This window comes from Haemaphysalis longicornis, unplaced genomic scaffold (assembly GCF_048455015.1).
Source record: "Haemaphysalis longicornis isolate Haplotype H1 unplaced genomic scaffold, Haemaphysalis longicornis Haplotype H1 scaffold_5, whole genome shotgun sequence".
NCBI lineage: Eukaryota > Metazoa > Arthropoda > Arachnida > Ixodida > Ixodidae > Haemaphysalis > Haemaphysalis longicornis.
In genome coordinates, this window is record NW_027526385.1 from 106,846,649 (window position 1) to 106,918,737 (window position 72,089).

Consider the following 72,089-nt stretch of genomic DNA (forward strand, 5'->3'; position numbering starts at 1 on the left):
CGGCGTACACAAAAGCCTGCATGACTCGTGGGCGCGTCGCAGGCGCCCAGTGACGGACATGAAGGAGTGCTGCATCCGGGGGTTGATGAAAGCCAGAGGTTCGGACATGTAGCCGTGCCAGAGGTTTGTTGTCGTCACCTAATGGTAGAGCCAGGGCAGTCTAGCCGCAGAAAAAGCTAGGAACCTTTTACCAGGAACCTGGGCCATATATGCAACGAGAGCTGCTGCTTCCGGTACATATCCACGCTTTAGCTGGCGAGCGGAACGACGCTGATGAACGGTCTCATCTAGCGTGTTTAGCTGGGCTTCGGCTTGTAGCGGTGGAATTGGTGTTATGCGAGGGAGGAGAGTAATGGTGCGCATGGCGGCCCTGTTGATGGCCTCAAGCCGAGCCCAGCCAGCTTGCGTCATGTGCTGGAACTGTGCCTGATAAACAAGCCGTGGTTGTAGTACGGCGCACTAGGAGACGGGCAATCGTCCAGCAGGCCCCACCAGACTTCTGCGCGATGCGGCGAGCCAGGTGGAGCATCTGTCCGGTTTGTTATCGAGCAGATCGAAGCCACTGAGCTGTTGACCCTGATGCCGATATTTCTACTCCTAGGACCCAAAGACGTTCAACAGTGGGTGTGCTGTTCCCTTTCAGTTGCATTGAAATAGGAGACACTGCAAGGAGGCGGCGGCGCCAAGCGTTGGCCACGGGAAGCAAAGCAGTCTTCTCTTGCGAGAGAGTGAGGCCCGCATACTCGCACCATCTCTGGCATTCTGTTAGTGCTCGCTGGAGGCACTCAGCCTGTCGTGACAGGTATGGATGCACTGACCACCGTAATGTCGTCCGCTTACATGAGGAAATGTAGATCTCGGATTGAAGCAAGGTGCCAAGCTAGCGGCAACAAGACGATGTTCAAAAGAAGCGGAGACAGAACAGACCCTTGTGGTACGCCTCGGACTGGTGTAAAGTGACCGAAACTTGCTCCGTTGAAGCGCATGGAAAAAGAACGGTGTTGAAAGAAGTATCGGACGAAATCGCAGACTTTGTGTGGAAGGTTGAGGCCATTTAGAACCTGTAGGAAGACAGTGTGACTAACGTTGTCATACGCCTTGCATATGTCCATGGCGAGCACAGTTCTCACATGGTGGGATCAGCCTCCAACTAAAGCCATAGATGAGAGGTTTTCCAACCCCTGCTCAGTACCGAGATAGGGCCTGAATCCAATTGGCGCCGGGGGATACCATTGGAAGGTATCAAGCCACCACTGAAGCCGTGTTGCAAGCATTCGCTCTAAGAATTTGCACAGCGTCGGCGTACATGTAATTGCGCAAACAGAGATAACTGAGGATCTTGTTATCTGAATTGCCATGGCGACCAAGCTGTTTGGAGGCTGCATTCTTCATACTTTATACACCGTGTTTTTCATAGCAGGAGTTCATTAACAAAATTTCCTCTCTCTCTCTTCATTGCTTGCAGTGAATGTGGGCGGTGCTTAGTCTTCACGTGTGACGCGATGCCACAAAAAATATAAAGACAGGAGAGATAAAATAAATCCTTTATTGCTAATTAAAACGTCTTTAGAAGTTATCCCATGTTACTGTCTAGAACGCGACAGAGAGACGAGCCGAGACACGTCTGAACGCTATGCCGTGCACTCGAAAAACTGTGGCGCCATTTATGTCTACGACCGTGGTGTTCGTGGCTGCTTGTGCACCGGCGGCACGTGGCCCGCACTCATTACTTGACACTCAGCCCCAGCGCCATCGCTCTTGCAGAGCCCGGCTGCGGCAGCAGACGACCCAAGCCGCTGGGGCACCGCCAAATTACTAAGCATGTAGGCCACTGTTTGCCATCGAATAATAAAAGCAGATAAGAAGGCTGTAGTTTTAACACCGAAGCTATTTAGCAAATAGTAATTTTTCGTGTCCTCAGTGAGAAATATCGAGAAATTTCCGAGGGCGCTCACGTGAGCGCGGGCCTCGCGGCGACCGCCTAGCAGTTAACAAAACCAAGAAAATAGCAATCGTGTGAGCGTGCCTCGTGATGACTGTCCAGCGTCAATACCGCACGTTGTCGAGCCAAGCATACCCACTTAGGGAGATTGGCCAAGATTGGCCAACATTGGCAAAAAAGTCCAGTGTTAACCGTAATCGTGACCACACTTCCTCGGAACGAGAAGGTCAGCTTTCGTCGTAATCGTGGCAAGACTTGCTCGTAACGCGAAAGACACGTCATGGTGTACCCTCTCCAAGAGGACGTCCAATGATTATCACTTCCAGAAAAGTGAAAGAAGCTCACACTTATAGCAACAATGAAAGAGTAAGGGTCGTTGTGGCACCGGAGAATAAGCAAATCGGCTGCAATCGTGGACATAAAAACCTTCGTGATGTAGGGAAGTTTGCGCACAGCTTCGCTACCTTCAAGTCTTGCGCGTTAGTATGAACTTGGTTAATTTTTCTCTTAAAAGAAAGTGTTATTCGGAGTTTAGAGCCTGTTAGTACGACACGTAGAATGCTGTAACCTGGGCGGTACGGCGACGTTGCTCGTACGGGCCCATGGCACGTGCAAAATCGCAGCACCGCTCCAACGTTTGTACGGGAGCAGTGAATGCAGACCGGAATATTCACCTTGCCCTTTTTTTAACCGTTACCTATACCGTAACGGGGCGCACACTATGTTTCACTGTATTTGAGCTTCACAATTAAATTTCTGAGAACACTCCGTCAAAGCGTTTGTTTTTGAAGTTATGCCTAAATACATTTGAGCAAGGAGCCTCCCAAACTGCAGTCAAGGCCTGGTCTCTCCCACTAGCGAGGTACCCTGGATTCCGTTATGCAAGGGACTGGGCCGTAGAAAAACGAGGTCTTAAGGCCATGGGGGATACTTTTAAAGAGAGGGCGAAAATCTCCGACGCCCATGAGTCGATATTTCGGCTTACGATAAAGATCCCCTTGCGGTCGAACGTAATTTGAAGTCCTTGGCACGGCGCGCCTTATAACCCATGTATAACGTCGGCGTGTTTATGGAAAAATTGCAAATTCTGAAAAGACAAAAAAGAATCTCACAAGCTAAGAAATGTAAAAAAAGAAGAAAAATGGAGCACAAGAAATCAATTTCGAAAGATGGGACATTCCAGCGGTGCGCTCTACTAAACTGCTTTGGTTTTTGATGCTGTGCTAGTTCAAGGGCCCTGCAGAACGGCTGATCGTTATGGTGGCCGCATATGCTGAACTAGCATACGCCTAGCAGTACATAACTTGTGATAGAATAACAATTACCGGAAGCCGTTATTAGGACAGTATCCGTTATTGGAAGTTGAGACAGTGTCCTCATTGGTCGCAAAAAGTGGCGGTACGCGGTGGCGACCATTACCGCCGGCCCTGCGCGCGCGATTCTGTAAGACTGAGAGAAACGCTGCTCTAAGCTTTCACGACACTTGCGTGTATCTTAAATGAAAGTGAGCTGCAAAAGGACGTGTGGAGCTTGACAATGGCACGGCATTAGTCAGCATTCAGCTAACTTGAAAATGCGTGAGGTTGCGCATCAGCGCTGCTTACCGGGCAACCCTGTCCCCCATAATCTCTTCTCAGCATCTGTTCGTAACAATTGGAAAAACTGCAAGTTTATTGCCTCAACCGTTTCATGCATGCAAACCACTATGTTGTTTAGCGTTATTGCAACTATCTCCCAATGATGATCCGCAATACGAAAAAAAAATAGGAGGTCTCAGTCTCTTTATATTCATTCCAGATCATAACCGCTGTTTTTTAGTTCCAATAGCAACCCTTAGCCCAATACAGTTTTTATATTTCTCTTTTCGCCTCCCCACCATTGTGGCGAATTCGCTGCTCTACAGGAGAAATCAGGAGTAGAGAGCTATTCCGCTCTATGTCGCTGTTCCGCAGCGCTCTAGTAAGTACGTCGAGACAGACTGGAGTAAGTTGCCTTCATTTTTTTATGTACACTGAGTATCTTGTTTTGTTTACGTAATCATCAGATCTCTTTCAAAAAAGGGGATCGAAGAGTAAATCATGGGCTTTATTCCGAAACACGAGGAAAGAAGGAGCACATAGCGGGGTTGGCAATCATGCCACAAGAAAAGGCTTGAAAAGACGTCGTTTAATTTTTTTAGACTACGCGATTTAGTTCCAACCCAAAAACGAACTACTTGTCCACCCATAATCTATATGTGGTATCATTGATTCTGTCATGTTATGTAAGGGCTCTGCGGTTTTGTTAGAACTACGTAACGCGCAGTGTCGCCGTACCGTGAGAGCAGCTCGTGAGACGCTGCGGCAACTTACAACGCACATTTTTTCGTGAACATTCAATGCGTGCAAACTTGTCCGGAACGCTCAGCATAAGTGTCCAAATGGTTATTTCGGATAAATTGTTCAGGAAATTTTTCAAACTCACAAAATTGCACTTCAAATCAGATTGTCACAACACAAACGCTATAATCCTGCAACACCTGCTGGAAAATAGCCGTACTCAGGAATGTTTTTGCCAGACATCGCAATACGGCATAAAGGAAAGTCTTCCAAAGTGCAGCATCACCCCGTTTTGTGCAAAAGTGCGGGAAGGAACCGATGCTGGGTCCCCCTATCTAACGCTTAAGATCAGGGGTTATCCAAGGATGGAGACTTGCTCCTTGGAGACGTTGAATGCGTGTGCTGCCAAGTGCTGGGCAGGCCCATACAAGTTATCGTCAGCTTCTGGCATTGGAAACGTACAAAAACCGCCGTACAAAAACGTACAAAACGTACAAAACGTACAAAAAGGTTCGGCTGCCTCCGCAGCCGAACCTTTCCTCCAAGAGAGTGAGCCCACAAGGGAGGTCAGTTCTTGCGGAGGGGGAGGGGATTATATAGCTTGCATTACGCGACGGATCTTCTCTTTTTCACAAGCAGTTCCCCAATGGTGAACTCTGTGAGAAGTGGTAGCCGTGAGTGGTCGCTACGGTGGCAGGTGCGATCCGCCGCTATGTTGGCAGGAGGCATGTCCGGGCGAACTAATTTAACACGGACCGGTCATGAGGAAGTTTGTATAATCGCAAGAATACCAACATCCGGGCTGGTACAACGAGCGGCGTCTCTTGAATCACGAATTGGTGCCATTGAGTCAGTGAAAATGTCAAGCTGCACCCCACTAGTCACTGTTGATGCAAGCGCGTGGAGACCGCGTTAATGGGAGTACGTTAGGCCAACAGGCTGGGTAGTGTGAGAGGGACATGTCAAGGCCGTGGCCACGATGCAGTCGTGCTCCTCGGCGTTCCTGAAAGCATAGGAAACTCGTGGTTGCGTTGCAGCCGCCCAATCCGATGTTCCATCCAGTAGCCGAGAGCTAGGGCATCACCATCGCTTAAGCGTATTTATATTATTGCCAGCTGCAAAACATTCACACAAGTCTTTGCAGTTGGTGCAACCAGTCACTTCTGCGGGCAACACCTTGAACTTTAAACTGCGTATGCTGAAACGCCTCTTGCAAAATACCGCTCTTACAGAACAAGTGCCACGGTTAAGAGAGTGGCGCTTAGATGGTTGCATGGAAAAGTGGCAGGAATTAATTCCAACTAGCTATACTTAAGTTGATGTCTTACCTGGATGGGATTGCGGAAGAAAGGGGAGAGTATTGCCTCGTAGCATAAAAAGCAGCACTGCGTGCCAAGACTGCCTTAACCAGTATACACCACATTGCTAATACACCAACGCGGGGCATCTGGGTGTGAGGCAACTAACTGCTCATCTAAATAATGACCACTTGGACATTGCCATCATGCCTGGATGCAACTGACCGGAAGAATTACGTTAGCGAGTGGGACTCGCATTTTTTTAAACAATGCCCTTCCGCTCAAGTAACTTGCCCGAGCGTGGTCCACACGAGTCCGCCTGACTGATTGAGGTGTTAGCAGGTCTGGCAACTCGAACGGCGATATTGGCAATATGCTGCCACTGCTCATGGGAAGTAAAGACCGCACGAGGAAGAAGCCACGTACTTCATCTTCCTCTTCAACCCAGCTCAACACGGCTTTGACGCGAAGATTCCTGTAGAATCTTGTTCCTGTGCAAAAGTGTGAATGGAACTCCAGGCAATTTTACCGCCACAACCTACTGAGGTTAGTAGCTCATAATATTGCGGTATCTCTTTTGCGAAGAGCAGTATTTGGATGGATACATTTCAATGGGCAGCACAGACGCACTAATCTACTAACCTGTACTCGCAATGGCCTGCATTACCAGGACGAACACCACGGTCACAGTGCGTCCTGCTGTAGCAAATTCATGGCTATAAATTAACATTTCAATATTATACTGCTTTATTTGCATCAAAAGTAAGCGATTGCAGCCTTTTGTGCAATTTACAAAAACACGCCGATGAAATGCTCTTAAAGAAGGCAGCTTCCCGTAGTACTGTCTACAGTACGTGTTGATCGCAGTTGCAAGTATTGTAGGCTTCGCTGTTTCAGACTTTTGGAAACGCCAAGTTTTATAATGTTATTATCATTGGCTTCCACTTTATTTTGCCTGCCTCGAGATCATGAAAAAAATATTCCAATTTTTGATCCATCACTGCAGTCGGGCGGTACATCCGGCTATAATAGAAATGATGAGCCTTTTAAATGCCGAGCAGTTTAGTGGTTCGGCTTGTCGTCGTAGATCGCTGTAACGGTCGATGTCAAACGACTGCCGGAATCAGGCCGTGTCGCGAGATAACTGAACCCAACTAGAGCACGGCGTTCCCTCGTACGGCGTTAGGCAAAGGCTTCGAAAACCAAGCACTCGAAACTCGGGATACGCTGGAGCTTGTCATACATCTCCCCGTTGTTTAGCGTAAAAACACCGCAGGTACATTTGACGCCACACAGGCAGCCCCCGCGTTCGGCATCCACCGCACTCATTGAGTTCGGAACGCTCGTTGGGATGGTATTTGCGATAGTAAGCGAAAAAAGTGGCAGTGCAACACCGGCACGTGCGGGAGGAAATGCAAGTGCAAAACAATTGAGGCCGTTCTACTCAAAGTGAAAGCTGACGGAATGCAGAGAAAGTGATTCGCCATAATGGGCTGTAGCGCCGTTAACCGCTCACTGCTACCACTGAAAGCATTTCAAATTCCCCGCCTCCGTAGTGCACGCACGGCCCCTGCCTGAAAGAGCGCCAGCGCGAGTTCTGTTATTTTTGGGCTTACCTATCGTCCAGCACGTGCCGGTGTTACACTGCCAGTTTTTTTTCGCTTCCTATCGCAAAAACCAACCCAAAGGGCGTTCCAAAATAAACGAGCGCGGGGACTGCCGGTTAATTACATACATTTTCAGTCAAATGTACCTGAAGTTTTTTTTTGCGCTAAACAATGGCGAGATGTATGAGAAGTGGCAGCGTTTCACAAGTTTCGAACGGTTTTGACTATTTAAACCGCTTGGTTTTCGAAGCCTGTGCGGGACGCCCTACGACGGAACGCCGGGCTTTACTTGGGTCCGTTATCTCACGGCAACGGCTGATTCCGGCAGTCGTTTGACATCGACCATTACAACGAGATAAGACAAGAAGGCGATCCCCTAAAGTGCTCTGCACATCAAAGAACAAAGCTCCCGCTGGCACTGTTTCAGACAGGGGGCGCGCGAGCACTACGGAGGCGGGGAATTGAAATGCTTTGGGGGGTAGCAGTGAGCGGATAACGGCGCAACAGCCCATTATGGCGAATCACTTTCTGGGAACTTGCGTCAGCTTTTACGCTAAGTAGAGGGCCCTAATATTTTCTTCTCCCGCATGCTTGCTGAAAAATGCAATCTTTGAAAAACACAGTTCCTAAATTAGTTATGCATGCAAATATGAATAAATGGCTGACACAACGCAAATTTTGCCATCGATGTAAAGTGAACTATTCATTATGTTTGCAAAGTTATTATTGAGAGAGTTCTAAGCTACACGATGAAATTGAAGTAGCACTGTTTTAAATGATAGTATAGGCGTCACCGCATTACTTGATTAAGAAGATAGTGCGTGTGGTATTTCTGTTCCGCCTCTCGCCTACGGCCGTAGTTATCACGAGCATCGTCGTCGTTCGCTGCCGCCACGCGTTATTGCCTTGATCGGAGTAATTCCACTCAGAATACCCAGCATACATTCGCGGTGTGCGCCACGTTACAATGTTGGCAAAAAGGTTACAGTTCTCTGCGGCCCTGTTTGCGAGCCTGGACTGGATATCTTAAATGCCGCGGGTACGTTTTTGAGCAATTTTGCGGGTGCGTGTGCACGCGTTCTTGGACGCTTCCGTGGCGGCTGCATTCGCGTAAGGTCCCTAAAATTGCTAATGTAGCGCCAACTGCTCCCTCCTTCTCTACTGTCCTCCTGTTTTTTCTTTCCCCTCACCCGCGGCGCCGCGGTCCGGTGCCGCGCTCCGCTCCGCTCCGGTGCCGCCATTTTTGTTGGCTGCTTCAGAGCAGACACCCTCGCACCGCTTCGGGTCGCTCGCTGCAGTTTTTCGTGCAGTATACTCTTTTCACGCAGCAATCGCTCTTTGGTAGCATTTATAGGATTTATAGAACCCCCTTTTACCAACACGCACTGAGTGAGGGTGTTTGTTTGTTTTACATTTTTGTCTACAAGGGCATATTTTCGGGGTGGATGCCGCTGGCGGATACGCACATCGCGGTTTCTGTTTAAGTGTGCGGCATGCTGTAACATCTCAGGATAGCTCGTGAATGCGAAAGGATCGATCGTGGACATTTCAAACTGCTCTGTTACGGTAGTTCCGTTCTTGCATTCGCGTGACTGTGGTCCTTTAATCCCTGCACAGAGGACTTGCGGCCGGTTCACGGCAGTATACAGAGCGCTTCATTCGGAAATGCCGTCGTTCGAGCGCTGCGCTGGCGTCCTTGCCTTCGCCTTTCTTACGATGGTTGTGAATCATTAGCGCCGGTCACTCTGCGTCCGCTTTTACTAACGACCTACATCCTACCTTAATTCCGCGCAGTATAGTGTGCTTTGCCGTTTTTGTAGAAATGTTTCTTTCACCTTCATGTCGTTATAGGCTGCTGTGAATAGATTAAAAATATATACACATGCTGTTGTGTGTGTGTGCACGTACAGTGACGTGAAAAGTCCCTGCTTCCCCGACTTCGCAGCCGGATACACTAAATTGCACCTACGGACGTACGTTCATGTGTGAATTGAGAGAAAAACGCAGACTTGTAATTCTGGGAATAGGCGCTTGAGAAGACTGCGATCAATCGATCGGGTAAACTGAAATTACAGATTTGTGGCCTCTTATTTCTCGCACGAAACAGAGATGGAGCCCCTCTAGGTACAAATCATATAACTAATTTCTGCAGTTAATTAATTCAGCACTACGTTTTTTAACGGGAGAGGTCGTTTACAGCCGTTATTATTGGAGGCGCCTGGACAGAATTGTTTTGTGCTGGGATATATTCTGGCATAGTTGTACATTGCACTAACACAGAAATACACCCGAAATAAATCGTAAAGAAACCAATGTCACGATGATTATCAAAAGAAAACAATAAGGTTTTTCACAAAAATGAATTGGTGCCACCAATAGATATTTTATTGGAACAAACGTCTGTAATGACGTCGTGCAGGTGGCGTGTGCTGCTGACGTAGCTTCCTGTGAGAAAAAATGCTGGTAGTGGCATTTTGGGTTTAGTTTTTTAACGCCAAGCTTCTCCAATATCCGTTGCTTAAATTGATCCGTGAAATAATCCTATTGAGAAGGGAAAAAAATATCACCACCATGTGTGAGATGCGCCACAAACACTCCGCAAATATAGGCAACAATGCATTCCAGAAGAGAGTTAGTGACCGTTCTACCGTAGCATGGTCAAATTCGTGTTCGCGCATCTGCTCAGTGCCGCGTCCACGCCCAACTCGCTTACACTAAACCCGTTTAACAAGCGCTTTGCTGGACAAAAATGGGTCAGCTGAAAATATTATAGTCGCCCAGTGTGTTTTGGTTCAAATCCAGGGACTGGATACGCTGAGCCATTGACTACTAAGATGAAGTAAGCGCGCACACTGCAAATGTACTGATTCACGTGTAATGCAAACGTAAGATGTAATTAACGGTCCTCTGTGCATACACGGAACAAATGGCGTACAGCCGTTGCGGTGCGAATATGCATTTGAAGTGCCCATTCAAACGTGCGCGAATTTAACAAAGCGACAACAGAAATTGCGAATCAAACGTACGTCAACGGCGCGGTCACTAGATTAGCTTGCCCTAAACTGTTTTACCAGGCCGCATTTTTTTTTCTCGTAACAGCCCCAATTTGCGCCGCACCGACCAAGCACATATTACGCAGCAAACCACTCCAATGTCATAACAACGGGATTATAATACCACCCGGGTCGCTAACACATAAAACACGACTTCACGCCACAAAGAGCTTACACGCACTCGGAACGCACAGGCTACATGGTCAGACGCAAGCTGCTGTCGGCCAAAACAAGCGCGAATTCAGGTGAACAATTCTGGCGTCACGAAAACCTTACAGCCGAATGAACATGCTACGCCGCTGATAATTGTGCTGGAAGTTAAGCGCGCACATGAAAAATACACGGCCTCTTATCCAAAGCTAAGCTTACGACAGGACGAACTCGCCGCTGCGCGCAATGCCTACTCAGAACAAAGATTGGACGACGGTCGCGGAGGGAATACGCATTTCTTCGTAACTGACCGCTCAAGCTTTCGCAGAATTTTAGAGCAAGAACAAGCATTCAGAAACTTACCTCGCAAAAGAGTAATGGCAGCGTCGCCCTGAAGTATGCCCGTTCAAATCTATGCAACCAAACTTTTCTCCTTTCGCCGTCGCGTTTCCCGGGCGGAATGACGAAGACTTTTGCCCTCCCTGACGATATTCGCACTGCCTAAGGCACAACACGTTGGCACCGAGAAGCAACATAAAGCGGCACCGATTTGACATTTGTTAGGAAGGAGCAGCTAATTCTTACTTTGCTATTAGCTGGCACCTACGATAAAGCCCGCACTGAAGCTCCGTGGCTCGGCAGCCAGAAATGGCACCGCAGCGGCGGCATTGCGCAATTTCCCAGCCGGCGAGGCATCGGCAAGGCGACGGCGGAGGCAGAAGAAAAATACCACCTGAGTTTTCTTTTGTCCAATGGCGGGCGGTGCTGGCCGGAGAAAAAGAAAATAGCAAAACACGGAGGAGGAAAGGAGCGCTGATGAGGGCGAAAGGCGGCGAGATCATAGAATGGCGCTAAGTTAGTAATTTTAGGGTCTTTACACTGGCGGAGACTACTGCGCCATCTTTTGGGTTTGTGAGAAACCCAGGATGCTGCTTCTTGCCACTGGAGCAGCGGGCGAGAAAAAGCCGTCGACAGTAGGGGCGCACTCGTACAAGGGAACAGAAGCCCTCAGCGACCCCTCGAAAGGCAGCGAGAGGCAAATAAAACATCGTTTTAATGTACTTTCCGCTGAGCATCCACAAGTACTCTACACTAATTACACCCTTTTTCCGACACCCGACACGAGAATACTTCGAGCACGTAGTCTGTTTGTCCTCAAAAAACTGCCACCTCCCATCGCGGGAACCCCTGCGTAGATGCGACGCATAGGGGGTTCCGTTGTTGTTTCCGTTAGGTTGATTCTCCCATCGCGTGAAACGTGCCGTGAACCCCCTGCCGCGGCTATGACGCAACACAATCCAACACAATCCACTTTAATCCAATCCAAATCCAATCCAATCCAATCCAATCCAATCCAAGCCAAGCCAAGCCAAGCCAAGCCAAGCCAAGCCAAGCCAAGCCAAGCCAATCCAATCCAATCCAAAGGTTGATTCTCCCATCGCGTGAAACGTGCCGTGAACCCCCTGCCGCGGCTATGACGCAACGTGCCGCGGCTATGACGCAACACAATCCAACACAATCCACTTTAATCCAATCCAATCCAATCCAAGCCAATCCAATCGAATCCAATCCAATGCCCCTCGCGAGAGAGTGTTCGCTATCGTAGAGGAGACGGGGTGAGCGGCGGAGAGCGCAGCTGGCGCGGCGAGGAGAATGGGGGAGGGGCGGACAACGCCGACGACGACGACGCCGGAGGGACAAGGCGAGGGAATCAGATGCTCTGCATCTAAAAACGTAGGGGACAGGCAAAATATCATCTCTATGCGGGAAGCCAGATGCCATACTTGAGCCAAGCACAGTTTCGGGTCCTTCGACGAGTGCAGCTTTGGCTGCACGGGCAACCAAATTTTTTTTGTTGCACCCGCGGAGCATAGGACTAGGCGGAGTTTTTGGGAAATGCTTTGTTGAATATGTGGCGAAGCCTGTGTGGACTTCATTCGACATCTCCGACTTCTATCATTTTATTTTTCACTTTTTTTGTTTTTATCTGGCTAGCAAGCCAGGCGCGACGACTCAGCTGATATCCCCCTTACTATTTCGTTCACTCTTCTCTCTCTCTCTCTCTCTCTATATATATATATATATATATATATATATATATATATATATATATATAGATTGAGTAATAGATAGATAGCAGAAGTGCCTAAATAATAATTGTTTCATTTATCTAAACATTGATGTTCAGCGAAATTGAATTATGGTCGGCTGCTCACCGTACATATGGTTATAATTCGGTGTGCACTGACACCAGAAGTAGCGCGCATCGAGCCTGCACCATTCCTTTGTTTCCCGAAAAAAGTTTGTTTTTTCTTCTTTTTCATGAATTTTGGAATTGTAGAGCAGAGATCTTACTTGTGTTGTTGGCTGTTTCAGTATCCAAAAGCACATTATCCCAACTCAGCCAATTTCACATCAACGAGTTAAATGTAGATTTAATCAAGACACCTCATTCGAGAAGCTCCGGCGGGCTTCTTATTTCTTGCTGTTTTTAGGCTGTACTTATTTTCCTGGAAGTGCTGTCCCTTGTAAAACTTTAGTTTAACCGAAAAACGTTTGGAGCAATACAAAAACATCATGATTTCCTGGCTGCCCTGGCATCGTTTTCTCCTATCAAACGAAGATTTTAGTGCGTTAGCTGGTGTGGTTAAAACCGCTCCAGACGAATCAGTGTGTGATTTGGGCAGAGGGAATTATGGCTAGCGATAATGCACTCTTCCTCAATGATACACTGGGATTAGGCACTAAGAATAACGCAATTTGAATTTTTGAGTTCTGGGGCCCTATTCTCGACTTCACAAATTGCCGGAATTTCTGGCAATTTGCCGGAAGTCTTTTCTGATTGGCTTTCAGTTTTGGTCACGTGCTTCCGGTTTACAAAGCGGTGGTATGTGCTGTAGTCATTTTGACGTTTCATGTCGTTTACGGACACCAGTTCTAAAGTTTGCCTTATTTCTCGTTACTAAAGGCGCATAATTCTTGGCCGGCAATGAAAAACCAGATTAAATGCAGCGGACATGACAACGTAAGCCTGTCTTTGCTATTCAACAACAATACTCCTTGTAATACACACCCCCTCTGTGATTGGCTGAGAAGCGTGACGTAATTTAAACAATTGGATGGAACGATTACGTCATGCATTTGGAACTTCAGCCTGCGTAAAAGTGACGTACTGCTACGTAACAGGTTGAAAATGGCGGCTGTTTTTGTCGCAAAGTACAAGCAAAATAGGGCAAAAAATTTCCCCGGCTTACGGTGCCGCGAAATGTGCGACAATTTGCATGCGCGCTGTTTAAAAAATGTTTCCTACCGAAACAAATTATAGATTCAACTGCTTCCAAGTCAGCGATCATGGAGCGTATACAAATAACGTGCAGTATTTTGCTTTTATGTTTGGCAATAAAATAAAAATATTTGTTTGGCGTAACCGCAACTTAAGAGGGCAGTACAAGCCTCTCCATGAGAAAGAGAACGCAATGCATAGCATTTGTCCATACTCGTCCTAGTAAGCTGTTGGGTCACATGATTGAACTCAAGAGAAAAATAACAAAGAAAAGTGACTATTTGGTTCATTACAGCGCTGATTGAAGTTGAGCTTGACGAATGAGTGAATCGGCGTCATCGGTGCGCTCCGCGGTTATCAGGCGCAGCGCTTCGCTGCTCTTATGTGTCATAGAAGCGATGGTCGCGGCCGTCTTTTTCGGTGATCACGCCATAAACTTGTAACACAGCAGCAGACGATGGCGTGGTGGCGGTGGCGGCAGGGACGGTGATAACGCAACAAAGCTTGCATTGAAGCACGGAGCCCAGCTATGTTACTAAGAGCGATTGAAAGAAATAAATAGATACGGTACAAAAATTGTGTGATGTTCTTTACCTCGACATCCGCCTTTCGCTCGCTTTTGGATCAACGTTACTCGATCGCCTAGTGGTGTTGACGCCAAATTCAACCTCCAGAAGTGCGTTTTTCTTGTCAGCCTCAGCTACCGTCTTAATTTTTATTGTACATCCAAGTGTTTTTATATCTTTCTTGCACAATATTTGATACCTTGGTAGCGAGCTTTATGAGAGACTCGTCAAATTATACTGCATGTCGTCATAGCTATAGGTGCAGCACGTCACTGATTGCTTACGTCGTGCTTACGCAAAAAAACATGGGCGAATTGCCGGCAATTTGTGCAGTCGAGAATAGGGCCCCTGTAATAATATATATCCAGAAAAACCTGTGGCTGCAATTACGCGCTGTTGGAGGTGCAGCCATAGGAGCTAGCAGCGTTGCTCGCCTACTTGGTTGGGCCAGCCTATGGCTTTTTTTTACTCTTGCAGTCAAAATCAGCAAAAGAAATAAGTGTGCAGAAATTCAGAATTTTTTTTAGTAATTGTCTGACTGCCATTGTTACGATGCTTGTCTACATTATAATTTTCTTTAAAGCCAGATTTGGCTAGGAGTAGCCGTCGCTCTTGTTTATAGAACTCAAATATTCAAATATCGTTATTCTCAGTGCCTAATCCCAGTGTATCATTGAGGCAGAGTGCAACTGGAATACGATGGTGTTGTGAGCATCCTATCGCTATAATTACGTCGAGGTTGATATAGATACCCCTTTTATTGGCAGACCCTAGCAGGGCAAATGATACGGGGCAGTTCGGCAGGCCAACCTACACTCTACCATATAGTCCAACTCAGACCTTCATACAATGTCTAACACAACTCACTAGCGGCGGAAAAGTGAGCTTTCCAGCTCACACTTGAGTAAGCAGCGTTGACGCGACGAAGCGGCAGGAAGCACCAACTGAGTGCTATACGAACTGAGTATCTGAGTATCCTGTTTACTGTCCAAGTAAAGTCTTGGCCTCCGCCTTGCACTCCTCTTTCTTCTCTTGCGCTTCCTCCAGCTTCACACATACTTTTCTTTCAAATCTAAGAATATGCAAAATACAATTTCTTTTGTCAATTTTTAGTTCCGCAAGGATTACTGAAGCAACGCAAAACATTGAGCGCCAATAGCGGAAGTTTGAAGCGAGCACACAAAAACCACCGGAAATATTTAAGATTTTCCCAGGGCAGATTTGTCTGTAGCCACCTCATAACGTCTCTAGACTATCATGTAAATTATCTGAGTTTTCAGACAAATCACCCTTCCAAACACGTTTCCCATTGTACTACCTGGGAAGGTTCGGAATGCCTGACCTCTCAAACGGAGCATGGCCACGTTACCCTGGTCACTTGTTGGCATGGTTGGGAATGAAGACGCTACTAATGATAAGCACGCAACAGCCAACTTCTGCGTGTTCAATCGAAGCAAACAGGTGTTCAAACGCTCGACAGTTCGAAGGGCTGACTAAAATAGCCACAAGTCGGTCGCCGACTAAGGAATCAGACTTCGCAAAAAGAAAAATACCAAGCACGCTCTCTAATTTACATTGAAGAAGGACTATACGGCTCGTATGTAAATGGAAAGGAATGAGAGTACAAAAAAAAGAGGGTGGATGGAGAGAGTACGAGATACGCCTCCTAGGGCTCCCCGATGACTCTTCTCTCTCACTCCGTCCTTGAGTGTGTGGGTGTTGGCGCGTAAGCGGTGTCTCATCCGGACATGGAGAAGGGTATAACCGCTGGGACGGAAATGCGTATGATTGACACGCCCTTTTTTTTCAAATCTGACCTCAAGCTTCCACCGCAAGCAGATGCCTACCGAACTGAACCTCACTCTCCGTATGTGCTGGCTCCTGTGGCACGAGCTACTTCATGCTGTTATGTGAGTCGTGCTCGAAATAGCACATTCCCTATCAGGATCACAGCCGAAAAAAGCAACTGTTCACCGTGCGCTTTATCATAAAGAACCGAAAATAGAAACATAGAGCCGGGTTTGTTGATCAGCCACTGTATTTCACTTGAACTATGCTTCTCAGACTTCTAACGAGGTCTGACCAGGATGAAATTAGGGCTGCTGCTGGGCTCCCTTTGGTCTTCGATTCGGACATAATTAGGTTCGAATCGTAGTCTGACCAGTTTTGGTTGCTCTTGATTGGTTCATTAGGAGTCTTCAAAAAGTGCATTTAGGAGCCTGTACCGGTGTGCGAGAAATTCCTGATGACCTTTTATACTTCTAAGACGCTTGTAGAGACCGTGGTGCTTCGGTAGACGCGCCTTTTTTTGAGTTTCCAATGGGGCGTTTTCTGTGTGTCCTGTGTGGTTGACTCATAGATGTTCCCTTTTTAGACTAAAACAACCAGGTTACGGTATTTCTGTCGCTCCCGCTATCTCCCAAGGTAATAGAAAAGAGTAGGACAAAAACTGGAGGCAATAGCTGAAGTGGTTTGGTGAAGCTGTATTAAGTACATGCACGCGCCCTAAAGCGGCATTTTGCTAGGGTCATTTACAAAAAATATAGCTAACATTACAGGCACTGCTAAGTTGCGGGACTAAGGCAGCGACGTATGAATTACGTCAAATAATAAAAGAATAAGAACCAGCTTCGGATTAGGTAATACTACGACAACCTCATTGGTGTTTTCCACGAGTAATGTTATGAAAGATTTTTTTCAGCGAACCGAGTTTGCTTGAAATATGTCAGGAGTATCGTATGAGCAAGAAAGACGCTGTCGTATTCATGCATGTGCTTATACCGACTGGTCGATTTGTACGGGATGAGCCATAAGTTTTTGTTCCTCAAGGGGAATTTCTTTTGCACGAGTAGTGAAAATAGACGGGCTCTGAGATTTTTTCCTATTAAAAAATATTGCTTCATCCTCCAAGTAGTAAGAAAATCGGCAGTACAGTTTCTCTTTGAGCGCTCCATCACGTCTCTTCGATTCCTCCCAATGACTGCATTTTGTGTGCTCTAGGACATATAAATAAATTTTTCTGATAGTTGTATACCGGAAGATATATTTCGAACAATCTCCAGTGTGCCCGAATTAATACAATCAAACGAAAAAATGTTATTGCCCATGAAAGGAACTAAAAAAACATTATCTCACTGAACATGTAAAAATAGTTTTAACGAATTAAAGTACTTTTATGCAACAACACGTGAACTACAACAATAGCAAAAAAGCTGTTTGGTAAACGAATATTTTGTTTCGGTGGTTTCATTTTTCTTAGAGCAGCCAGTTCTCAGAAAATGCAGCAAATTGAAACCTAAAGCTTCAAACCTGCCTAATATTTTACATTTTGCAGAATGTACTATAATAAGAAAATTAACAGAAATAGAAACTTTGCGATAACCACTATTGCCAGCGCAAGCGGTATGTTTGTACTTAAAAGTCTTAAAGATCACTGATAAAAGGGATGGCTAAATCTGAAGTTATATATCGGGGCAGCTTCTACAGGAGGAGAACATAATTTAATTCAGGCAAGCTAAGGAACACTGAGAAGTTTGCTTTTTCTTCCTTCGTCTGTTGTTGGTCCTGTTGTGTCAGGAGAGCCGTTGCTCATATTTACTATTTTTTGTCAAATGTAGCCTTATCCGTGGCTCTAACGCCCGTGGAAGAAGTTCAAGTGTAGCTGCCTTATGAATCCGTCATGAATCTGGACCCAACAACATCGTTGTGTGCACTATTGTTTTTGTGTCTGCTTTGCTTGTGTTATACTTGAAGATTTAGAGTAAAAGTTCGTTACCAAACTGAGTACGGTACAAAAATTAAGAAAAGCTCTCTGCATTAAGCCAATGGCGGATGGTAGTGCTTAGAGTATCGACAAAGGCCTTGTAGCTTCGGTCAATTATGCAATGACTTAAAACCGCCTCAATAAATCTTCGGTTGGAAATTAAAAAAAAAAAATCTCCTAAAATGAGCACTTACGCCTAAAGGCCAGTTTTTCGTTCTTTACGCGAAACCATCGGAAGCGCCGCTCCACGCTGACTAGGCATTAGCAGGTAATTTGCGTCCTTTTCATGTAGTTCTTTCCAGCAAGAAAAGCCGGCACAATAGAAGTACCGGTGAGCAACAAACGCAGGCCATTTGCGATCCATACGGATTTATGGGGGTCCTACGACGTCATAAAGGTTTACTGTCTAGTTCCTCGCCTTCACTCAATGTTCATTTTCCCGCTTTTGAGCGATAGGGTAAGATAAAATAACGCTTGCGTGCTGCTTAACGCATACACGCTTGAACTAGGACAACTCAAGCGTAGTTAAACCACACGCGCCACAGACCTTGGAAACTGAATCGGCGTGAGTCGAATGAGTTGCGCCAAGACGGAAAAAAGTGCCACGCATACTTCTGCACCAGCGGCAGTAACACCAGCTTAGTGAAGCTTGACTAAGCATCAAGGCAGTTCTTTTCGGTAATTCTTCAAAAAGTGCTGGTAAGTGTAAAAGCAGCGCAGCCATAGGGATGAAAGAACTGAGGCTAACAAAACCGGTCATTTTCCTTTCTTTCGGCAAAGCCGCTGATGCTTAGTTACATTCGTCGACTGCTTGCACATTTACGCTCACAATATACTTCCAATATTAGTCTCTAGATAGACTTTGTTTTCTACCGTTTAACACCAGCGTCTTAGCCCAAGTTATGGACCTTGTTGCCCCGTCACAAGCAAAATAGGTGAGTTCCAATTCTACGCCTGCAAAAAGGAAGCACGTTTGTTAAAAACTGGCCCCGTATTTGGTCGCATCACTTTCAATACCGCCGAAATGCGATAGTCTTCGGCGGCTCTTGCCAAGTAACTCACTCACCTGTCTAATCTGCCCACCTCCCAAGCTCTTCCCCTCCTTTCCCGGTCCACCCATTGGAAAGAAGTTTGCGGAGTTCAACGTTTTGCCGCTATCCAACTAACGGCGCGCCACTTGTTGGTACTGTTGGTATTTAGCGCTCGAGCCACGAGCGCGAGGTTTCGGCATCAGCCTGATTTGTATTTCGTAGGTAAACGTCGTTTTGGCTGTTGCAGCGGGCCCAAGAAGCCGGACGGACTCAAGGCCTCCTGGAATGAGGACTCTTCCGCACGGCTGATAACTTTAGATACACGTTTATTACTCCTCCTCCTCCTCGTTTACAATGCGTTTCTTCAATTTGCTCTCGCAAAAATCGAGCACGCATGTCATTTGAGTAGGAAGAACACGGGAAACACAATTTCTCTATTGCCATTTTCCTTAAATAGGCGTAATGCTATGATTCCGATGGACAGTGTTGACAAAATCGGAGCACCATGCTACATCCAGAAGACTGAAGCTGACTCGCCCGTATAAACGGCCCGCTAAAATTCTTCGAACTTAGGTCGGGCGGCTGAATCGAGAGATGTAACTACAGACAGACAGACGGACAAAAATTTTCGCGTTTGATTAGTCCAAAAAGACTATTGTTTTTAAAATTCACCGTTCTTCAAATATTCAAAACGCTTAGTACTTCTGCACGGGCTGTGGGCCGTTGCAAGTGGAGTTGTTGCTAACACCCCTCCCCCCTCCAAACAAAAAGCGGTTGGCTATGCTCAATTTGACCCCTCATTTCGTTTTTGAGGGTTATCGCCCCCAAAAGCCACAGTCTCTTCGGCCCTCACAGCTTAAGTAGTGAACCCGACTCGCCGCTCTATGTGCCCGAAAACAGCGACGCACCGATCGACGAACGCTTGCTGCGCACCCTTGCCTTACCGAACGGCGCAGCCGGCTCTCTACGGGCTGGCGAAGAGAAACTGGACCTACCAGTTCGCCTCCTCGCTTGTGGTGTGGGCACGCGCGCTCTCGTCAATCAGACGTGCGGGCGCAAGTTTTCTCTCTCTAGTTTCCCTTTCCTCTTGAATGACCGAAAAGCGGCCTCGTTCTCCGAAGAACCGGTGCTCCTTCTCGGGCCAACCGAAAACCGCCGGTGAGATCATACGAGAACACCGTTACGGCTTCGGCGCCGCACAAGCTCCGCCAACGCGACGAAGACGAGGGCCAAAAAAGTACCATGTGAGTGCCTGCTATCAGCCTTGGACGGCCTGCATCTTGGACGGTCTGCATTTTGAAGACAGGACGGCCTGCATTTTAATGTCGCATTGGTTCTTAAAATGACGCGTAGCCAGAGTATTTGTAAACCGAAACGTGGGAAAAAAGTGTGTAAAGAATCGTCCACGTTTGTTGATAGTTACAGGGCAATTGCTACTCTAAAAATTGCAACCAGGTTGAAAACAGGCGAGATAATACGCTTGTTTCACGGCAAGGTATAGAATGATTACTTGCTTAATCATAGAAGCACAAATGTTGTGACGGATCTGTAGACTTGGGCACGGATGTGAATCATGGATGACCATTATTTGTGGATGACCAAGGAAAGCCCGGTTGCACGAAAACATTGGCAGCCGATACTTCAGCGATAAGCGTATCTAGATCTTTTGAAAGCAACCTGCATTACTTACGCCGATTTTAATTAATTCCTTACGGAAGCTGTTTCCTCGTTGTCTTCGGAAGCTTCGTTTGATTCGACGACCTCTCTCCAATTTATTATGTGCATCTAGGTTGTCTGTAAGAACTCCGGTGTGAGGCCCCTTCCCGTGTAGTCACGATTTGTAAAAGCCTTTTTTCTTTCTTCGCCAAGCCTGCAACAGTCCTTCTTGGCAATGTTCCCAGTCGGTACGACAATACAAGCTGCCCCAAGGGGGACGTATATTCCGAATACGGCAGAATTATCTTTGCCCATATCCAATCTGCCAAAACTATTCTTGCAGTGCCAAGGCTTTAATACACTGGAGCCGAAGTCCTTAGAAATTTGGCCCGTATTCTCGATCCAGCGTGTTCATTACTGTGTTTATCTGCATGTTTGCGGAAAATTACGAGTTGAGAATGTTTTTTTTTTATGTTTAGAGCTTACTCATCTACGTTTTAACTATTAAATTGCTGATGTATGACCTTATGGCAACAATGTCGCGTTTTAAAAAAATTTCGTTCACAGTACAAGTTGGAGCTGAGTGCCCACTACGCGAAAGACGTGGCACTTGAAGCCTCGACAAGCCTTCTTCACTGTGGAATTAATACATCCGTGTTATTGCAACAATTGAAACCTTTTTCCTTAGCAGTCGCTTCTTGAACGCCGTATATGTGTGCATTACGCGTTCAGCAGCAGTAGCACAAAATGTAAACAAGCGATCAGTATAGATACAGTACATCAGATTTAGTTAACTTTATGGGAAAAGTTGCATAAGCGCCACAACATTTACTAAAATTATAAAAGCCTACATGAGTTTTTAGTTTACATTCGTTCACGATCTTACCTGGAGCAAGGCTGTACCCACTTATCGTTTCCTCCTGCCTTGTTGTAAAGTAATTTATTGACAACTGCTGCATTTCTCTCATGTTTTGTGGGACACTTAAGTCGTCCACATTCAATTAACCCCTATTTAAGCAGAAAGTTTAAGGTATTCTACAATAAAGTAGAATCTGGCATTCCATCTGGGCATCCGTACGACCATACGCCTTTTTTACGTGTCCGAGATGGTAGACTGTCTAGTTCAGCCATTGTCCTATCGTATTGTGGTAGCTTGACAGAGTCCACTTGTTAAGATGGGTAATAATAACGCCGTGGTTCAGCGTAATGAAACTGCATAAATAGGAGGTGGAAAAACCGCGAAAGCTCGGTAGAACTGCACTCTACAGCACATTAATTTAAGAGGCACGGATATTTTGATAATAGAACTCTGTGTAACACGTGGACGCGCGCCGCCACAAAATAACCAGAAATTCGTGCCTTCACTACTACCTCTGGCACGTTATGCAAAACAAGGCTTTCTGATCTATTGCGCGTAATATAGATCCGATATATGGCTTTTGTATAAGCCATACACAACGCAAAATCCCGTCAACGTCATCCTGGCTTATAAAAATGGCCATTGTAAGTTGACTCAGGATCTTGTCGTTGCTTTCTGGGAGTACACACCCACACTTCGCGCAGTTTTCGTCTACAGTGGCACGCAAATCATTCGTGAATGTTTCCCCATGTTCCGCTACACGTGAATCAAAGCTCCGCCTAACTGGATAACATACGAATAACCAGGTGAAACGCGTTTTCGGAGCATACAGCACGTCCGGGAGATAGGCAGAGCACACGGTGTTGCAATGTGCCTTTAATGGCAGTAGCACCTACAGGTGACGGGCGGAATTAGAAGAAAGGCGTACTAGCTGAGTCGGCGTCGGTGTGTTAAAAAACCTTGTTGTGTCTGTATTCCCAATTTTGCGTTTATAATTCAGAGTAAGTAGGCCCATCTTACAACTCTTTCAATTACATTTCAGGAAGCTGAATACACATGTAGGCTTCTTCACTTGTTGAGATGAATATCCCAAACGCAATATGCCTTGCCAAGTATAATAATCTCTCCTTGCAGATTGGTTTTACGTATCATAAAATGAACCACTGGCGAGGACACACGAACATGACAACTATTCGAGCAGAGAATGTAGGATTTGGTGCTTGGGGTCTTTTGAATACATATTTAATCCTTCCATGCTGGCACAAGGCAACACAAATATAGGAAGACCGGTTAAATGACGTGAGCGGTGTCAGTCTTATACACATTTTTGTAGCCTTCTTACTTCCTTACGTTGGGGTAGCTGAGTACTTCTCTTCGTAGATATAATCGTGATAATCGATTCAAGGAAGCGACTTTTTCTCGGTGGATGCCCTCGCAATCCAGAAGAGCTCGCAACTCGGGCAGCCACACATGATAGCCCTGCACCATGGTCAAGGTCAAGGAGGGCGGTACAGAAAAATAGAAAACTCGGCGAGCGTAAGAGGATTAGTATGGCGAAAAAACGATAAATTAGGCAACCCAGAAAGGGGGGTTTCCCCGTGCCGTGATTCGGAATTTAGATTGAGTGTAGCTTGTGAACCGCGATGACCAAGGCGTAGGCATGAAAAGGCAGCTTCAGTTGCACCCTTCCTCGATGTATCACGTCCAGGGGAAAACCGGATGAAATGGCTTGCCGCCTGCGAAAGGAAGCGAGGCGTTTCGCTTCTTGTGATTCGTGGACGGCCGCTTTATTCCCAGTAATCGCAATAACCTGTAGCTGCTGTTTTTCTTCGCGCATAAGCCTTCCTCTTTCACTGGTTAAGAATATTTCTATGCATTCTGCATATACTTTGGGCGAGAAGGTGGACTTCGCGTAATATAATTCATACATTTCATTTCTGCAAAACCAAATACTGAAAAGTGAATCAGGCGTGAACCCATTCTCATTGGCGGTGTTCCTTTGTCACAGATCATTCGCGTTGTGGCATTGACATTTGCGGGTCGATTCGAGAAATATGAACGGCGTGCAAAGAAGCTATACAAGGAAAGTACGCTGTAGGATACACAGAAACCGTGAGTTGAGGTTGAATAGCAACTATCTCTATAGATTCACTAAAAGGCTGTAATCTCGCCTAAAATGTTACAGATCCAACGCGAGTCTTAGAATTTCACCGGAGAGATGCGATTTAATCAAGCTTACGTCCCCGGTTAGGACTTTTTATCAGTTCAAGAAAATAACGCCGCTACCGCATGCAAGCAACCGGAGATGTTTTGCGTAGCGTGGAAATAATTCAGCATGTTAGAAAACTGTTAGTTGAAAGGGGGCTTCGATGCGTAATTTTCAAAGTTAAACTGACTCATTGGGTGAAGCTTGAAATTCCTCTACTGCTTGAGGAGCATATGTTTACAGGGAATATTCTAATTTAATCGATTAAGAAAATAGAAGCCGACGATTCCAAGAAATTTCAGTGGTCGAAATTTTTAATGCGTCATGATTACTTACGCATTACCTGGTTAAGTTGGCGATAAAAAGCGGGTTTTCAGATCACCCTTGTAATAAACCTGTCTATAAAATGTCCATTGGCAGTGTACTTTAGTCTTTAGCCGTCTGATGTTTCAATTTTACCGCGACAGGATCGGCTCATTGGGTTCGCGACAACCTGGCGTGAGCCCTAACGTTCCGGTTTGAGTTTACCGTGGTCAACCGGTACTCGCAGCTTGAGTTACAACGAGTTTTATACGTTACTTAGCACGTGGTTACGCTGATGTTAACATCCGCTACTGTTGAGGCTATAAATTGCGAAGTATGCTAAGAGCTCCCTAAGTATGTGTGAAGGCCAAAGCCTATGTCGGAACTCCAGTCGATCTGCTGTTGAATTTTCTGTAGACCTTTGCTGTCTCGCTTGCCACCACATGACCTTGTGAAGCAGACTCCAAACCTGGTTCTACTCACTCGCCATCGCCTGGAGCCTTCTGTTTGCCCCTTTCCGTAGCTTCACCTCTGTGGGTAGTTTCAGCCTTTCATGGCGGCTCGAACTGCAGGTGAGGCTGCGGCTTACTCTAGTCCGGCGCTGGTGCTTGCCTTTCGCGGCGAGCGCTCCCCACCCCAGACCTAAACTCTCGAGTGAGTATATGAGAATTGTAGCCCCACAACATAAGTGGTTATGTTAATAGGCCTGTAGTGAGGAAAAAGCGTCAGATCTCTATGGCTTTCACCCTTATATAGGCCTAAAAACACACCCATTCTGATGGGTTGGCCAGGGACCATGACAGCGCGGCCAGAAGATTACAATGGACTCAGCGTATTCCACTTGGTCGCGGTGTCAATACGCCCATCTACCATCCTCACAAAATCACTTAAGAGGTCTGTCCCATGATGGTGATTGGGGCTGCATGAAAATCAGGGAAAATAATCCCCACCGATTTGCCGTGATCTCCTCACTACGCCTTAATCCCCCTTACCTGCTCAGGGAGGTCGGCCAGAGAGGTGACACCAGCCGCCAGAAGCTCATGACTGATAAACCAATTCATGCAGGTCGCGACGACAAAATACCCGAGCAGGTATATGCTTCTACAACTCAACGTGAAATCGGGCTCAGGTATCCTTACGTCATAAGATAAGCTCCGTCTCCCCCCTAAATTTCTTGCTAATTCTGAAGGAAGGTATCCATGTAATAAATACAAAGTTTCTCCGTTTGTCTAAATTAGTCTTGAATGTCGGGCGTTTGTTTTTTAATTGAGGGCTCCGCGCTTGTCACAACAAATAAAGCATAGCCAAATGAAATATTTTTAGCTGGAACGGCTACGCCTAGAGTTCTAAAAATCTCGCGAACATTAGCGTTGGTGAAATATGGGCTAGAATATGCAAACGGAAGCCCGGCGGTTTGTTATACGGCCCACATCACAGCTCTGAATGCTACATTGCTGGATCCTGCACCCCATAAAATACGCTTATTGTGCTGAACGGTAGTCTTGAATGTTAAAGTAGGCGACTGTTTCTCTTCGATACTTCAGCGCACTGTGCTAAAAACTAGCAAACCAATTAGCCACCTTTTCCTGTGAACATATTGTTAACGTCATTAAAACAAACACGTTTATTTTTCGCACAGGTAAGAGCAGTAAGGCTAGGCCTAACCGCTGCGGAACTTTGAAGGCATCCACAGTACCATTGGGGTGGAGGTAATATACTCATTTTTATTAGTATCAATAGTGATCTGAAAGCAAATTGTAGGGATAAAGCACATACAAAAGAAACATTCACATATGTACACATGGCAATAGATTACATAACAAATTAGTCCGGAAAAGCAAAAAGATAACAAAACATAAATACAGGTACGAGATTTGTGCATAAAAATAGCAAAAAAAGGAGCAACACGTACTGTGCTAGGGTGTAAAAGAAGAAATATTTCTTAAATCACAATATTTCGCTAGGGTTTTAAATCTGTTCGCAGTGCTGTTGAAGTTAATCATACCGCCGACCTTGCTTAAAATGTAAAATCAAACGCAACTAGTAAAATCCTAATTCCACGGCACCTTCAAGAAAGGAATGTCTTTCCTATGCTTGGAAGTTGACTACGTTAATCGCTAAAAGAAAACCGTTCGCGCTCTCAACGCTCACGAGGGAGCTGTTGCGGAAGCGTTTCGACGCTAGCTTTAATGTCATACGGCCATGGTCATTATGTAACACGCCTAGAAGGAGGAAAGAAAAGAAAGACAAATTTTCCTCGATAGATTACGATCTCGCGTTCTCGTAACATCGGCCACGCGTTGACGACAGGGAAATTGAGTTGGCGTGGACGCGAGAAGGTGACCCAGAAAGTGCACTGAAAGCCAGTTCCCCGACGGGCAGTTCAGTGAACGGCGAGTCGTTTGCCAGCCTATTGAGTGGCCGTTGAAGGAGTCCGTATTTTGAAAGCGTACGCGATTGACGAGCCGTAGCTGAAACAATAAATCTCAGAAATAAAAGGAATCTACTAAGCCAAAGTGCTTTGCACGACAAGCTTCGATGTGGCTTTTCTAATTCTTGAAAAAAAAAACTTGACACACCCAGAACCATCGGCAACAGCTGTTCTCTAGATTGCTGGAGCAGAAATATTGAAAAAAAAAGAGAATTTCTGTAATCGTTGGCTATAGAGTCAAAAGCGTGTTCTCAATGCGCATTTTTAGTTGTGTGTGTGTGTGTGTGTAGGGAGGGGGGGCTTCCGTTCTTGAAAAAAAAAATGTAGGGTTATCCGGAAAAAAATGCATGTGTACACAATGCAGGCCACGATGCACCATCCCCGGATATTTAAAATACACTCCCTAGGTTTGTGAGAAGAGTGATGTACTTGTGATCGTTATGAAAGAAAATGGTAAATGAATAAACATTATACTCGTCTAGACGTATAGAGCTGGCACTCAAGAAACACTGCCATCACTAAAGCGAGTGCGTCGATCTCTCCATGTGTGAAGTTCTGCGCCGCTATAACTGGGACCTTATAACAGGAAATCAAATGTCATAAGGCGAATCAGGGCAAAGCGACCCTTTTATCCAAACATCTTCCGACACAGGTACGTAACAGCGTGGCAAATTTGAACATTTCGGCGTCGCAAATTCCCAAATATACTTTTTTGCTCGTATGCTTTTTCCCCAGCCTTTCTTGAGCAAAGTTTGCTCTGCGGTGCAAGATAGCTTTTCAATCTTATTTGCACTGGATGTTTAAGTGCAACTTTTTGAATTGGTGCTGTGCGATGGACAGTTCCTGAGCGTATAGAAATCAGAAACAAGAAAAAAAAAGGTCTATCTTCTTTCTTTTTTCTTTTCGACATACAGCAGTAGTATAACGTCCACGGACGCTGTAAGTGCACCCGCCACGGTGCAGATCTGCCCCCGAGAATATGGTTAGGATCACAGGACTCTTGTCCTCTGTACTATAATCCAGTGCAACAACAAGAAAAAAATCGCCACATTAGCGACAAAGTATTCCTCCTGATATCACCGAAATGAATAACACAATCAACATTTCATACAATTTTAAAACATGTTGTTTCTTGTAACGCGCTTAGAAAACCCATTCGCATTACGAGTCGTGAGGTTGAGTTCTGTGTTGAATTACGCTAACTTAAACAACAACCAGCACGAAGCAGTAGGTTTGCAAAGGTAGCGCCAGTATCCCGGTATAAAGGCAGCAAACGTTTCCCAAAAAGATGACCGAGAAAGCGAAATGTGTATCATGCAAGGTATATTGCTTCAGGGCTCTATCCCTTCGCGACATTCAAAAACTTCGGATAGCGAGCCGACAGGCACATTTTCCACGAACAATGACACCAACCGCGGCCGCTCTGTTTGACTGCGCTGCTGTTGCCATTGCTTTTTACTTTACATATTCGGGCGCTTTCTCGACATTTCATATCCAGATTTGGCTCTCAGGCGGGCGGATGCGAGTAATTCTTCGCTTTTCTGGAGGCGTAATGAAGCGCTTGTTGATCTGCATTTTGCCGTACGTTGGACCTATGTGTTGCTTTGAATGAGAATGTCGAATTGTATACGTACGTTCCATAGATGTTTTTTGTTACCACCCCAAGCCACTCCCAGGTGTATTGTAATTTCAGCAGCGTCATAATCGTAATGAAGACCGTTCTAGAAGCATCATTGCTAGACGTTACCTCTTCAGGAGGATTACTTTTCCGGGAAGCCCGCAGTAGCTGAACTCTGCTGTATATAGAAAGTCTGATATTCGGCGGAGAAGCCAGGATATTACGGCTCAATAGCAGTGCTTATAAGAGCGACCCGTATTAGATTATAACAAATATGGAAAGAGCAATATATTCATGGCCTGTGTTTAGTCTTACCTTTCTTCGTCCCGTCGTTTGCGCTGTTTTTCTTAGTTTACAATGTACCAACTGGCCCGTCAGCATACCCTTCTGGAATATATTCATGTTGCACATGATATACATGCAAATATACATCATCACTCAGTGTGTGGTTTAAGAAGCGGACGCTACACAGGTGCCTCATGCGCGCTGTTGGAAGGCTCCGAATTAATTTTGACCACCTGGGGTTCTTAAAGTTGCACCGAAATCTAGAAAACTGGGGTGTTTTCGCTTTTCGCCTCCATTAGAAAAGCGACCGCCACGCCTGGAAATTCATCCCACGTCCGTGGGCCAGCTGCTGTACAATACCTTAACCACTGAGCCACCGCCATGGGAATGCAAATATGTATGTATGTATGTATGTATGTATGTATGTATGTATGTATGTATGTATGTATGTATGTATGTATGTATGTATGTATGTATGTATGTATGTATGTATGTATGTATGTATGTATGTATGTATGTATGTATGTATGTATGTATGTATGTATGTATGTATGTATGTATGTATGTATGTATGCATGCATGCATGCATGCATGTATGTATGTATGTGTGTGTGTGTGTATGTATGTATGTATGTATGTATGTATGTATGTATGTATGTATGTATGTATGCATGTGTGCATGCATGTATGTATGTGTGTATGTATGTGTGTGTGTATGTATGTATGTATGTATGTATGTATGTATGTATGTATGTATGTATGTATGTACCCACCCACACACGCACACGCGTGGGCATGCGTGGGTGAGGGTGGGCGCTTGATAAACCGTGATCATGCTATCTATGCTAACTCTTGCAAACCATATCTATGGGGATTATTCGTATAATGCTAGCAGGCCGGCAACCAAAGAACCAAACGCGTCTATTATTTTGTTTGGGTTTTATATTGATGCCCGTCACCTCGGGTATCTCTAAGGTGAGACATACTTGCAGAAGTGTTTGCTATTCTTACTACACATGAACATTTAAATATACTGCGTGCGATATCTAGCAACCGACTGTACGCCGTAAATTTCTTAACATTCCCCTCTTTTAATTTGCAATGACCGAAGCAGGTTTTTTTGGCACCAGCAAACTTCCTGCTTTAAACCCAATATTTGCGTTTTTATTAGTAATGTTAGGACTGTGAGGAACGTCGTGTTTCATCCATATAAAAATACAACTACGTTTTCTAGACAGAGAGCGTGTATTAATCCGGTTGTTTTTCCGTGTATCCGGTTCGAAGTAGCTGAGCAGAAAGGTGTATAACTACGATGCGCGCCCCAGGCAATTTGGTTATAACACCTCCCGTACAAGTTGTACCTGTTCGGGGGCTACATCACTAAAAAATAAACGATCTCTTATTATCAGCGGCGAATCGCGGTCAAGCACCTCATAAGACTCACCTGACCTGAAACGAGACAGTCTGGAACTAAACGGGAGCAGTCGCTCGATCAGCGCGGGGAGACGAAAGGGTTATCAAAACTATACCCGTTAAAGAATATAGGTCAGGTTCGACTGTAACTTGAAGTGGGTGCTAGGGCCGTGCGATGGTACTTGTTTCTTGTGCACGTGTCGAAGAACGTTAGTAGGTCGTAGCGTCGTGCTCGGTGCCGCCTTTCATGAGTTGGAGGCCCACGTGTGCGACGAAGATAAAAAAATGGGAGCCTCTTCGAAAGAGCAAAAGCCGGTTCGTATCATGAAAAGCATCACGAATAAAACATATACACAAAAAATTGAAATACGAGCTATTCTTGGCATGGTTGTGGATTTTGTGACAATGTAAAGTTTTAAACCAACGCTGTTTTTGAACACACAGTGGGCTTAATTTTAGTGCCAACGGGACGTGAAAAAAAATCCAAGCCGAGTGGCTGTTACGTTTTATATTGACTCATTTTTCGAGTTGGCTTACTTAACACACAAACGAGAAAATGATAATGAAGAAACATGTGGCGAATGAATTGCAAATGTTAAGCATCTCAAGTGTTGAACATAAACCAAGACGGAACTCTATGGTAATATGTTGTTCGCCCTATGCAACTGCAAGAGTATGGCTGCTCAAAAATAAGGGTAACTCTTTGCGTTTGCACAATCATCCACCAGTACTCATGGGAAAACTGAGCCGCTCCTCCGCCTGATCTTCGCCCCATCCTTTGGCCTCGCCTCGCCCGGCACATTGCCCACGTGCGGGGCCCTGACACCTGCGGAATTCCCACCTGAACGTCTTCCAGGCCCACCAGAACCACATTTTCGGCAGCCCGGACATGGGCCGCTTTAAATAAAGTTTGGTCTCTCTCTCTAAATATTGGCAGTAAGAAGGGTAAATCCCTCGATCGCCGTGCGTTGTTATCTGCCAGCAAACCTAAAACTGCTAGCTAGCAGCTATCGCTGAGCCCAATTATTGCAGTCAATAACACAAAATATAAAAAAATATGTGATTGTTTTTTATATTGAAAACTGTACGTGAACTCTCCAGATTGTGGCCTACTTTAATTTGTGAAGAGTTAAGATTTGTATGAGTTAGCGATGAACTTCCTGAGGGTATGACTCATGGTAGATCTTGGTTTGCGGGTATACCCACCTAATAGTGCCCGGACTAATTTGACTTCATTTTGTCTACTTTAACAGGACAAGTGTGTTTTTACTCACCATATTTCGGTGACATACACTGGTTTCAGTAGCATTATTCGACGGAGACTTCTCGAAAAAGAATTCTGCAAAACTATGTCACCACCCCCCCCCAAAAAAAAAAAATGTAAATTATGCTTGCGTAATTTATCGCTAGTTCTGATGATTGTAGGGTTTAACGCGCCGACGCAACGCAGGCGATGAGGCGCGCCGTAGTGGAGGGCTCCGGATTAATTTCGACCACCTGGGGATCTTTAACGTGCGCCGAAATCTCGTACACACGGGCGTTTTTGCTTTTCACCTCCATCAAAAAAGCGGCCGCCGCGGCCAGGAATCGAACCCGCGACCTCGTGCTCAGCAGCGCAACGCCTTAGCCACTGAGCCACCGCGGCGGGTCATTTATCGCTAGTTCTATTCGCACCGGTTGTGGCCAATCATTTTTGACCTCCGAAACATTCAGGTTTAGGTTTCTCTTCATTTGGGGCCGTATAACTTGTACAGGAACTCCTTAGCGGTGTGCTGCTGTTTGCTGCTGGTCGGCGGTGGTCTCGTCCACGGCGCTCCGCAAAAGCCTGCGACAAGCTCTTCTTCGACTACAGAGGCTACCGGAAATGCGGAGGAGGTGTACGGCTGCATGTGCGTTCCCAAGGACGAATGCAAAGACGACACCGTCGACTCCAAGGACAAACCGCCAGAGGTAAGAAGAGGCGGAGTGTTTGCCTAGCTAAAATAGATAAAAAAAGAACCTCCATCGATATTTCAAGGAAAGCCAAACATGAAAGGGTAAATCCCTGCGGAACTGAAGTTCCGCGAAACGTTTGCGTAGCTAACACGCACAGAATGACAAAATGCCGTGCACATTCAAAAAGAAGCATAATAATAACGGGGGTGTCCTTTGTGAAAAAAAAACTGTTTTTGCTATATCTGGGCGCACTTTCTGGCGCTCTACTCGCAATCAATCAATCAATCAATCAATCAATCAATCAATCAATCAATCAATCAATCAATCAATCAATCAATCAATCAATCAATCAATCAATCAATCAATCAATCAATCAATCAATCAATCAATCAATCAATCAATCAATCTCCAAGTCTTGGGTGAAACCAGCGTGAACGTTCAGCGCGATGAAACCAGCCGCTGTCCTTGTGTTCCAATTCATTTGTCTTTGTTTAGGTTCCCGCTGGTTTCATCCAAGAATGTCTCTCCCACTAGCCCGGCTTGCAAAACTCCTCCAAATTTTGTCGCACGTATCAAGACTAGCTTTGGGGGCCTTGTTTATGCTATCATTCCTATAATTCAGTCTTTTGCGTTAAAATGACTGACTTCAATTGTAATAGCTTCACGAACATGCCTCGCAGCGTGTTGTTAAATAAATTGCGGCTCAAACAATAGTTCAAAAATTTGTCGCTTGAGCAGGAGAAAGAGAATGGTTTTTAATTGTACTGGTGAGGTTAGCCTGGCGAAGGCGTCTAGCTTAATACACCAGATCTATGAGGAGACACGAAATTGATGAAGTAATTATGATTACTACGATGACTATAACGTGCTGACTAATGAAGCTTTATTTAGTGAGGTTGATCAAGTTCTCTTCTTTGCAAGAAAGTGAATAGAGCTTTTGTCGCTCGGGATTCCCGTCCAGAGTTAGACGAGGGGCCTAACACGCGACTTAGTGTTAGTATTCATGAAAGTTGATGGCCGGAGGACAATAGGAGAAACGTCCTGCTAGGGTATACCGCGCACCTTCACATATACCTAGGTTCCTGATTTATTTACTGAAGATGCCCCCACGGCCCCAGGGGCATTATTGAGTAAACTGAGTTATAGCACTGTAAACGGAAACATAAATACATGCTATGTACAGGAGACAGCGGCAGATTCACTTCACCATCTAGAAGTTTTCACACACCGTGCAGACGGGAATTGGGAGGGTGACATGAACAAGATGTAGAGCCCAAGCAACGAACGTATAAAATTCTTCTTAGTGATCGTTCAGGAGAACATCTTAGACGTTTTCTCACCGTTGTCAAAATTGTGAATGTTATTACAGTACTTGACGACGCCCGTTTCCCTTATCGCAACGAAAACTGCTTGCCACCAAGTTTCATAACGAGAACCATACCAGCGCCACTGAGACTATATAGAACTGACTATTGCTGGTGTTGTGAGGACAACTGGACTCTTCTCGCCAGGCGTGCAAAGCTGCATACACACCTTGTTTTTCTTTTTACCTCTTCGTTTTGCTGCCGACTGTTTCGCCCTTCTTTTTGCGGGGCATTCGTTTCCTCGTCCTGTTTTTTTTTTCAGAATGACATGTAAGTGACTGATGGTAGCAGAAACCTTTTTTTTTTCTCATAACGAAACGCTTTTTTCTTTCTACTGTTAGCATCAGTTATAAGTGCGCTTAGAGGGAAAGGTATTGGAGACCAAACAACTGTCCCGTAAGCATAGAGCATCCCTATCATATCCAACTTTCAGAATAAATATTCGCGGTACATGTTTCTCAATTCCCTGTTCAAAGATTCGCTTGTTCGAATGAACTCTTTTTTGCTTTGATGTTCCCTGAAATTTATTTCTTCACGAGAAATAAACATGTGTTATTGGTTTTCAACCCGTACCTCAATTGGACTCACAAAGTTACCAAATCAGTTTCTTGCGGCTCAAAACGGTTCGCAGAGATTTCCAGAGCACGTGATTCACTCTTACGAAAACAACATAAAGATGACAGGAATTCAGTTGCTAGCGGATTACTGCTCACAATGCCAGATCGAAGTTTATTTCATGCTGTAAGTATACAAGTGAAAAATGTTTCACTGTAAGTTTACGTTGATTTCTGTTTGCCGGCGTCCCTTTATTCAGATAGAATTTACGCTGCTGCACGACATTTTATTGTAACTATAACGGTGGCACCTCCAGTGCGCCACTTGCGACATCCCTCTTCAACGACTAGAAGTCGCATGCCCCAACCACCCGTGTACTTCTGTAGCAATTGAAAACTGCAACCTGAAACTATTAAAATAGCAGCCTGTAGCAACTACCTGTAAGAAATTAAAATAGCAACGGGGAAGTTCCATCTTTGAACCAGTATTTATGGACGGTTTTAAACAACGCAATTACCGATTGCTTGCTTTTACAGAAACCAGGTTGTTAAAGCGACAAAATCGCAGTTCTGGTAGCAACCGAGAACTCTCCCACTGCCTATCAAAATCCTATGTTCACCTCCCGATAGACCTCCAATTCTTAACGAACAAGTTTGGTTCAGCAGTTCTGGTTTTACTAGAGCAACCCTTCTGTTATGAGGGCCATGTTTCGTGTTCAGTGAATGCAAGCCATGTTCTCTGTTTATTGTACCCGCAGGTGCCAGGGGGAGGCAGCTGCGGTCCGGAGCAGGTGTGCTGCTTCCACCTAATAGTTCGCACGGAGAAGACCGTGGAGACGCACTCCTACATCTTCCCGCAGCCAGAAGTAAAAACCGCACTGGCACAGAAGGGCGAGTTTCCTTGGCAGGTATGTAGTTTCCACCTTACTCCCTCGGTGGTCGTACTCGCGCCATTCACTGGAAACTCGTACCACCTTATCAGAAGTAGCAATCTTTAAACGATACTTTGTGGTAGTCGTTAGATTGCTTGCTTTAGGGTTGGTCGCACAAACCCGCAAGAGGGCATTCCGCTTTTGAGGAAACTACACATGCCACTGGGCCGGCAAGCCCTTTTGGTAGATGTGGAAGCCATCATGGGCGACCAGAAATAATTTAAAGTTAATATTGTTAAGCTATAAATACACGTCTATGTTCAGAGAATATGTCGAGGTGAAGCAGAAGGACCAAGCAGAACACGTCCATCTCTCTGTTTTATAGACAGAAAAGTTCTATAGACAGAAAAGCCCTTATATTATTGGTTATAATCACTCCAGTATTTCTTAAAAATGATCCCATTAATTCACCTCACCTTAGGCGTAGGTCATGAAATAAACTTCTCGCTACGAATTATGGAAACCAGTTGATACTTGCTGATAATTTTATTTATTTGTAATGGCCGACATTTTCTTCGGACTTCGAAAATTGGGACTTCCTGGATTTTTCGAAATTTCTCAAGGAACCGGCAGTTGCCCCATATGGGTAAAGACTCGCGGATGTTTGGTACTGCTCTTTTATGCGGACTATTTTTCGCTCCTCACCAGTGTCGAAAAATCGGTCGGCTTCTGCCGTATAGCTTTGCGCCACAACAGTGCCACTATAGTTTTGAAAAGAAAGGCTGTAGGACCTCAGAAGTTAGAAAGCGCAAAACACGGGTTAGTGGAACAAGGAGCTAAACAATAACTATGTGAAAACGCAATCCTAATGGCGCTTTTTACATACATCTTGAAAAAGGAGGAAAAACGGGGCAATATTTTTACATTTTCGATTCTTGCGCACATTTATGGCAGGAATTTCAGGCGTTAATATATAATAGGCTTGATCCACCTAAGCCTTTGTGAAATAAAGGCTTTGGGCTCTCTCGAGAAACACGAAGTTTGGCTGAAATCCGTTTGATGTTTTGTTCTGATAAAGAGAATTGGACATTTTAGTCTTTGCTCAAATTTTGAGGTGAACTAACCAGCGAAATTTTCAATAAAATGCAACATTCTTGCTGCACGCAAAAATTTAAATTTATTTTATAGCCGGGGTCCCTGTTCATTTTGCAAACTAAGCACAGCTGAGATGCTATAGTTTAGTTTCATTGTCGAGGGTAGCGAACGTACTTTCCGTGACACGCATTCCGGCAATTGTATTTGTCAAAGTAAACGTGCTACAAAGTTTCTGAATAAGAGAATGTGCACAGACGCTTATGGATTTATAAATAATAAGCAAGGCAGTTGGAGCATCAAGCTTTGTTTAAAGCCAGCGTTGCATTTTCTTCCTAACTGTGTATGTTTGTTTTCAGTAATTCCGTTACTTTTTTCTCTCCAGGCGATGCTGTTTTCAACCGAAGAAGAATTCCTATGCTCCGGTGTCATCGTTGGACCAAAGACAGTTTTAAGCACAGCTGACTGCGTGCACAAATTCCAGTAAGCGCTTACTTTCCCTTGATAAAAATTTTTAGGCGTGCTTTTGCTTTAGTTCTGAGAATATTTGGTACTCCTTATATGCTTCGCTGATTGACAGCCCTTGTTTGTAGTCAATTGAATTAATTCGTTTGATATAGTATAACGACCTTGTACTCACAAAAATCGAAATTAGTGAGAGGCGATACAAATCGTCGCCGATTTTAGGGCGCCAACATCAGAAAGTTGTTGGACGCCGCTAGCAGTAAGTTACATATTGTTATGCGAAAATCGACTTCTTATCAAGCAAGTGTACCGCTAAATTTGAGCGAGCTAATTTGTGTCTGATGTCCACTTGACCCATTTAAGCCGACGTACTTTTATTTGAATTGTAAACAGTGTCTGACGGCTGATAATTTCATCCTAAGCTAAAGCGTTTGTCAATGTGCTAACAGAAATGCACACTAGGCTTAGATGGACCCATTGTATGAACAAACAAACAAGCAAAGAAACAAACGCACACACGCACACACGCGCACATACGACCGCACGTGCGCAAACACGCACACCCAGGCAAAAACCCACGCACACATGCGGACACACACACAGACACACATACCGAAGATGCATGCAAGCGCAACTACGCGGGCAGCGGAGAGACAATCCTCCACGTCCTGAGAGTAAAGGTTTTATGCCAGAGTTCCTATGTGTTGATTCCACAGGGAGCTACAGTTCTGGCACTCTTTTCTACACGCAGCCCAAACGTATTTGAAGAAAGTCCCTTAAGCCATGCGTAAAAACCATCTCTACTAGCGCATCCCACAGGCCGAAGCGCTGCCGACCACTTTTCGTCCGCCCTGCGAAACGCGGTCGCTCCTCCTTGACGCCCAACGGGTGGCTTTCCACACTAATTTGTTAAGCGCTATCGTTCTATGCGAGCTGAATTGAATACTTCTTCCTACTGAATTTATATAGGCGAACTCTAGCCACGGTGGGAACGCAGATCAACAGCTGCCTGCTCAGCTCACTGACACCCGTCGGCGCGCGCTTTGTCGTTGTCCTCTCCTTGGTGTGGGAGTTTATCCGCGGATCGACTGAAAATAGTTGAATAAAAATGCCTCACGTATTTCTCACGCAACATTGGCTTCATGATGATTGAAAAATGTGACGCAGGTGAACAGAAATAAACACGCGCTCCTCTGTGGCTGAGTGGGTAAGGCGTGGTGCTTCCGAACCCCACAGCGTGGGTATGAACCCGGCCGCGGTTGCTGTTTTTAGACAGGGGAATGAACAAATACGTCCGTTTGTCAAGATTTCGGCGCACGTTAATGATCCCCTGGTGACCCAAATTATTTGGGAGACCTCCCCGTCCGCGCGCCTCGTAATCCTAGTGTAGCTTCCACGCGTTAAATTCCAAAAATGTAATTAATGCGTTGTCCCTCGACAATGTGTGCTTGTGTGCATGTCTCGCATACATGAAAATACCTGCTTCCTTCACACAGTTTGGCTTGTTTTTTTCGCTACACCCTATAAAACACTCGCGCTTTCTGCCCAGTAAAATCCAGTTCGTTATTGGTACATTGTTCGTCATGAAAATTCATGGTCTGCTAGACATATTCCGCGATCCTCTCCCAAAATAGGAATATGGTGCCAACGTGTCAAATGTGCACCCCGAAGATTCGCACGGCTTCTTTAATGTCACACGTACGGACCGTAAGGTGGGGTGCCCTGATGCACGCCGGCTCACGCGCGACGAGACACCCTTCCGCAGCTTTTGCTTGAGAGTACTGCAAGTTCCGTTTAACGATGTGCTCAACGACATATACTTGGTAGCGGGGTACCTGGGACCATGACAGCTCCCCTTTCAAGCATTATCGACTATCGAAATTTTTGTTAACGGATTCGCGTCTGTAGAGATGATACTTCCCAAGTTGGTATGAAGCATTCAATAGGAGAGATTCCTCGCAGCCGCCTGGCTACATAACGCAGGAATTCCCTGACTTTGTTTGTGCCAGTGGGGATAAGCTGAGCTTTTTTTCGTGGCGTTGTAATGTCATGGATAGTGGTAAAATTGGTAGTGTTACTGTTCTTCAATTTTAGTGAGGCGCGGTAGTATTGGTACTGTGATTTCAAACAGTTGACATTGAAGATCGTCCTGCTGCAAATATATGCACTTTTTTCCTACACTATCATTAGGAGTTTTTAGAAAAGCGTACTTAGAATGTAGGAAATCCTGAATCTGTTTGAACATACCAACATTTCGTTTTCATTCATTGCAGGGGAGACAAGGCATCAAAACTTTTTGTTCGGCTTGGTGTTTTGGACCGGAGTGTTTTGGAAAATTCCCCCATTCACCAAAACTACACCGTTGACAAGGTAAAAAAAACACTGTTAAAAACGCAGGACCAAATGTGTTTTTTTTTCGAAAAGCTGCCTTGAAACGTACTGCGTGAAGTGTTGCCTTAGGAGAAGCAAGGAAGGAAGGAATAAAGGTAAAGGAAAGGCAGGAATGTCAACCACTCTGTGGAGCAGTTTGTTATCCCACACGTGTGGAAGAGGAAAAATGAAAACAAAAGATGAAAACAGTAAAAGAAGGGGAAGTAAGGGTAGAATGTAAAGAGGTGTGGTCAGCGTTTTGACACTATAGAGGATAGAGTTCATTGACTTCATAGTGAGCAGTATTTTGTGCTACAGTCTTCTGTACATGTTTGTTGTTTTTAGGAAGCACAGGAGCGCTTTTGTCGACTTGTGAGTAGATGACGGAGAAGGCCAGTGGCCCAGGATTTCATTTTTATGGGTACTGGAATGCTCACCAAAGATAGCTCAAAATGTTGCATCGCCGTACGGTGATCGAGTGGGAATTTTTTATCGAGAAGTGGTTAGTTTCTTTTTCGACATAATAAATAAACCATCCAAGAAAACACAAGTATGCTAAAATAAATCAACTCTGCTCTTTCAATGTCTGTTTTAAGGCGCACTGCTTTAAATTAATGTTAATTTGGTCACAGAAGAAATATTCGCCAATCTCACGTTTCGGGCTTTACACAATCTGTTTTCCCATGTATCATGATCTTTCACTGCGTGCAATACAAAACGCTTCTACAGAAGTTGATAATTTTATGCTTTCTGAATGATGCAACAATCGCATTCCCTTCACAGGTCATCGTGCATCCCAAATTCCGGTCGGCCCAGATCCGGAATGTCGCCGTGATAAAGCTCCGCGAAGAAGTGGCCACCACGCCCACCATCGGCCGCATTGTCCTTGCAGAGCCTAAGGAAGGATCTTTCGTAGGCAGTCAATGCGTCATCAGTGGCTGGGGCAAGAACCTGAAACGTATGGGCTCTTTCAACCATCTTGATTTGCTAACTCCACTCGAGGCTGTTTCGAGATGGAAACTAGGGCCCATCCTCTCGCAGTCCTAATAATTTCGCGTGATTTTTTTTCCTTGTCACTAAGGGAAGGCCACTGAATAAGTCTATTTTCCAGCTGCATCGTGAATGATACTGGTGAAAACACTCAGGCAGCAGTTCCTGTGCCATGACCATCAGTTTGTACAGAAGCTGTTGTTAACAATGTTTCCTAAACCAGCCAAAATTATGGTTTGTTGCCTCGTTTTTTTTTACTCTTCTGTGGGATGCAATACGTAGGCTATGATGATTGTTTCGAACCCATGTGTTTGCAAATACCGTATTTTATTCCCACTATAGAAACTTTTTTCACGCAGAATCAGCGAATTCGTTCTTGGGCAGGGTGTCAATTGCTGCTTTATTTGTTAGCCTATTGCACTTGACGCAATCTGCGGTATTTCATGCCGTAATACAAGCCCCACTTGCCGGATAAACGCGTCACCTTAAGTCATGAAAGTGCTTTACCCAGAAAATGTAAATATCTGCTACGAAAGAAATGTTTCAAAAGGCATTGGTGTTTACACAACATTTCGATTTTAGACTAAGTCCGTCGATTTTATATTTTTGGACGTGTTTTGTCACCACACGACTACCATACCTTGCTTGACAGTTGTTACTGGGGCCATGCAGTCGATTTTAGTAGGAATATTCCAGAGTAACCATTTGCATTCGCAATTTGCTTGCTGTCTACTCGATAGGAAGCCGTATATCGTAACTACCGGCAGTCGTCGCTTTCTATATGTGTCGTGAGAGTACACTCAACACGAGTAAAGAAACCCCACTACTCTTTGATGTCTGCAGGCGGCTCTCTGTCATCAGTCCTGACCAAGGCAAACGTCACCATACTGGATAAGCGGACGTGCGAGGGCCTTCTGAGGAAAACCAAACTCGGCCCCTCTTTCAAGCTGGATGAAGGCTCCATGTGCGTCGCTGGAGATGGTGGAGCCGCCGCCTGTCAGGTGATGAGCGTTTATGAATCACGTCCTGTCTATGTCCCTTATACGGGGAGCAGTAGAACTTTGAAGATGGTAGAGAACACAAGAGAAGAGAAACTTCGAACAAGGTAAAAGAAAGATTGTTGCCAACGTTTCAGCAAAGAGACTTGCTTTAGTGAAGACACGTCCAAGGCTGCATCGTTCTTAAGTGCGTTAGGGAGAAATTCTTTAGTCGCAAGACAGTGCTTGTACCCGCTAAGCAAGAGAAAAATAATTTTCGTTCACTTTATTAAATGCATGATAAGGAGGTCATATATGATATTCGGTGCAGCTTGTCTTGAGGGGCACGTAAAAACATACATACCTTGGCAGAAAGTTTATGAATATAGTTTGAGAAGTGAAGATAATAGAGCCATGCCGAGAGCAGAGTGCGCATGAGGGGACGTAAAACTAAGAACAGGTTTTACCGCACGACGGATCAAGGCGCAATTGGGCACTGACACTTCTGAAATTTATCATGACAAGAAACCGCAACTGTGGGAGTCCTCAGTCCTTAGTACCGCTGTAAGTGGCATTTCAATTGAGAAATTGAATAATCGCAGTTCTTGCATCGTCCTGATTAGAACGCTACAATGCAGAGTGAACGGCAAAAACGCGTGAACGTTAGACCATTACAACAACGCTGCAATGCAAAAGAAGCGACCAAACTTTGGAATCGTTAGTGTAGTGTATAAGACTCAAAAACATTTTTATATGTTGCCTTGAAGTGAATTTTCTTGCGTGTCGTTTCTTCCACATAACAAAAGTGGTGCTTGCTGCTCTCGATACGGTAGTCTTCGAAATTGAGGTTACTTAAAGAAAAATGCAAAATTTGTACCTGCGACTCGTAGTATCCATTTTACAGAGTTTAGAAAAAAAAACGATATCTTCACCGGGGGACAACCAATTATCGCCAGAAGGTGAAAAGATCCAAGTAGATTTTAACTTACGAGCATATCTCCATTTTGTCGAATAAAAGCTAAGTTTACAACGGTTTGTAGGAATCCTTTGGTACTCCAAGGTAAAGGTGACCGGGTACTCAAATAGTCTGGCTGGGATTTTTGTATGAACTATAAAACTCCAATGTTAAACCATAGTGCATTCCTTTCCTTTATTTCCGACTGGTCTAATTTCAGCAATGGTAGGGCACACGAAGAATTAGGGTTGGAGAATTTGCCTAAAAATTAGATTTAATGAAAAGATTGCCATTATAATCACTGGCTACAATTCCGTAGTGCAGGGGAAAAGCCTCCCTAATCAAGTATAGATTGGTCACATTTTGAGTTGTTCGAATCAACTCGTAGCCCCCAGTTTTCTTATCAAATTCTTCAAGCACGCTTATTGTTCTTCTGCTCTTTGCTCTGAACCTCAGTACGCGTTTTTGGACCCGGGGGTAAAACCAGCTGCTATCCACGTCTTCCCGTGGCTAGTTGGGGTGGCTTCATTTGCTGATGCAGATGTTTAGTGGGGGCCATTATTTGTATCAATGAGTGGCATCGGGAACAGTGCTTTGTTGTAAACACTTCATTTCAATGACAAAGGCACCCTTTTGTATGCCTATTGTATGGCTGAGTTAGGGTGCACCTTTTCGGGAATAGGCATTCACCGTTTTTTTTGTACTTGCAAAAAGGCATAATGCGCTGCCACCATCACGAATCGTCGCAACATCTGCAAGTGAATTCTACTCCCTCCTGTTTTGTTAACATGCACTAGTTGACTGAGGAAGAACCTAGTTATGATCCATTTTGGTCGCTATGTAGGCCCATTACTATCGCAGGCGCTAGATCTAACGTAGAACACAAGTCTCTATGTAGAAGCCGGCCGCTGACTCTGGTAGTATTGCACAGGGTCATATCAATCAATCAACCAATAAATGAATAAATAAATAAATAAATAAATAAATAAATGGATGGATCGATCGATAAAAAAGTTAATCAAATGTTCACTTTTCAACAAAAACTTGAGGTTACAAGAGGCGAAAACTAGCTTCATACAGCTTCAGTGTGCCTGACGACACATCGGACGGCAGCGTTTATGCAATACAGGCGAAGCCAATTTAGCATATTTACAGCCTAAAATCTGCCGGCAGCCTTTTGTGAAATTATTTCTGCATCAACAAAGTATTTAAGTAAACAGTGAACAATCCTGCCTTCTCTCCAAATAAAAAAATAAATATAGCAGAATTAGGCCCAACAGTAGTTTTGCTGTGGCTGGACTCATGAGTACCCGAAAATAATCCTTGAAAACTTTTACTGCTCCCAAAACGTACGGGTTCGTTTCATAGGACGACAGCCAGCACTGCCGCAGGCCCCACCGCCACTCGGAAATCATCCAGTCGCTCCGCGTGCCCCAAGACGCTGAGAAGTTTGTCTAGCGTCGGCAGGAGAATGTTCGCTGTGTTTGCTCGCCCCGTTCTGATTTAGTTGAATTTTATCAGAAGAGCTGTTTTGGCCTGTGACAAGTATGTGCCCCCCCCCCCCCCCCCCCGACGCTCATTTCTGTTGGCCGCTAAGGTTGGTGGCCCCGCAAGGCTCTGTAGTCAACACCATGTTTGAATGGGCAATAAAGACCGACCGTCACCAGCAGCAGGCTGCGGGTCGTCATTCGGCTGGAGGGTACCACGACCCCCCACGTTCACGAATTCGGGGCAACTCGGGACACAGGCGAGAAGGGCAGGCGCCCACGGAGCGACCGAAGCCACCGAGAGCGGCCAGACAACGCCCCCACGCCTGTCGGCATTACCGCCATGCCGCTGTACGGGAGGCTCGAGCCGTTCGAGGGTAAAGGGTCCGTCTGGCAAGTGTACGAGGAACAAGCCCGCGTGTTTTTCCGGGTGAACGACATGCCCAAGGCGAAACAGCGGGACATTTTCCTGTCCAGCTGCCGGACCCGCGTCTTCCGTCTCCTGCTTGACCTCCTCAAGCCGGCCACGCCGCATGAAAAGTCGCTGGGTGAGCTGCTCACGACGCGACGCCCGCACTTCAGCCCGGCCCCGTCCACGTTAATGTATCGCTTCCGCTTCAACAACCGGAGTCGCCGAAAAGGAGAGACTCCTCAGGAAGTTCGTCGCAGCGCAGCGAGGGTTAACGAGTGGCTGCACCTTCGGGGGCGAGCTTCACTCGCTGCTCCGGGACCGTTTTGTCTGCGGCATAAACGACCCCGCCAAGTAGACGCGACTCCTGGAGCTTCCCGACCCTTCGCTGGACGACGCCGTGAAGGCAGGGCTGGCGATGGATGTTGCGGCGAAGGATGCAGGCGAGATAGCATGTGCGGCCGGATCACCGTCGACGGTAGCGGCAGTCAACAAGATGGCGACAGGGCGTGGCAGGTGCAGTCATTGCGGTGGTGACCCCCCCCCCCCCCCCGACCCCCCCCACAGTTCCAGTTCGTGCAAGCAAAGTGCTTCGCGTGTGGAAGACCTGGGCACATTGCTCGAGCGTGCCGGTGGGGGACGGCGAACGTGCAGCAGCAGCCTGGGTCAAGGAGTGCTCCACGCAAGCCCACGGCCAAGGGAGCTGGCGCAAGGGTAGGCGGCGGGAACGTGCAGCAGCAGTTTCGTGTTCCTCAACGGCCAGGCTCCACGTCGTGGCCGACGACCTGCCGATTTTTGACATGTGAAACACGGCCATAGTTGAGTCGTCGGTGCCACCGTACATGTTGACCGTCGAAGTCTGCGGGAAACCCATTTCCATGGAGGTGGACACAGGGGCCAGCGTGTAGGTCATGGCAGGGACACTCTTCAAGCGCTCCTTCCCTGGAGTGTCCATCGAGGCTTCGGGCGTCATGCTGCGCAGCTACTCCGGACAGCTTTGCCAGTTCGAGGGTCAGGCCCAGGTCATCCTTGGAGATAGGGAGGCAACCCTGACCCATTACATATCCAATGGGTCGTCGTCATCAACGCTGCTGGGTCGGAACGGGATCCAGGGCTTGGGTGTTCGGTTTACGGAGTACGAGGAAGCTGCACTACATGTGGTGGAGGATGTGCCACGCGTCCTGACCGAGTTCAAGGCCTGGTTGCAGCCCGGTGTGGGCACGTTCACGGGCACGGAGGCTAGCATCCCTGTCCCGGAGGGAGCCCGGCCACGTTTTTTCAAGCCGCGCCCACTGGCGTTCGCACTGAAGCATGCGGTCACCCAGGAGCAGCAGCGGTTGCAGCGAGAAGACATCCTGGTGCCCGTCAAGTCGTCGGAGAGGGCCACTCCCATCGTACCAGTCCTCAAGCAAGACGGCAGTGTCAGAATCTGCGGGCACTTCAATATCACCATCAACCCCGTCGCTACCGTGGAGAAGTACCCCCTGCCCCGGATTGGATATCTCTGGCCGGCATTGTCCGGGGGACAGAAGTTCACCAAGCTAGACCTCAGACATGCTTACCAGCAGCTGGTGCTCCAGGAGTCGTCCCGGAAGTATGTCACCATATCGACAACATTGCAACTCTTCCAGTACATGCGCCTATCGTTCGGCGTGGTCTCAGCGCCTGCCGTTTTCCAGAAGGAGATGGACAACCTGTTCAAGGGCATGAAGCTCGTTGCGGTATATTTCAACGACATTGTGTTGGCCGGCAGAGACCACGGGGACCACCTGCAGAACCTGCGGGTGGTCCCCTATGATTGGCGGGCCAATAAACACCGACGAGCGCAGCAGGTGGCAGTCAGCCACCGTCACCACCAGTAGGCTGCGGGTCGTCACTTGGCTGCAGCGTACCGCGACCCTCCCACGTTCACGAAGTCGGGGCAAATAGTGACAATTAAGGCCGGCACAAATCCGAGTGGCGTTGACAGAAAACCCCGATCACTCGTGAGCGCGTTCCTTGCGGCGACCGCCCGGTATCCCCGGCGCGAAGCGCCGGATGCAACCTTTGCGGAGTGGCTTGAGCAAAACACAAAAAGATACCGAGCGCAAGTGAGCGCGTGCAGCGCGGCGCATTCCCGGTGTCGTCCAGACCTGCACGTGGGCATACGCCACATAAGGAGCTCCCGCCTTCGCCGTCTTCGTCTTGTAGGACCGGTGTTCCACGGGCCCGCCGCGGCAAAGACGATGATGACGAATCTGCCAAGCCACCGCGTCCGTCACAATCCACCCATAGAGGCGGCCACCGGATCAGCTGACGAAGAACTGGATGCCTACCGAGGCGAGGACGCTCTACAAGAAGATTTTCCCTACGCGGCATTGCATTCGGAAGACGACGACGAAAGGGATGACGGCAATTGCTGCTGAATAAAACGTGGTGCGTACTTTAATGGTCATTACTTTACAGTGCCGTCCAACAGGGGATTTGCACTGCAGGATTCCGCCAGCTCCCTCACTCCTGGAATTCCCTGTCAGTTTTTGAAGAAGCTAGGCCGACCTCCAGCTCTGCTGTTTATCCAGCCTTGCATATTGGCATTGATGTGGGAAGCGCGAGCTGTAGGAGGCCAGTTTGCGGCAAAGGTTTCTTTCAGTTGAGACCAGGTATGTCAAGTTTTATTCACAGGGGTGAAAGAGCCGAGGAGGTCCAGGGAGTCTAGGGAATGAAATTTTTACTGAAGGATCATCTACGCCTCACGGTAGTTCATCCAGCGTCGTCACTTCGTCAACTGCCCAGCGCTGACGTGCCGCGTTAAAAGATCGTCCTCATTCACGTCTGCCGAGCTCCATGAACTTAAAAAATCCTGCGCTACATTCTTCGTCAGCCACCAGCAGAATGGGCGATATTCACGTACTCGATGGCTGCGTTGCAAACTTTGCGAAGTACCAGCTGCTTTAGCCATCATGAGCACGTATCCCATGACGTCACCTACCTGCACCATCTAGCCTACGTCGCCGGCGCCGTGTGACCTTACCATGGATGCCTGCACACTGTGGCATTCTCGGCAACGAGAAATCGGCTGGGGCAGCTCTCAGAGGGCTATAGCTGCGAAATATAAGGAAAACGTTTTCCACATGAACAAGGTCGCAGCGCTAGAGAAGGAGCTTGCCTTAGAGGAACAAAACCGCCTGTGGTCTTTCCCTGAAACTCGCTACGATTTCCTGCACCATATAGGCATTGGATACAGAATGAGGCTGCCAGCGAGGATTCCACGTAGGTTTGAAACTGTTTACCACAGGTTGCGCCGCAACGCAGCACTTACGAACTCCTACCGGCATCGCGTCGGTCTAAGGGCAGATCCCTATTGTGAAAACTGTGGATTGCCGGAGACAGTCGAGCCCATTTTGCTATAGCGTCTGGTGTACAGGAAGGAAATAAATCACCTCGCACAAAAGATTGAGTGCCCCAACTGCAGATCTATATCTTTTAAAGCTCTGCTTGGATCCTGACCCACTGCGTCAACTCAGCAAAAAGTGTTGGTTGCCATATTTGATTATCTACACGAAATCGGTGTCACAGAGACTATCTACAACTTCATATCCTCACCTGTGAGATTATGTGGAATTTTTAAATCGCCCACGCAAAGTTTGATGTTGACTTTTTTACCTCTCCTTTTTTCTCTCTCTTCTACCCACTTCTTTTACTGTCTTTATTCCTTTGTCCACATCTTTGCAGAGTAGCATATAGGCGGGAACATGTCGGCAAACCTATGTTCTTTCATCTCATAAAGAGCTCTCTCACTCTCTCTCTCTCTGTCTGTCTCTCTCTCTCTCTCCAGCCGTGCAACATTAGTACAAGCTGCGGCAATTTTTAACCTAGCAGTAAACGATATTTCATCCTATCGTCGTGAACGTACACTGCCTCCTTTCATGGCCAGTTTTCATTTTTGTTTCAGAGTTACCCCGTCTTACTCCCGCTGTGGTCGATAACTGCACCCCCGTGCTCTGGATTTATCGCATCGTACTGTTTACTGTTTCTTTATTTTCATTGTTTTTTTACGTCGTAGTTAAAACATTATACAGGCGGGCGCTGCGTACAAAATTAAAAAAAAAAACTACGATTGTAAGTAAATACGTGTCGCCAACAGTGCACGTTAATGAATCTATTAATTGCGCTACAACGCACAGAACAAACCATGAAGAGACTACTCAAAGAAGAAGCACAATCGTGTTGTCGGTTCTGTGATTTGGTACATACTTGCATGGACTTTAAAAAGTGCTCCAGAATGACAAGAAATAAAACGCGGGAAGGCATTATGCACCGCTTGTCTTTCAGCGGCAACGCTTTGAAATCCTCGATAATATGAAAGCGCGAACAGAATATTATAATGAATTTGAACATACGTAGCTAAAAGATGCAAGCCTGGAAACGCAGAGAAACGCGCATGATTCCGAGTACACAATAAATTCATTTCTTGCGCTATAATGTGCTGCACATGGTGGAAACCGAATACCGAAATTAAAAGCACAGAAGCATTAAACAGTCTTTTCGTGTTACAGACTGTGGAAGAGGCGGTGCAAATTCGTTAGAAGGTGTTGAAAGCACAGCTACTAAGTTGCTAGTCAGTCACATACCGGCTTTTATGTTACCAGAGTGTTGCAGAATGAGAGCCTCGGAGGAAAAGCGTTAATTTTGTTTGGTCACTTCTCTGTCAGCTTAATTTTTTTTATTCGACTGATGGGCATGTTGCTGTCGTCGTTACATGCGCTGAGATAATTTTGTGTCGAATGATCAATATATACTTTCTTTCCTCCTCCACCTAGTACTCCCACTGTAAGGTGGAAAAATGCAAATGGTACCGGAAAAGATAGTAAACCGTGTCAGATGTCGTTTCCTCAAATTGTGTGAGGGGGCGGGCGGGGGGCAGCCGACAATAGCAGAAAGTGTACGAGTGTCGACCAAAGTGTGCTTGGCAATGCCTATGTAGATGTACTAGCACAGGCAATGGTATTTGCCATAAATTGTGTAATGTGCATTTCAACCACCCGGAGCAGGCTCGACGACTTTGTTGCACTGTTGGCATTGTTGTAAGCGTTCACGATCGTGGGTTTGACTTGTTAAAAAGAATTGCAAGCGGTTAAACTTTCTCGAGAGAGAGAGAGATCAAACTTTATTTAAAGCGGCCCATTTCCGGGCTGCCGAAAATGTGGTTCTGGTGGGCCTGGAAGACGTTCAGGTGGGAATTCCGCAGGTGTCAGGGCCCCGCACGTGGGCAATGTGCCGGGCGAGGCGAGGCCAAAGGATGGGGCGAAGATCAGGCGGAGGAGCGGCCCAGTTTTCCCATGAGTATGGAATGTGGGATGGTAAAAGGTGTTGATGAAGAAAGTGAGGTGATCTCCTGGCGCGAGGACAAGTCCAGTAGGTGTGTTTAACGTCGGGATAGGCACCACACACCTGACAGTGGGGCGTGCCATCTCGGGTCATGATATAGTGAAGAACGAGGTCACAAGGGAGGGAGAGAGTCTGAGCCTGGCGGATGTAAGTGCCTTCGCGGCGTGTGAGGTCAGAAGTGGGAGGAGGAAGATTACGGCGAGATCTGCGAAGGTCCTTCAGCTGTTGCCTCCGGGTCTTGCGATGGGCGGCGCGTTCTTCCTTGGGGCTGTAGTCCTGGGGCCAGGGTTGAGGGTCGCTCGGGTTTCGATTTGCACGAGCAAGGGCATGAGCCCTTTCATTCCCTACAATTCCCTGGTGTCCGGGGACCCATTCTAGAAATATGTGCAGGTGACTGTGGTCTGCCATGTAGCATGTCAGCTCGTGATGAATGTGCGCAGGTAAGGAGTTAGTTGCGAATTCTCTGAGGGCAGATTGACTATCCGTGCGGATGGTAATTTGGTCAGTTGTATGGGGTTGCAGCATGATCGAATCGGCAATGGCTTGAATTTCAGCAACTGTAGAAGAAGGTGCATTACAGTGTTGACGGATGGTTTCTTCACGTGGACCTACCGTGACAGTTGTGGCCATGTTGTCCGTAAACGTGGCGTCTGTGTAATATGTGTCATGTGATGGGCTGGATAGATGGAGGGCTCTACTTCGGCGCCTGCCGGAGTCTGAAGACGGGTCCATGTGGCGTGGGATGGGCTTGACCATTATTCTAGGAATTGTGTCCCATGGTGGAGGTTCTTTTGGTAGAGGAGGTAAGTGAGATGTCGCAAACCCTATATCAGCCAGGATGGTGCGACCTTGGGTTGACGTCGTGAGCCTGCGCTGTTGGGCAGCGATGTGCGCGGCTACTTTCTCCTCAAGAGTATTGTGGAGGGCCGTGTCGTCAAGAAGATAGTTGGGGGCGTACATGGGCACCCCGAGCTCAGTTCGTAAGCATTTCCGGATGGCGATCTCCAATTTATTGTTTTGAGTTTTCGTGAGTTTAAGGTAGGGAAGGGCGTACAAAACTCTGGAAAAGATAGTTGCTTCTACTATCTTGCGAAGCTCGTGTTCTTTGAGGCCTGTTGTGTGGCGGGTGACTCGACGAAGCATGTTATTGATTAGATTGATCTGATTGGTAATACTTTTGGTCCATACTGTGCTCTTCCCATCTTGTTGCCATATAAAGCCTAGGATGCGGATGTGGGGTCGTCGGGGAATTGGGTGGCCATTGACAGTGAGGCTGATAAGGGAATGATAGATGTCTGTTTGTTTGTTACTCTGATTAAGAACAACGACGTATTCCGATTTTTCTGGGGAGCATTCCAAGCCCACGGATCTTGCATGAGCTTGAATAATATCCAAGCCATCCTGGAGGGCACGCTCCTGGGCACCCGGACTGCCTCGAAAACTCCAAATTGTAATATCGTCGGCATAAATGGCATGGCGGAGATCCGGAACCGAAAATAATTTAGAGGGCAGGTTTTTGGCGTTAGACTGTATAATCGGCTTAGCGCGCTGCAGTGACACAGCATCGCCTTTGACTACGACTTCGTCCGCACGGACGAGGTCAGTGGCGTCAAAAGAGTTCTCGCAAACTCGCACATACATGGAGGTGAAGCTGAAGTCATCCGTTTTATGCCACAGAATGGCCCGCTTCCATTTCCAGCGCTGCTGCCCATTGTTGGGTAAACAGAACAGAGAAACCTTTTCCCTTCTACGCCTGTACCGGAGCGGCAGCCCGTGACACAACACATGTTTAACGTCCCCCTTCAAACGAGTCAATTACATCGCATAGTTATAAAAAGCGGAAGAACTTTATTGGGACGCGTCACGCTTGACACCAATGGGAATGGTTTCTTCAACTTATGTGTGTTTTTCGTGGCTGAAGTTTGTTTCTCTTACGGCCCCCTGCAGTGACAGCCCTCGAGAATATGAATAGAAAAAATGCAAAGGAAAAAATTAGGCAGTCTTGATGTCTCGCTGGATGCGTAAATCGTGCTAGGGGAGGAATAATTAAATGCGGCCACCCAGGTAAAGCTAAATTTGTTGAAAACTTCAAAGAAATTTGACGAGAGTGCAAAGTTGGGCTTGTCGGTGATGCATTCTTGTAGGCAAAGCGCTAGGTTGACACAGGACGAGATAAGAGATGGGACCAGGACGAGCGCTAACTTCCAACAAAGTTTATTTCGAGAAGCAAACGGATATATACCCCGCGCCAAAATAGTGAAAAAATACACAGAATCATCTAGAGACAACACACATACCATGTGTGAACATTCTATGGCCTCAGGAATTTCAACTTTTTATCACGAAGCGCGAGGGAGGGGGTGCCGACACATTATGGCCCCACTCCAAAGATTTGTAGAATGGGGCCAGGATGTGTAGGCACCCCTTGCCTCGCGCTTTGTGATAAAGAGTTGAAATTCCTGAGGCGATGGAATGTTCGCGCATGGCATGGGTGTTATCTCTAGATGAGTCTGTGTATTTGTTCACTGTTTTGGCGCGGGGTATATATTCGTTTGCTTCTCGGAATAAAATTTGTGGGAAGTTAGCGCTCGTCCTCGTCCCATCTCTAATCTCGCCCTGTGTCCACCTCGCGTTTTGCCTACAAGAATTCAAAGAAATAGTTGATGAGAAGTGTTCGTTCACAAACTGCTTAGGTACCGTCGCTGTTTTGTCAAACTAACTAGCGAGATTGCTGTCTCCTTCCTTTAGGGCGACGAAGGTGGACCCCTGGTATGCCGGCGCCGGAGTGAAGATCGACCAGTCCTGGTGGGCCTCGTCTCGTACGGCGACCTTCACTGTGGTCAGCTGGGCGTGCCCGCCGTCTACGCTGACGTCGCGAAGAACATGGAGTTCATAACAGAGGCCACAGGACTGCCCCGTGAGAGGTTCACCAAGGCGTAGACCTTGCGGATGAAGACGAAGGAGCACCCGGCAGTTCCTCAACCTTTTCATCTTACCTGGGTAGTATCGGCTTCAATGCCCAGAAACACACATGTACCAAAGCGCAGGCGCCACCATCGATGCAAAAGGACACTTCAAAGCGTCCAAGGCGTGGCTCTCTATGGCGCGGCAGCTTTTGCTTCATAATGACGGCGTAGAAGGCGATTGCCAGTTTTTAATAATGACAAAATTCTTACTGAATGAGCCTTTTTGCGGTACGTGATGAAATATCGCAAGGCCGGAAACGCATCTAAAATAATATGCTGTGGTGTTCATAACAGCATAACGATATTAGTTTGCGACGGGCCTGACAGTTCGATGCCACTAGAAACCTCTGTACTGTAGGCTATTCGTCGTAAGCGGCGGTCTCGCAGGGAGGTCATGTGCCGTGGAAATTCATCAAAGAAGATCACTATTCTAGCACAGTTTAAAGAAAAAGTGCCTTGCTAACGCCGTAATTAGAGCCCGAATGCATTCGAATAGATGCGGTTTCGGAAGAATGACCACTAACGTCTAGTGTCACTGAGTGTTCATACAACTGTGTAATTGAGTATTTCATTGAATAAATTTTTATTAAACGAGCTTTGCGTGTTGATGTTATGCATCAACCGGGTGGAGAGCTACGCTAGTTCTGGATGTCCTAGCTCCGGCTGGCTGTCCGAGCACTCTTCAGTAGTTTTTTGGTGGGTCACAGAGCCCGTGTTACTTACAGTATTAGAGAAGGGCTGGGGTATGCTGGATCTCTGACGACAAGGGGTTAGGGTATAGAGTGTTAGCCCGCTGCGCCAGGAAATAACTGAAGAATGCGCGGAAATAACCTGTATACTACGTTGAGACCTGACCTTTCGTGTCTCATTAATGTTTTCTACCGGATTTCAAAGACTCCAGGTTTGTTAACTTAAGATTTGCTGACCACCAGCAACAGCCCTATTTCGCCTGCTTGTGCGCTTTCGCCGTGCGGGTATAGTTATTGCCGTGCTTTTGTTTTACGCTTTACGCTAAATTCTTTGGTCGATAATGATTGTTTATTACCTAATAAACCTTCCGTAACTCCTCTTGTGCTGTTAACTGAGCTCATATTTTCTATAAGCGTAGCTGGTCGCACACGAATATGCAGGTTGAGACTCCGGGACACAAATTGGCGTCAAAGAAAACGGCAGAAGCGTCGTAAACCTAAATACGTATCGAATGTGTTGAGCTGTATGAACTTCATGGGCCTTACTACGTTTAACAGAACTAACAGAACAAAGCCGCATTCATTATGGCACGAATGTTGTCTGGGCGCAGCTTTGACTTCTGGATCTATTCACGCCAACTGTTCGGCCGATCGGCATTGTTGTCACCTTCGGTCCGCGGGCTATTCACGCCACGTGGGTTTACGATCAGCCGACGTGTTCGCGTCGCCGTCGGTGAAGTGTGAGAAGGCGGTCTGCCAATTGGGAATTGGCGTCGCCGTCGTGTTACCGTCGTGTAGGCCTAGCCAAGGCGCCTTATCGAGAAACGTGCTAATAGTGTAAAATGATAAATATGGGCGAATATGATAGCGTTGGGCCTGCTCAAGGAAGCGCTAATTAACCAATGGGGCCAGCACGACCCGTCGACGCTAAGTAGACGACGTTTGTCTTCGCGGAAAGTGAGAGAAAAAGCCGTCCAATAGCAAGATTTTTGCTTCGTGCCGCACATAAGAGAATAGATGACGTACATGCGGAAAAATGGCGGAGCCCAAAAACACGCAAAAAAGGGTGGGAACGCGGCAGCAAACATTGCGACCAAAGCGTGAGCTTTCTGATGCCAGTAAAAAAAGTTATACGTGGCACAGATGACGTTTACCACCCAAACAAACGATTGCGCTAGTTCATTTAATGTACGCAAAATAACTTTCAGTGACCCTAACAGGCTAATATTGAAGACGATAGGGTTTTTTGGCGGACAATGGCACATACACATCTGTTGATATACATTGCGTCATCTTTACTTACTTAGATGACGTATAAATAAAGGTAACCCTCCGCCTCCTTGTGCGATTACGGTTGCATGTTGCGACCTCGAAGCGACAAGATTTGTGTCATGCATTGCGACAAGGATTTTCAACCTCGTCATATGTCAATGTCTTGCCCTATATCTTGTGTCAGGATGAGGAAATGACAGTGAGCAGAGGGCTCACAAGTGCCGGCTCCCCAAAAGTAACAAATTACGTGCCTACGTGCCTCATATCGCCTACGTGCGCGGCCAAAGGCTAATTAAAGTTTACGTCGCTCCAAAACCGCAGGCTCCAAGATGTCAAAAAAAAAAAAAAACGTTCGCCGTACGTACAAGCAACCGCTTATCGCCGCTATAGTGAGATAAAGTCTGCCCAGACCACGCTGATTTGCGTTCTACGCCTGAACAAGCACAAATGTAAAGCGACGCTGTGGGCCGAGGAGGTCACCGCCTCTACAAGAATTCCCAGCAGTATACACCTTCGCCAGAACACGATGATGTCGCCATGATGGCTCTTGATGACCGATTTGGTCATCTCTTAGCCGAGTCACCAAGCTCCGGCTGCGGTGCTAGTGCGTGCTACACGTGGTGCTTCGTTAAATAGAGTTTTGTACAAATAATAAAAACATCTTTCAGTAGTAATACGATACGTTTTTAACACCTCTTCGAAGCTTTCTGCCAATGAAAAATGACGCCCATCTTCCCGCGAGGGAACCCTGATGTGATGCGACGCATCAGGGGGTAGCGTTTGCACTGACGCAGGTGTTGGATTGCGTCAGTCCACTCGCTGAAGGGACTGTCGCTTCCATCACGTCTTCATCAGATGATCTTGCACGGAGGTATCGTCAAGCAAAGTCAAGTCAAGTGCGAGACCGAGCGCTGGACTGATCCGGCGCTGTGCGCTCCCCCGCTTATATTCCCGCTTTTGAAAGGAGAGGAGCCAATGGGGGGGGGGGGGGGGTGGAGGGGGAGGGGGAGAGTCGCGCGCATGCGCACACATGCGAGCACCCAGAGCAGCGAAGCGCACACGCGCAGCTGTTATGATAATGAGACGGAGTGAGAGTGCGCACACATGCGCGCACCCAAAGCAGCGAAGCGCACACGCGCAACTGTTGTTATGATAATGAGACGGAGTGAGAGTGTTGCTCACAGCTATCGGAGAGAACAACGGAGGAGATTTGCGCATGTGCAGTGAGCGTGCGGACAACGCCGATGGAGGGACATGCCCGCGAGCAAGATAAGCGTCGCATCTAAAAAATATTGCATATTCACCGTCCGGAAATTATTTATGATAAGAATCGTCGCCATCGTATTAGAATATCACCCCAACACTTATGTTCACTGCTGGGCTCAGGCCTCCGCTCTCCTGTGGGACGAACTTTTCCTCGCACAAGTCGCTGCCTAGGGGCCAGTAAAGATTATTCTGCGCCATGCAGCCTTAAACCTTTTCACACGCCGCCCGACTCCACCACTGTGACCAGACACACTTTGCTTCACTTTTCCACTTCTGTGGAGAGCCTGCGACCTCCAGCAGCGACAAAGCTACCCTTTACAGCTGCTCCTCCACCTCAACCTTTCCATAGAAGTTAGAGGCAGCGCCGTGCCTTTTCCGTCCTCGAAAATCAGCTGCGCTTTATTGAAAGGGCTGTCGACTCGGCTCTCAAGGGATCCTGGATTGAGTACGCCTCTTTATTTTCTCCTGGCTTTAATTAAAGTTTGTTTCATCTTTCTCTCTCTCCCTCCCCGACGACCTTCGCCCCCTCATACCACCAACCTTCTTTTTTGCTATAAATGGCTTGGTAAAAGAAAAGTCTGCTCTCCGGGGAACGTAGAATATTCTGGTGCAATCCGGAAACCGTGTTTAAAAATATGTTGGAGAGAGGATAGAAGTAAGGAGAACTAGCGTGGCTGCATTTATGTCTGTTGCAGGAGAGCGCGTGCAAAGCGAGGTTCTGCGTGAACCATAGGCCCAGCGATAACTGCGGGCAGTGGCGACCGGTGGGGCGAACAAAAACTGGCTGCGGGTTAGCTCGGCTAACCTTGGATATGCAAAGCAAACGCTTGCCTAATCTCGCTGAGTCTTGGTTTCGCTTGGTTAATTTTGACGTAGCTGCTGTAGCGGAAGCCGCTCGGCTCAGCCGTGCAAGCGGCTCCCGCCGAGGTGGACTTTTCCTTTCTTTCCGGTCTCCCGCCGGCTTGACGACAGTGCGCATTCGTGGAAGACGCGTATTGGCCACGCCGCCGCCTGCACACTACGGTGGTCATTTCCCCGTCCTCTTCAACGGTCGCCTTTCGGGGGAAAGCTTAACTTGCTGTCCGGCCTACTCCTGGCATTAGTCCTGGCGCCGTTACCGTCTGCTCGAATGGGGGGCCTTTTTCCTTTCTCTTTTGAAGGACGCGGGGGTTCCCCTTCTTTCCCTCGTCGAGGGAAGCTGCTTGGCGTACGCATCTTTTGAAAATAAACAGTCTTGTCTTGAAAATGCAAACCAGCTCTACGTCTGCTTTCTCGCCTCCTTCAGCAGCCAACATTACGGGCTGCTACAAAATTAGTAAGCCGAACAATGCTCTAGCGAACACGCTGCCATGAGCTCCGACAACACTGCTGTCTCGACGCCTGCAGTCTTTGCCACAGAACTGAAGCTACCAAATTTTTGGCATAAAAATCCAAGAGTTTGGTTCAGCCAAGTGGAGGCCCGTTTTCAGCTCCAGCACATTACCTCGCAGTCGACGAAGTACCTTCACGCCGTCGCAGCCTTGCCCCTAGAAATCGCCGAAGCTATCGACGACATTTTGGTTTCACCCCCCCCCCCCCCCCCGCGCCACAAGGGAAATACGACACCCTCACAAAGACGGTGCTGGACCACCTCGAGGCACCTGAAGAAAACAGACTTCAGCAGCTCTTATGTTGGGAAAAGCTAGGCGACTGCTGCACCGGATGCGGCAACTACTGGGTGTGCCCGCGCGTCAAGACGGCCAGCTCCCACTTCTTCGTGAACTTTTTTTGCAACGGCTGCCCCAGTCGGTGCGTGTGGCTCTGCGGTTCAGATGAGAAGTCTTTAGATCGACTGGCGCAACTTGCCCATCGAATCACGAAATACTGTACGCCAACATTCGCGCCCATAGCTGCTGCAAGAACACACGAACAACAGGATCGACCGTCGCGCCTTGAGAAGAAAGTGCAACAACTTACCGAGACCATGCAGCAACTTTTGCTGTCTCGCGGTCTACAACAGGGCGAGCAAGGATACAACCGATCCCCTTTAAGACAGCCAAGCTCTTCCCAGAGAAGCCAGTCACGAAATAGACAGGACGGAGTTTGCTGGTACCACCGTCGTTTCGGCATGGGTGCTAGCCGCTACACTCAACCTTGCTCGTATCCGGGAAACGCTCCGGCCAGTCATTAACGGCGGCTTACGACATCGGCCCTCCACCCAGCGGCTTGTTCTTAATAGTCGACCCCGTAAGCAACTCGCGCTGGCTAGTCGACAAGGAGCCGAAGTCTCTATTGTCCCGGCAACCCCTGAGGATTGCCGACGTAGCAAAAACATATTTTCGCTGCAGGCGGTGAACAACACTGCCATAGCTACGTACGGCTTCCGCTCGCTCACAATAGACGTCGGACTCAGGCGCCCGTTTCGCTGGGTCTTCGTGGTGTCGGACGTTAATTTCGCCATCATGGAGGAGACTTTCTGAGTCACTTCAACCTGGATTTGATCTTACGTGACCATTGCCTCAAGGAAAACAACACATCCCTCAAAGTGCGTGGTTTGGAGTGTAACATCAGCTCATCTGGCATCTGCGCCTTCCAGCCAGTATCGGCCTACCACCTCGTCCTGGCCGAATTACCTTCTCTCACCAAGCCCCGCAACACGGGACAGCCGATGAAACATAACTTGAATAACCACATCGTTACCACCGGGCCGCCAGTCACCACTCGGCCATGACGGCTGTCCAGCAACAGTGTTCAAGCTGCACGCAGTGAGTTCGAGCATATGCTGCCGCTGGGAATTATTCGCCCTTCGTCTAGCAACCATTCATAGCCACTGCACATGCTGCCTAAAGACGACGGGGACGACTGGCACCCGTGCGCTGACTGCAGAGCCTTGAACGAATCGACAACGCCGGACCTGTATCATCTGCTACCCATTCACAATTTTAGTGCACGGCTGGCAGGTACAAAAATATACAGCGAGATCGACCTCCTAGTGGCATACCACCAAATATCCATCGAACCGGATGACATACCAAAAACAACCATAAAAACTCTATTCGGCCTGTTTGAGTTTGTCCGTATGTCCTACGGTTTGAAAAATGCAGCACAGACCTTTCAAAGCTTCATGGATGAGGTCACCCGGGGTCTTCCTTTCGCCTTTGTCTACCTGAATGACATTTTGGTGGCCAGCAGAACTCCTTGCGAGCACGAACAGCACCCCCGCAAGCTCTTTCAGCGTCTCGATGAGCACGGTCGGGTGTTGAAACCTCAAAAGTGCGTGTTTGGTGTCGAGTCTCTCAACTTCCTCAGCCACCACATCACTGCTGCAGGAATTGTACCATAGGAATCGAGGGTGGAACCTGTCAAGAAGTTTCCTGTTTCGACATCTTACCGCAAGCTGAGAGAGTTCCTCGGGCTCATAAACTTCCACCGGCGGTTCATTCCGTCTTGTGCTCGAATACTCCAGCCATTGACCGACCTGCTGCGCCGAGACGACCAAAAGGCACCAGAATTTTGTCGGCGTGACGAAAACCAGAACCCTTTCCGGAAAGCTTAGGACGAGCTGGCCGCGGCTACCCTTCTCATTCATCCACTGCCTGACGCTCCTACACGCCTCATGGCGGACGCCTCCTCCACATCGGTCGGAGCAGTGCTGCAGCAACAGGAGGGTGCACAGTGGAAGCCACTAGGCTTTTTTTCGAAACCCCTTAATAAGCCTGCCGAAGTACGGTACAGCACTTTTGGAGGGGAGATGCTCGCAATCTGTTGTTGCATTAAGCATTTACGCTATTTCCTCGAAGGTCGTGAGTTCTACATCTTGACAGACCACAACTCCCTCATCTACGTATTCAACAACAACAGTTCCTCCTACTCGGAAGGGGAAATTCGTCAGCCCTCATTCATCTCTAAGTTTTCTACAGACATCCGCCGCGTTCCCGGGGTCGAAAACCAAGCAGCCGACGCCTTGTTTCTTGTCAACGCTTCCGGCGCAATAGTCCTTGACTTCGAGGCGATGACCGCGGCTCAGCGGGAGGACACTGAGTTGACGAGACTGAAAGGGGGGGGGGGGGATCTTCACTCGCGCTTTCGAAGGTTGTACTTCAGTACGTCCAGGGCACGATAACCTGCGATACCTCCCAGGCAACCCCACGACTATTCGTCCCACTGAATGTTCGCCGAGTGGTATTCAACACTTTTCACTCCATCAGCCACCCAGGTGTTCTCGCCACCCAGCGGCCGATAACAGAAAGCTTCATTTGGCCCGGTGTCAACGAGGACGTGCGACGTTGGGCTCGGACATGTGAAACGTGTCAGCAAGTGACGGTGAATCGCCACACTTGGGCTGCACTAAAAGAATTTCGGACCGCTACCACTTTGCCAAGGTTTCAGGTACCTGCTCACATGCATCGACAGATACAGCCGATGGCCCGAAGCTATACCAATTGCGGACATATCCGCTGAGACCGTCGCGCAGGCCTTCATGCAGACATGGGTGTCCCGCTTTGGCTGCCCCGCCCGCATAACAACTGACCAGGGATGGCTATTCCAGAGCAACCTCTTCTCAACGCTTTCGACCGTCCTCAGTAAGTGGCTGCAGCATACAACCGCCTACCGCCCCGCCAGCTACGGAATGGTTGAGCGCTTGCACAGGCAGGTCAAAGCTGCACTTACAGCGAAACGCGATCGCCAGCACTGGGTGGAAAAGCTCCCGCTCGTTCTTCTTGGCCTACGCTCAAGGGTGAAGGAAGACCTCGGTTTCAGCGCAGCGGAAATGGTGTATGGCTCAACAGTGAGCCTCCCGGGATAATTCTTTTCCGAAAAGACACTTTCCGCCCCAGCAACCTCCCACCACATCGAGAAGCTGCCCGCATGGCTTGCGCAACTCAGGCCAACAGCACCTCGCATCGCCCGCAACAGAAAGGTTTTCACTTTTCCTGACATGGACTCTGCTACACGCGTGTTCGTGGGAAACGACGCAACGTTGCCGCCCCTCACTCCACCCTACGACAGCCCTTTCAAAGTTTTGGGAGGTAATAACAAAACCATCACAATCGACGTGAGGGGCAAATGAGAAATCGTCGCCGTCGACCACGCCAAGCCTGCTCATATTGATGTTTCTGTTCATGCAGCCGCCCACGTACGTTTTCAGTCATAATCAGTGGACTCTGACCTTTCTCCATTCAGCCGGAAACATCTGTCTTTCTTTAAAAGCTCCGCAATCTAGGAAGGGGGGTGGGAGCCTCTGTAGCGGAAGCCGCTCGACTCAGCCGCACAAGCGGCTCCCGCCAACCCTGACGTTTCCTTTCTTTCCGGTCTGCCACCGGCTTGACGACAGTGCGCATTCGTGGAAGTCGCGTATTGGCGACGCCGCCGCCTGCATACTACGGGGGTTATTCCCCCGTTCTCTACAACGGTCGCCTTTCGGGGGAAAGCTTAACTTGCTGTCTGGTCTACTCCTGGCATTAGTCCTGGCGCCGTTACCGTCTGCTCGAAAGGGGGGCCTCTTTCCTCTCTCTTCTGAAGGACGCGGGGGTTCCCCTTCTTTCCCTCGTCGGGGGAAGCTGCTTGACGTACGCATTTTTTGAAAATAAACAGTCTTGGCTTGAAAATGCAAACCAGCTCTACGTCCGCTTTCTCGCCTCCTTCAGCACCTCATATTCCGGGCTGCTACTCTGAATTTCCGACCACACCTAAAAGCCGTTAGGTCCCGTGCAACGCTCACAGAAGGAGGCCCGACGAACGCGGTGTTTGCCATGGCGAAAGCGCCTTTTTTTTATTGCCTTATTTGACAGGATGACAAACAAAACACACGTAACTAATGATGCGTACACTCAATACACAGACTAGAACTGCAGCCCTTCTTGGGCAAGCGGGTTGATTTCAATGTTCTTTCACTACCAACGATGCTCAAATTGTGCCACTCTGGTTAAGAGGGCTGAACTTTCTGTATCTGCACTTAAGAACCTATTGGCTCTTTCTGTATCTGCACACAAGAACCTATTGACTCTTTGAAGTACTGTCGGATGGTCTGGCGTCTGCCGGGCGCGAGACGAGTCACGTATCCCTAGACGGCGGAGCGGCGCATGCATGAGAGACTGCGGGGGTGGTCGGCTGCTTATCAGCTCATCGGCCGCTACTGCGGCGGCAGCCGCCGCTCATTTGAGCAGAACAACGGAAAACGAGGCCTTTTGCGCAGCGCCGAAAGCGCGCCCTGCGAATCACGCGATGCGCTTTAAGGGGTGCGTCGCCGGGGGTCTTTCCGTTCAATAGGTTAGCATGCGCATCCCCCGCGAAACCACTGAATGAACGTAATAAAGCTTTGCTTTACAAACCGTTAACGCGGCACCGGGTAACTTCGGCCGCACTTTACTTCGAAATGGGTACGTCCCGCGTAATGCCTACTCCAGAAAAGCCGGCAGCTTATGATCAACGACGATACGAACAGGAACGGGAGCAAAAGGAAATGCACCAAACGCGCAACGTATCACAGACTTTAATGCGAAGACTGGATTGTGAGCTGTTCCGGTGATGATGTTGGTTAAGCTGCCCAGTGGAAAGGAAAATTTCGAATTTGTTAGGAATTGAGATTCATTAAATTGGTGCAGCCCGATGTGTGGACGAAAGAGTTTGTAATTGGGAATTCAGGAGTTATTGAGTGGGGTGGTGTTCTGTGGTGCTTTTGGAGGTAACCAGGGGTGGAGTGTTGAAACCGTCCTCGATACCCGGGAACAAAGGGCGCTGGCTTGAATCGCCACGGTTGTCTGCTAGGAGAAAGAGCTGTAGCTACAACCCTTGCAAAATGGTAATAACCGCCTCGGCTTTCATAAAGCAGACTCAATGCCCGCCGCAAGCCTTTTTCCCGTAGAAATAGGGGTGCAGATACTAAATACTGGTAGGGATGCACCCCAGTGTCTTGCTCCTGCTCCGGCGGGTCCTCCATTTCATTCGGGTGTTTCAGGAGAAAGTGGTTGGTTGTTGTTGGACTCATTTTTCTTCTACTTATTTTTTCTAATTTAATTTCACCGTGTTTTCACCCGGTCAATACTCTGAGCAACCACGCGCCCTGCACTAGCGCCATTATCGTCACTGTAATCAACTTGCCTTTGAAGTGAAAGAAGCCGAGCCGACATTGACGTCAGTTCCTGAAGGTCCCGCTTTGCTGTCTGGGGATATCCCTAACAGTGGCGGCTCTACTATCGTTCGCGGCATCCGTAATGGGGTTCTGCAGCTGGGATGTATGCTCTGCCCTCCTGCGCTACAATAAAAATTCCAATAGATTCAATTTGATTGCGATTGGTCACCCCCCCTTGATTAACCAATTTGTTTTCTGTCGTTTATGCTACCAAAACGTTTTCCAACCGGTCTAAATTATTTGTTCTAAGAGTCGTAATTAGATAAGAATTCCATTTATTTCAACCGTCCTCGGTTGATTGGCCGATACCCTTATTGGGTATGTGCCATATCGAAAGGCGCAGCAGCAACAACAACAACAAACATTGACGCCATGGTTCGCCGCAACACAAGACGTGCTGCTCTCTCCCGGACCTCGCTTTCTGAAAGCACAGGCGAGATACTATCGGCGTGGAAGCGCCAATTTGAGCGCGGATCTACTGCTTCTGAAAGCACCTCGTCGAACGACAGGGGACACAAAGCCCAACGCTGCCATTGTCCGCTCCCGTCCTTCGAAGTCTCCGTAGATGACGGTACGTGTCACAAGAAAGTCGTCCACAGCGCAAATTTTTTTATATGCCAACCATACCTCGGCAAACATGGGTAGTTATTCCAGTGTATTTTTGGCGCCGCATTGTCTGCTGTTCATTAGGTGAAGGCAGCATTACTTGCGGTTATTCTAGACAAACGAGCCTTTAAGCAAAAGGCATACATATGCAAAAACGTTTTACACTTATTAGCGCATGTGTGAGTGCTGAATCAAGTAGACTTTGCTTAGAGAAACAAACATTTCCTGAACATTGGTGCAGGAGCAGGGATACAAATGTGGGGGTAATAAAAAAACTCGTTTTTGAACAAAACCAAGAAAACCACCAAAGTAGTTACAAAAACGGTTGAGAAATTCTACAGAAATTCAGAGAATTATCTACTAATGAATAATATTCTGATGTCGCCTTTCTTGAGTGTTAGTTTTCTCAAGCCTAATTTTTTTTTTTGTTAATCCTGTCCGACCAGTCGTCTCCAATTACGCTATTATAACGATTAGAGGCGAAACATTTCCAAAATGTGCACTATTGTGGAAATGCAGGGCATTGCACGGTTTGCCATTTTCCGTAATTACGTTGTATTTTTTCTTATTTTAGTTTGTCACATTTTCGTTCGACCAATCATGTGTCTTACGCTATTATAACGATTACAGGCGGAACATTACCGAAATCTGCTTTATTGCGTAAATGACATACACGTTTTGACATTCCGCGTATTTTTTTAAATATTTTTTTCTGTTTTCAAGTTTTTCAGAATTCCGTTCGACCAATTATCTCCATTTACGTTATTATTACGATTACATTTATAACTGTCGCGAAATCTTCATTATTGTGGAAATGCAGGGCGTTACAGGGTTCGTCATTTGCCGTGATTATTTCATTTTTTTATTTTGTAGTTTTTAAAATTTCGTTTGACCAAGTATCTCAATTCACGTTAGTGCAACGGTTACATTTGTAACATTCTTGAAATCTGCATTATCGCGGAAAGGCATCGCCTTACACGGTTCGCCATTTTTCGTGATTATTTTATTTTTTTTTTATTTTTTATTTTCCAAAGTTTCGTACGGCCAATTATGTTCATTTACGCTATTATAACAACTACAGGTGGAACTTTCCCGAAATCTGCATTATCGTGGAAATGCCAAGTGGAATTCGTTTTGACGTTTTCGGTATTTTCTAAATATTTTTCTGTTTTATATTTCAAAATTTGTCTGACCAATTATCTGCATTTATGTTATTACGACAATTACATTTAGAATTTTTGCTAAATCTGCATTATTGTGGTAACGCAGGGCGTTACGATGTTCGCCATTTTCCGTAATTATTTTATATTTTTCCTATTATTTTAGTTTCTTCAAAAATTCGTTCCGACCAATTATCTTCATTTACGTTATTATCGCGATTACACGTGGAACCTTCGCGAAATCTGCATTATTGTAGAAATTCAGGGCGTTACACATTTCGACAGTTTCCGTACTTTTTATATTTTTGTTGTGGTTTAGTTTTTCAAAATTTCGTCCGACCAGTTATCTTCATTTACGCCATTATAGCGATTACGGTTGGAACTTTCGGGATATCTGCGATTTTGTGGAAATGCAGGGCGTTACACGATCCTGACTGGGGGGTACTCGGCAAAGAATGCTACGCAATACAAGTAGCTACGTAATTGAAAAACAACGACTTTAACTCACCGCCAAGGCAAATCGCAAATATTACCATAGAAAATAGAATCGCGAATATTGCAACGTGATATTTTAAGGGACACTCATAGTGCGATAGTGGTTCATAGGAAAGCGAGGCTCCAGATACCGCATGTCCTATGCATCACGCTGGGTGTTCCATTTATTGTGCAGCAAAAATTGCAGTGTAATATTTACAATGTTCCTCCGCTAAGGTAATTACCGGTTATGTGCGGTAAGTTATGGTAACGTAATTTTTACTCTACTAGGTAACTAAACCGATTATTGCTATGATTAGCCATCTAAATATGTGAAGTTGCGTGGAATTACAAAGTCTGCGGGAATCGTTCTCGTAACGGTATTTTAAATTCCCGCCTAGTTCCGCGGATAATTAAATAAATGGAGATAGGAAGAGCTTCAGTGGCTGTTGCGGAAGACCTCAAGCACCGATACCGTTGACGCAAATGTCTGATTTCTTCGTCGTCACTGCTCAGTTCGTCACTGTGCCTTGTTCACGCACGAAGTACTGGCGTACTGGACCCGGTCGTCGTTGGCATGTTGAAGAACACGTGACAATCTGCAGGAAAGGAAAATAAAACAGAGCAGCGAGAAAAATGAGCCCGCATAGAAACGCACCCAAGAAATAACAACTCACGTCATCATGTACAAATGGGAATTCGGCAGCAGTATACAATTCTAAACATCGCCGGATGACTCCGAACATATGTGGTCATGATTGAAGGTAGTGTTTAAGCGTAGATGCAAATAATAATGAATCGCGGGTTGAAAATGTTGTTCTTTCTTCCGATCGTAACCGGTTCGCACAAAGAGTGAAGTAACTGCTGTCATAACTGTATCGAGTCGTGCAGTACATTACTGAGACCTTATATCTCTGCCCGATTGCATATCTAGGCTACTATGTTCAGCGAAAGGTTTCTGAAATATCTGTGCGGGATGTCCTTTATTTAGTTGGTACATAATTTTAAGTGGAGCTAAACGAAATACCCGTAGTAGTTGAACGGACAAAGCGTTGTGAAACTGATAACCACTACACGTGTTCCCTGTCCTCCGGGCACGTTGTTTAGGAAGCAGGGAAAATATGTGTGTCCAAGTACGCTAAACGTTTCCTAGTGATGTAAAAGTATTCGTAGACAGCCCCGACAGTTTGCTTGACATTACCGGTGTAGCTTGAAATAAAAGAAGAGCTTTCCCCTCCTTAAGACGTAACCCGAGCGAAGCTGTTGTGGGATTCTCTGTGTTGAAGTTCAGCTAAGTCTGGAAATTCGTTAATTGAGTTATGATGACAGCGGGCCGCTCTCTTTACCACAGTCTACAGAAACACACGATTGGTCGGCAGAGACAATGACGCTTCATTGCAGCATGGCTACGCCAATCACGACACAGGCTCTAGTGCGCCGCACAGGTTGTCTTCGAACAGCGCGTGGCATTCCGTAATAGCCGGGAGACATAAACAACCAGCATGGCGAGGAGTATACACGACTCTGGAAAGATTCGGTGGCGGTGGGGAGAAGTAGAATTGGGGCTTCAACCATACTCTCGTTGCAGGTGGCCAAGTGTAAGTGTGCAAAACATCTTGTGGAAGGGCCAGCTTATCAAAAAAAAGTTACACCAACATTTTGAAAGTGTACTTCGCGTCTAAAGAGGGATTTGCTAGAAAAAACTTATTCCGTAGACAATATAAACCGCCTTATGGCAAAATATGGAAGCCCTCTAACCTTTTCTTCATTTCTAATGAATTTTGCAATTCGCTGAACACAATCCGCTGACAGAATTGTTGCCGCCGGGGCAATACCCTTGCATCCTATAGAGATTAGAAGCTTCGCTACTAAAACGCTTTTTTTGTGAGGGAATGATTGGTAAGTAGTTAGCGCATTTTCTTCTTATAAGAGATACGTTTTCGCAGCTGGTTCACAGCCACCGGAACCGCCGACCACACACCACTCTTCATTGGACTCGGGTGACGGATCGTCGCGGAGCAACGAGGAGTCTTGGGCTACAGCGGGCGACGTAACTACGGAGATCACGCTGTGCCAGGCGCTCGCGGTTTTCGTAGCCATTGTGCTGCTGGCCATCACCACTGTGCTGGGCAGTCAGGTTATTAAGCACGGTGGCGGTGAAACATCGTCTCTCACCGACGGAAGACCAGTTAAGTGGCACTTTCAAGCGGCTCCTTCATAAAATTTGCGAAATTTTGCCATCTCATCTACCAGCAAACTCCAGCGTAAAATTTAGCGGGCAACAGACCCAGACCAACGGTGGCCTTGAAGAGTATGGTTTTGGAGAGTCAATGAGGGATCCAGGTCTGTTGCGGTTATTTCGACGGTTTAATGTGCCATTAGTGTTCTGTCTTCGTTTGAAACATTCTTTAAATATACCAGATGGTGGCTTTTAGGATCGTCCTTAAACGAAGTAGCGACAACCGCATGGACCGTAGAGTGAATAAGCGAATACATTTATTCATACAGGAAAGGTCGAAAACCTCATGTTGGGAAAGATGAAGCGAAGGAGCGAAAAGGGCAAAAAATCACGGAGCGGCATGCGGCTCCCGCCAGCTCGTCTTCTTTTCTGGCTCTTTTTTTTACATTTAGACGTTTTACTGCTGTTACAATTGTTGTGCCTGCAAGAGAAATTAAAGTGGCGTTCGTTGGTAAATTTCTCTTACCGGTGCGCATAGATTGACTACTTATTAAAGAAAGCGAAATATTTCTGATATGGGTGGAATACTTAAAGCTGGGAAATGCGTAGGTTAAACAAATACGCATTAAGGAAACGGTTCCTTGAAATGCCTTACAAGGTCATCTAAAGACAGAAGCTGCGTCAAACAGCTGCGTTAGCTTTCACAAAATAGCGACTAGTTTAAACATAAAAAAGTGGGAAAATAGCAAACTACTCCTGAGCTAGTTGGACATGGCTTTATTATTTACCCTCTTGGCAGGCGACTAACATTTCCGAATAGCATAGTGAACCACCTCAGTGCAAAAGAAAAAAGACGCAGCTTGCCGAGAATGGTTGCATCCCGCAACGTGCTTCAGGTTATGTCACCACCTTTGCAAAGACGTGTGTTTTTCAATAACATTTTTTGTTTCATTTTTTTGCAGTCTTCTGCAGAAGAAATCATGTTTTTATCTTACTTACGTCAAAAGTTATAGCCAATGTTCTATGAGCTTGAGAATGATTTTGAAACCGAAACAAAAGCGGTGTGGTAACAAAGTGATAACGCCGCGAATATCCGCACCGTATATTGAAAATTTTTGGTATGTTTTAGTTTGAGACGTAAAAAATATATTGAAAGACAATTTTTCAGTATTCCTTTTTTAAACTCTAAATTTGCTCTAACTTTCTCAAAGGGGGATGCGTGACCCCACAAGATTGTCTGTTGTTTACTTTGTGCGCACTTTATGCTCCTGGTGTGAATGTTACCGGGCTCGCGCTTTTTATACGTATTACTATTAGTAGAAACAGGAATAACATAGGCTGGATGTTTTAACAACAATGCGTGAAGTCCAAGACAAAAGTCGACAGAATCGAAAGTTCCGTGACAATTGGTACACAGAGAATCCGCCAACCGAAGAACACGCCGACGAGAATGTATCGGGTAGTGCTGCAACGTCTGGGAACTTCGGGAACAATTGGGAGGTGCGATTGCGAAGATCTTTGCTGCAAGGTAATAACATTATACGTACGCAGACCCTATCATCTGCTTTTGCGCAAATGGCCTTGGTTGCCCAAGACATTCCTAATGAGCCGGCACATATTACTTTTTGGTATATATAATGCCATGTGGCGCTTGAACAATAGCAAAAGGACTATAGCGGATACTTTGAGAGAAGTGAGTATCGGACCAGGCCACCACACTCCTGTAGCATATTGCACCGGTCACCAGTACCGAGACAAGGAGGGTATGCGCCAATGAATGGGTGAAACGAAAGATCTCTACAAAACATACGGGCTGCAACAAAAGCCAAAAATGAAAAAAAAATGAGCCCTAGTTATGCAGGGGGTAAATTTTAACGTTTCATAGCAAGATTTTCTGCTTTATACACACATAAAAAACTTTATTCTGTTGATCACAAAACAATTTTTGCCCTTTCTTGTTGCGCGAACACTCGCAACTGCCAAATGAGTATTTGTTTTTCAATCACACTACGCAGGCTTGTTTCTTTATTACCAGACTGTGCAATGAACTAGAATTTTTAAAAACGGCTAGTAAGTTTGGATGTAATCATGATTTATTTCAAGGACTGCAGAGGAAATGACACATTTTTTGTTTTCCTTGCTTTCACTATGACTGGATTCCAAAGTATCGAATGGCAAATATCCTAGTTTATTGCAGAGTATGGTTAGCTGGACACCTCTGTGCGAAAGATTTCCAATGCCTGCAATTGATTGAATAGTCATGAATGCTCCCGCAACGGCCGAGTTTGGGGGAATTTTTTGCCAATAACAAGCATCAGAAACAAAATTTTCACTGTTTATAACTTTTCAATATTATAAAATGCGGTACTGTATACGGTACACATGAAACAAATATTTAACGTTCGAAATTTTAAAAGTTTTTGGGAAATGGGGTGATATACTTTAACAATGGCAATTTGTCTGGGACGTCACCACTACTGCTGAAACGGCTATTTCTAATTTCTGCAAGCCATATGCAACAAAGATTAAACATTGGTATGTTCTGCTAACCTAGTATATATAAATGGATAACACCTGAAGCGATTCTCCCACATTGCTTGAACGTTTGTTAAATGATTCAAATCTCGCGGCTAGGCCGGACATCAAGAAATGCGAGACGACTTTTAAACACTATTGCTGAACAGCTAAATCTGGCCAATGTGGTGGGGTTCCCGGTATCACAACAGCCTTGCAATAGGTACACCGTATAAGTAATTTTTAAAGACTAAGCACGGCATTAGGATCTAGAAAGGTGAAATAATTTGTGTTAGTCTGTTGTAAACTTCCCACAAATATTCATTGGCACAGGCACTACATAATAATAGACCGGTAAACGAGAACAACTGAGGGAAGAACGAGAAACTAACCCTGGCATCACCGTAAAAATCAGTTACCAATCCCAAAATGCCGCTGTAGAATAGGTGTCACGCGTCACGTCGGTAAAAGAATGGACTCCGGACCCAAAGGGATCAGGTTAAGATAAGACTTTAAGGAAGAAGAATGTAAGAGAAATATACAATAAAAGTGCTAGAAATACAGTACATGCAAAAAAGAACCCAAATGGCTTTCAGTTCGTCAACTAGAATAGTGTCCTCTCGCATATCTATTGGTCCCTATAGTTTCCTAAACGCCATCTCCCTACCGCACATTCTGTCGTTGCGTTGCACTGGATCGTTGGGGTAGCGGGGCATCAGTCGTCGCTAAGGTGGCTCCCTGAGCGCAGCGCCGTGAAGATGGTGACGGGGCCAGTGGGGCGAAGCCACTGGTGCGTGCGTGCCCGTGCAAGCCGGTGCTGAAGCCAGCGGAGCGGAGCCGCCGTTGCCCAGGAGCACCCGCGTCAAATGCTTGAGGAGGCCAACGGGGCAGTGCCGCTGGTGCCTTGAGGGTTCCCAGACCTCGGGTCCCGCCTCCTTCGGTCGCCTCGAACCACGATCTCCTCGTCCACCCGCTCGTCGTCTTCCTTCTCCTTTTTCCTCTCCTCTTTCTCCACCAGCTTCCAGAAATTTCTCGCTTCTTATCCCTTCTTCGTCGTCGTCCCCGCCGTCTTCGCACCTTGACTCCTGACATTTGCCCCCGTCTTCAAGAGTTTTTCATGAAAAACTGCTTCCACGTTTGAGGTCGATGACCCGCCCTCATATCACAAATCCCAGTCAGTCAGTTTCTCACAGCACAGTTCAGCTCAGTCCTAAACACAACATCTAACACAATAAAGTGTAATCACTGAAAAGTTCACGAAAGTGTCACTTTCCGTGCGCGTTAGTGTAAATTCACAAAAACATTTTCTCTCAGGCATTATGCCAGCAATGCCTAACATACAGACTACTGATTGGTTAATCACGGCACTCCACTCATAAAATCTGCTGTAGCATTACATTGTCGTCTATCTAGTGCACTGCTCACTTGCTAATTTAACATATCTTTCTCATTTTAGACATTCAGCAAAATACACTACTACATCACTAATCTACCAATTCACAGTATTCTGCTCAGCTAGGGATTCCTTCCATTCTTGCATCCTTGGCAAACTCTATCTCTACGATCTAGACCGCCCTGTCTCGAAAAGCCATTGTATTTGCGTCCATAAGCTTGTCCGGCATAATGTCTTTCGACAAGGTACTGTTTTGGGTTGAAACACCCTGTTCCTCGAAACTCTTTCTGTCCTCGCAGTTCTTCAGCCCGTTGACCTGCATCTCCACTTCCCCAGCAAGCTTGGTAACGTCCTTGAGTTGCGCCACGAACTTTGAGCCGACCGTTTGCTGCGCTCTGTAGAACCATTACTCGCGATCCTCTTCGTTGTTCTACTTGGTTATAAGATTTTCGTGGTCCACTGCAGGTTTCATCCTTGCTCCGGTATCGATGACCTCCTTGTGCGACTTCATCTTGACAAAAGTTTCTGCCTCGTTGAGAGGGGTTGCCGTATGCCCTGCAGCTCTTACTGTTGTCTGCTCTCCAACCTCGTCGTCTGGTACTTTGGAAATGTCGCCGGCGATCTTCGCAATAACCTTGTTGACACCAATTTCTCCCAGATGGATCCTTCTTTTGTTGTCGGGTGATTGTCTCGGGTGTCCTGTCCAACGCTGGCGCACTTGAATCAGCGAGTTCATGTAGCGATTCTTTTTTCTCAATTGCGGCCATTGCGCGCGCTGTCATAGACATTACCGGGGCTGAAATGATTGCTTTTGTTGTTTCTTTATCCTTTTTCCGTTCTTCATCTGGGCGTCTTCGTTCTCCATTCATATCCGCTAACTTGCTCGTCCATTTCGTGTCAGGGTCATTCACTTCCCTAATGCCTCTCACGTTACCTAGAATCACGTCAAACGGTGGTTCATCTACACATTTCGCTATTAACTCTCCCGTGTAGTAAGGGGTCGAAATTTGAATGATTGCTTCCGGCCAGAACCTTACCGTTACATCTACAAGAACCACTTGTGCCTCCTTCCCAGTAAACTCGTTTTCCGTGACACGGCTCCTCCTCACCAATACCGTGTTCGTTCCGGTGTCCCGGAGAACTGAGATTCGCTCTCCCCGCAGCTCGCCATCTACGATAGGCATTTGACATTCCTGTGTCGCCCGATCCTCTCCTTCTCTCAGTGTTGTCTGTGTTTCTTTGGTGCTTGTGATTGGCTTTGGTGGAGCTGGGCCGAACCTGTTCACATTTATTGCACAAGCTGACTCCTCCTGGTTTTGAAAACGGCATTGTTCTGTTGTATGCCCTCTTCTCTTACACAGCTGGCAAGTTGAAGGTGCTTGCCTCGAGTTAGCAACTGTTCGGCAATCAACGGCCCGATGCCCTACGCGATCGCAAAGAAAACAACGGGATGGAGCCCTCGGAGTGAACATTCGTGTCGTACTTTTCTGTGCTTCTATGCTCGTCGCCATGCCCTCTTCCTTCACTTTGCCCAAGTTCTTAAGCCTCTGAGCTTCACAGTACTGATCTGCGGCAGTAGTCATCTCTTCAAGGGTCTTTAGGCTGCGCTCCTTCAGAAATACTGCCAACTTGGAATTGCAACACGCAAGAAACTGTTCTGTCACCATTCGCTCACGAAGTTTTTCATGCGTCTTTTCTGTGTTGGACATCTCTAACCACCGGTCAAAATAACTCAGGAGACGCGAAGCAAACTGCTTTCCTGTCTCCGCATCCTCTGGCCTTGCGCTGCGAAATTTCTCGCGGAAACCATCGGCTGTCAGTCTAAATCTTTGCAGCAGTG

General features: G+C 46.8%; 1 protein-coding gene across 2 annotated transcripts; it reads left to right on the forward strand.

The window, feature by feature from the left end:
• Positions 1–15,997: 15,997 nt before the first annotated feature.
• Positions 15,998–52,181, forward strand: LOC144138668 (kallikrein-4-like). Of its 2 annotated transcripts, none has more exons than XM_077671056.1 (8): positions 15,998–16,127; positions 31,537–31,732; positions 34,394–34,543; positions 35,985–36,082; positions 38,338–38,434; positions 39,218–39,392; positions 40,268–40,425; positions 51,368–52,181. In XM_077671056.1, the coding sequence occupies exons 1-8, from the start codon at positions 16,057–16,059 to the stop codon at positions 51,557–51,559; spliced, it is 1,137 nt and encodes a 378-aa protein (XP_077527182.1). In that variant the 5' UTR covers positions 15,998–16,056; the 3' UTR covers positions 51,560–52,181. The 2 variants fall into 2 exon arrangements, with proteins under 2 accessions (XP_077527182.1, XP_077527183.1); XM_077671057.1 differs by lacking the exon at positions 15,998–16,127 and adding an exon at positions 20,100–20,255.
• The last annotated feature ends 19,908 nt before the right edge of the window (positions 52,182–72,089 follow it).

What these genes read in the sequence shown, in the direction of transcription:
- LOC144138668 (XM_077671056.1), top strand. Translation starts at nt 16,057, where the DNA reads ATGCCTACCGAACTGAACCTCACTCTCCGTATGTGCTGGCTCCTGTGG. An exon ending in AGGGCGAGTTTCCTTGGCAG is followed by an intron (nt 34,544 to 35,984) that starts GTATGTAGTTTC and finishes TTTTCTCTCCAG; the next exon opens with GCGATGCTGTTTTCAACCGA. An exon ending in GTGGAGCCGCCGCCTGTCAG is followed by an intron (nt 40,426 to 51,367) that starts GTGATGAGCGTT and finishes TCCTTCCTTTAG; the next exon opens with GGCGACGAAGGTGGACCCCT.